The following is a 72,089-nucleotide window of genomic DNA, read 5'->3' as shown; positions in this document are numbered from 1 at the left end:
ACCAATACGGTAACGCTTAGATTATTGTCCAGATGTGTTTTCACCGAGTACTCTGAATGATGTTTAATTGAAAAAAAAAACCAAACCTTTATTTAAAAATAAGCATAAGAAATCAAATGTATAAACTAATAAATTCTTAAAGGAAAAGCAATGATGATTCGGGTTTTAAAAATGTCCTGAATCACTTTAACACGCGATTGGAAACTATTTAATACAAATGGTTTGTGGTCATTTTGATCATAATTTGTAAAATAACATATGAAGGAAATGTACTTTTATCAATTTGTCATGCACGCCCAATAGCGCTGTGGCGGTCTCTCCTAAATCGGAAGGCAGACATCAAAGCGGATTAGCTCCAATGAATCATGTATGGGGCGAGAATTCTGACACCCTCCTATGTGTTGTCAAATATTCAGACATTCATCAGTCGGCCATCAAATTATCTAGAGCCTCTCCTGTGTACGTCCGGTGCGTAAGAATTTGTTCGCCCTCCGCGCCAAATTACTTTCGCGTATTCCATGTATTTCATGTATTTAAAAATGTAGCAAAATGTGTTAATGTTGATAACGAGCCATCAAAGTAAAACGCTTTAAGAGTTACCTACATGAGGTACATTATAAACAACTGCAGTTTATTTAAAAATATCAAGGTAACATATGGTCACTTAGGACCAGTAAGACTTAAAAGTAGTAAAACATTGAATATTGAACATTCAATACTTACACAAACTGTTTTGAGAGTATCATCGGGCATGTTTCACAGAACTTCAGTTTTGGAAGGTCCTGAACATTTGTTAAAGATCTAATATACTGAATACATATCAAATAACATTAAAATGTTTACTTCAGCGAAGTTTATTATAACTTCAGCTATGGTTTGCAGCAGTAAAACTCGCTATTTTAAATATAATTTTTCCAGTGCTGTATGTCAAATGGTATTTAACGGGATTCTAGGGCATCTAATGTCGTGCAAATCCATCTCATTGTTTTATTGAGCTCCCATCTAGAATAATTTACATGTACTTTCAATATACTGCCTGATCAATGCTTTTCTACTAGTCTATAACCAGACTTAATTCTTTTAGTGCTACGTGGTTATCACATGATCTTCAATATAATCGTTTTGGGGTCTTTAAGCCATTTTATAATCAGAGTTAATATATTGTATATTGAGCGTCAAAATACAGATCTATATCTGTTTCCTGGCATATGAAAATGAAATTAAACCCGTTATGGAAAATCGTGTTAGGGAATGTAAACAATACAATAGTGAGCTTTTACTGATATATCGTTTGTAAACGCTGTGGCAGAGACATGGATGATATAACTGTGTACTTCTAAATAAAAATGTCATCTCAGACACACGGATTTACTAACTGTACAGAGTGAATGGGAACAAATTCGAATTTATTCTTGGAAGGAGATTCAATCACATGAAATAATAAATGCACAACATATGAAAACAATTATTAAACTAGTTCCATAAATTAAACTTCTTCTTCATATGAAAACAAAACAGATCTGTTTAAAACAGTGCTTTATTTCTGATATGATCAAATACATCTTGTATATACATTTATCCTGCAACTGCACCACGTAATGACGGATAACTACTGCTGGATAAGCTTATGCTTTATCCGTCAATACGAAATGCTTTATCCGTCAATACGATCACGTGAATTTGTTCCACATCTAACGGAACATTTTCTAATTTGACCCCGAACTTTCACCTTCCGGTGAATCAAACGTCATTCAGTTCCGCTAAAAAATGACGTTATATTCACCGGGGTGACCTCAGTTTTACGATATCAAAAATCTCGATGGCGTTGTCGTTATTTTGGCATGGTAAAGGTATTTATCCCGCCTCAGACAAGAATCTTGTATTCCTATTGGTGATATGGTGATGATGTCAGGTGATATCCAAGATATAGTCGTATCAGGTTAGTAGAAATCGTATCAGGCTTGGACGATAGAGTTATCGTTCTTTGCCCCTAACGTCATTAGCAACGAAATGGCGGTCAAGTAACCCTTCGCGACGACGGCACTCAAAGAGATGGAGACAAATTGTTTGAATGATAGCGCTGATATCCACTTTCAAAGCAAACCGAAATCGGCAACACATATTTAGGATTATTTAATAGAAATGAACCATGACAACGCATTCGAGTCATTCAATGAGGTGGAAATTGTTTTTAAGTTACGAGTCGTTTTTGTGTTCATACTCAGTACATAATGTATTTTCAGTTGCTTCATCGAAAGGGTCTTCGACGGGATAAATTTATTACACAGTTTGTTAGTGACCTCATACGGTAAGATATTGTGTCTAAAATAAACATGTATCAGGCTCGGTTTCGCCTCGCCCGATACAAGTTTATTTTAGACCCAATATTTTCCCATATGAGGTCACTAACAAACTGTGTAACTAATAGTACTGTAAATAAATTATTTGATGGGTGATTATTTTTTATCAATTTTATATTATTTCAGCGATATTTCACACTGAATAGAATTACTGGTACTGTTTGCGAATGCGTTTTTAAAAACCAGCATCTCGGCTTTCCTAAGTCTCGCTCCAAAATAAACCTTGTATTGTAAGAATACAAAATTGCTAATCAATAAATATATCACACCTATATTTATTTAATGTACATTCGTGCATTTTGATGTCAAAATAATGATTTACACTAGTGAAAGGCTGTACACCTTATACAAGACAGATATCAGAGCAAAAACAAGTTTTCATATCACAACTGAATTCGATAACATCTCATGGTTCCGTATGCCACGAAGCTGATTAATACGTAGCAACGAGCAAAAGATTATTTTTATCACATACCTATATTTATGAAAATATAGACAAAAATTTTCAATTTTGTTACGAAGTATACATGAGAGGCGAAATCAGGCCCAGGTATGAAGTTTACATCTATCGAGACAATCGTGTGACGTCATGTTTTCATTATTATATGTTACGCCACAATAGTGATATGTAATAACACACGTGTCTTTCTTTCTTTAAAGATAATCGGAATTAGGTAACATACATCATGCCTATACACGCCTTTTAATTACTTTATTTATCAACAGTACATACAAATCAATATATATAAATAAACATAAATAATGTCAACTGCTGTTTTATCTAATGATGATGATATCCTAAAAATCAAACTAGACATTGATAAACATCATATATAAAATGTCTCTTAGTTTATATCTTTACAAATAGAATTTTTTTACAAGATATTCAACGAAATTCAATGAAATCTATTGGCTTCTTTGACATGGTCATGTGGCGTAATTGAATGGGTCTGATATTTAACTACAATACATGGAGAATGCGATAAGCTCACATTTTTGATAGATCACATAATCATGTTGAAGTTAGTCAATTGCTGTATTAAATTTTAAACCTCTGAATCAATACTGATATCCAATCGTCCCTCTTCAAATATAACTGCAAGAAATTTCGCATAATATCTAATCGTACTAAATAGTTATGGTTTATAATGTTGCAATGTGTATTAGTTGTATCAGGTTCTACATACAGTTGAAAACAAAACCTAAACACGACCGAATAGATATTATTTAAAGTAGGCTGACTGGATTTTCACACGAATTCATTGATAAATTTGACGACACCTTATGAAATTTAGTCCAAAGTACGCACAAAAAATGTAGGAGCAAGACTGGCGGGATTATTGATTTCTTGCCAAACCAGGTGTCCGTGTTGACTGTGTAAGGCTAAATGGATTATTAATAGCTGCGTTTGGGATCGTACCGACTTACACCAACTTCATCATATTGTCTGGTGAAATCCTACTGTAACCCTCTGTTACATTATGAAATTTACCCCGACAGGTAAACATGTCCCAGACGGCCAGGCATTATACTCTGCAAGCCACGCGTGGGTGAGGTATTAATTTGACAAGCGCAAAGTGCTAGGTTCTTTGTCTTGTTTACTCTTTGTAGTTTCCTATTCTTATAACTTTCTCTTCGATAAATCTCAATAAATCTGACATACACCAATGCTTTGATACAATTGGATTACACCTTATATGGACCAAAGACCTAGCTTGGATGTTTCATATACAAATCCAAATAATTTGAAATTCAAGAATTTGGCATTTGATAGAAGGAATACTTTTGCAATATATTGTTAAAGAATTGCCTTATATACTGACATTTAAAAAGGCCAACACGTATATTTCGTTCAATGTACCAAATGTCATATTTCAAAAGCAAGGATAGGACAAACAACACAGGAAAATCAAACATTGCGCATCTTCAGAAGAAAATATATTGAAATTATATAATCAAATAGCTATTCTACCACAATGGCATCATGTAACACGTACTTGTATATGTGCACAGGTGTTAAATCGTACAGGGCCTACATAGTAGCTTTTGATTACCAAAAAGGAATTAAGATATACGCTTATAAGGAAATATTTGCTAAAATAGAATATCCATTCAGCCTTGCACAGACAACATGCGCCATCTGGAAACATCAAATATAAACCACATTCTAACAATGACGTAAATACCAGTCTTGATATTGAAATAGTGATCCAATCAGTTTCATTTTTGGTGTTAGTAACACTTCATCTATTGCTTTATCTTTGTTTCATCATTGTTTAATGTAAACATAGTATAATGTATCAATTTAAATTCAGTTGAAATCAATGATTTCATGCTAATGTTACATAGGATATTTATGGGTAGCAATCCCACTTTTACTTATCAAATATTTAACGCTGGCTGTATTGTTTAGTTTACAATATAGTTCTTTGAAATTGCGGAAAAAATCAAATGCTTTATTCGTAATACTCGATTGATAGTGTAAATAACAAACATTGTTTTTTTTCCTACCTTTTCAATAAAGAGACAGCCAAATCTTCAACACAATGCTATGAGCCTCTCATGTAAATATGTAGTTAATCTATTTTCTGTTTGAGACTTTTTCGTAATTTTAAGTTTGATTTCCAGCATACATTGTATCGTCTGCTATTTTTTCTTTTTATTCTTAGAAGCAGCTGAATAGGATTTCCAGAAAAATAAAATTGAATTAACATCATGAACATCAATGTCGTATGCCATATTTATGGTTTTGTCTAATCATGATTAACTGGACTATGCTTTAAACTAATATGACTCTTTTATAACAATTAGATGAAATACCCAATATGATTATCATGAACATCAATGTCGTATGCCATATTTATGGTTTTGTCTAATCATAATTAACTGGACTATGCTTTAAACTAATATGACTCTTTTATAACAATTAGATGAAATACCCAATATGATTATCATGAACACCTCACTTAGTACTGGTACTAACCACTACATTGTCTAAGAGATAACAAGAGGAGAGTGAAACACAAAAATGAGGTCACTGTGTCGACTGAAAACCGATCTTGATTTTCCTTACAGAAAGTATTAATGTCTAAAAAGGGCAATTATTTCTCTGCGTACGACTGTACCATCCAACATAAAAGACTGAGGTACAACTGACGTCAATCCGGTGAGCATATGATCAGTGGTAATTGCATGAAATATGATAATGGTACTGGAAGCTACAGTATCTCTCAAATAGAAGACGTTGTCTACATGTTACAGTATGAATTAAAAATATGTATACAGATCTATATAGATGATGGACATTCAAACAAATCGTGACTTAGCAAACATTATAGTATAGACGTTTGTTATGATCCCTTCACTGTTGCGAAGAGAGCAGACAACATTCATTAATCATAATGATATCTAAAACAGTACAAAGTAATATGGTGTATTTATTATATGAAATGAAAAACCTACTTCGGCCTAGATTTTTTTTTACTCTATGTACATTTTGTATTATCATAGCTATTAAACCATAACTTTCTGTATGGTTGCATACATTTTTGCGTTTGGGTTGTCGTTGACGGATAGATAACAGACACTCAAAATACGGAAAAGATATCCAGGTTTTTTTGTCCTGTCAGAAACACACACACATATATATATATCTAATATGTATTTCTAGTCCTTCACACCAGTTGACCTATTTAGGGTAAACCGTGCACCGTCGTCATTATGCAACATGCAAGTATTAAGGCTTAAAAGGACGAAAACACAGCGGCTGTGTCTAATTATCTTGAGAGCAGATTAATGACAGACAGGACAATCGAACGTGTGGACGAATACAATTTGACGAACGATATCAGGATTAGAAAGAAGTACACGGCTGTGTACTTCATCTTAAGTTATTGGCAGGTTGTTTAAATGTCTTTCAGCACGTGCTCTGTTATGACCAACTCTAAAATAACTACCACTATCTTACTATTTAAGCATGTTTCTATTGGTCCTTGATCATTTTTTGTATTCTAAATATGGAACTAACGATCACTTTTGACATTAACATGAGGAGTTGTTTTATTTAAAATGTATATGTAACATATATCTTTGGTTAACAACACGTCGTTTTATTTTACTTAAGTTTGGATAAATGTCAATGTACTGTAATCGCCGTCGTTATGAAATCAATAAAAGGGGAAATAAAATCACTGAACAACTCTTAAGAACAAAACTCCTTACACTTTAGAAAAAAAATCCCCACAATGGTATTGGAAGATTTTTCATTGAATACAGTTTTGCAACTTTGTTATGAAATTATTAACTTTAATTATTATTATGATCAAACCATATATACATGTCTAACATAACCATTAATAAAATGAAAACTATCGACCGTTACCTTTCATTATAATTGCAATCATAATTATTGATTTAAATCAAAGTTAAAGACAGATAAATTACAAAAGTATTATAGATACATTAAAATAAGTTTTACATGGACTTTGTCCTTTACAGAACAGCTCTTCAGGGAAACCTTTATATCCCCTGGCAATAAAAAAAACTAAGATCTAAAAGACAATGGATTATTTAAATCAACCCGTGGGCCTCATAAGTATAGTGTAACAACATTTTTTAAATGTTGATATTTGTGAAACCTAAGGATGATAGGAAAGATGAAAAAATAATGAAAAGTTCATATCTGTAACGACCACATTATGATCAGTGAAGTAGTGGGCGCCAGTGCCGTATGGTGTGAGTTATCCGGCTATAGGATAACATCTTCAGTACATCAGATCATTATGTTGTACATTTGGTGTAACATCATACGGTACATAGGAATAATGTAGGCGAATAATGGACCAATTTTGACAGGGTTTTCCCATTATTATGTACTCTTCAAAGGCGCTGCAAATGCATCCCACACATCTATACATATGGAAAGTTTTAATAAAACATACACAATTCATAAAAAGTGGAAAATTCATGTAAATTATATCCTGTCAAGTCTCACAATCACTGCAGAGTGTAAAAGAAATATGGCGAAACTTGCAAAATAATAATAAAAAATAAAGTAAAATAAAAAAGCGGACGTTCCAAAGTAATGAGCTTTCTCCTAAAAAATCATGCGTGAAAAAATTGCATATTACGCTAAATAGCCTTATACAGCTGGTAGAAAGATGTTTCACCCATACTTTACAGGGATATCCTGTGGTTGCTAGGGAAAAGATAACTCAATCTTATACAGGGGATGTAAGACAGCTCACACGCGCTAGGCAATAACGTGACGTCATCAACACACGCGGCGTAGCCTTGGCGTGCATTGTCCATAACGTCATCAATTTTGACGCATAACTACGTTCCTGTGATCACGACGCGATGAAAAATCTGGAAAGCAACGGGAATTTCATATTTAAAAAAAATAAGTATAGGAAAAAAAGAATCAAACATGGGCCTATCAAATGGACAGGGATATCTCAACCCTCGTGAAAGATTTTGGCCGTAAACCCTAGGCAAGCTTCGGACTGACATGCCAAAATCTTTCACTCGGGTAGAGATATCCCTGTCCATTTGACAGATCCATGTTAGATATTATTAATCTTTTCCCGAGAACTGTTTAAATTACTGTTAATAATAATGTATTTTAGTGGTTTAAATATTCTATCACACTTTTGTCTTCGATAATGGACATTTTGCCCATGTGATACTAATGCTGTCTGCGCCTTCATATCGACGAGGGCAGATATCAAGTCATAATTTTATATCAGCTCAGGCCGATATGAATTTTCAATAACATTTATCGCCATGTATATCTATGTAACCATTACAAAGAGGAAACTAAATCTTTGATAGAGCAATTATTATAAATGAGCAAATTTGTCTTTGTTTTTACTAATGCAAATGCATAATTAATATTGCATATTAAAATTTGATTGCGCCAAAATACTATAAACCGACTTACTGTGGTGGCTACTAAATTCCCGATTTGCATTTCAAACAAAGTCGCGAAAATTGACATTCGGGAATTAAATATTATAATGGAAATCCCTATTAACATAAATAGAGGTTACACAATGAGTGGTTGTTGGGTATTGAATTTATTCCACACGAGTGAGTTATTCTTTAAAAGTTATAACGGACACGAGCTTTAGCTTTCCAATAACCACGAGTCGTCTGATCTGTTTCTACCACCATTTTATCCGTTTTTTAGTAGATTGAAATACGACGAGAATAAAGTAACGTTTGTTTGCCAAGATATGCAGTGATATTTTCATCAGCAAAAAGGCACTAATTAATATTCAAAAGTCATATTTTGGTAAAGAATCCATCCATATAAAAGTCTTCGAATTTGAAACAACTTTATGATGAAATACCTCTCATTTAACTAATTATTAAAGTTATTTTTTAAGGTTACATAAAATATAACCCTCTTTGTCGGATTATAACAAAACATGCGCACGACAGAGGCGTGCCGTTTACTTCCGTCAAAACGAGTTACACTTATTCTTTGTAAAGATTTGGCAATACATAAGAATTGTCCAATCAGAAGTCAGGGAATGCCGCGAAAATAAAACGCTCTTGCATATCTACGTACCCGACCCAATACTCATGGTAGCAAATTAAAAAATCGTCTGAACAAAGTAAACGGCGGAAGGAGGAGAAGAAGAAAAACTCAATTTCATAATTCATTTTAAAATCAAAATGATATTGTAAGCGTTCCAGCCAAATGAAAACATTGGAGCTTTCTTACTTTTTGAGTAAATCAACTTTTTGTAACCGTTTTCCGGATGAAAATATTCACTATCGCCATGCTCGAAAGGTCTTCACTACTACCGTTCTAACACCCTTCACGCTGGTTATAATTTATTTTGCGAAGTTAAGAAGCGAAACAGCATCAACGAACATTTAATTTCAGCACTTACTGTGACAATAGTTGGAGCTCAGTCCCAGATACATCTTTAATTAATCTAACATTTAACCTTTATCCTCTAAAATTTTAGAGACGGCAGAGCTAAATATGGACCTTTTTCTGCCTTCACATGTGAATAATAGAAAACAAACATTTAAAAAAATACATCGTTGACCAAAAAAAAAAAAAAAAAAATGATTGTCATCATAAACAAATATAAAGTTCACATAATCAGATTAGAAAGGATTGTAAACTATAACTGTGAAACAGTTAAAGATGCTCCACCACCGACAGAGCATAAATTATAATCATTATTTGAACAATAATTGGTGTTTAATTGTGTATATATATGTCTAAATGACACATAAAAATAATATGAAATAATAAATGTTGTTTTGGTACACGCGCAATCAGTACTACATTCCAAATTAGACACAATGCCACCGATTTTCTTCGGGATGCAATTAGTTATTTTGTATATTTTAAACTTGAAAGTAAATTTAGAGTTCATTCATTTCAATGGTGGTAATAGTGTAAAGTAAGTAACTTTTGTAACCGAAGAAAAATACCAATTCGTCTGCACCTGTTTTTGATAAAGAAAAAATAGCATAATAATAAGTGAATCAACCATGGTTTATGAATTGTTGACCCCGTTAGAAGTAATTGGATAAACCTAATACCTTGGGCGCGTAAGCAGATATGGTAAGACAAGAAACGATATGAACATACATTAATGGAGACAACACCTTCAACTGCATCCGCGAAACCACATAATTCTATCAAAGCATGTTGTGATCGTTTGAAAAATACTATAGTTTTGTCAAATAAGCCTCGCATCAGAACCTACAGAGTTATAAATAGTGCCGAAGTACATATAATAAGATCCTTTCTATCGGGTATTATGTTGATATGATTATGCACAAATGGATATCATATTTTGCTGTCTGTAAAACTACAGGTTTCGAGTATTAACTACATGGTACCGATACAAAACGTGATCCCATAAATGTGTTATCTTGTTTCGAGCTTTTCATTTACGTCATCTAACATTCCGAACTCCTAATTATCGGACCTTGAGATGATACTGAAGACAATACAATGCGTTATTTTTAGCCCAAATCGTTTTTTATACTTGTTTTCCTTTGTTACATAAAATCAAAAGTCAATGAACGACTATTTATGAATAACATTCCTTTCCTTTTTACATATTGATTAACAGCTCATTGTTCTTTGTCAGTAATTATTATTTTTCACGTTTTAAAGACCCTATATAAAGATTAAAATGATAAAATGTCTTTCCGTTATTTTTAATCTACGCTATTTGAGATTAATGTAGCATTGTTTAACACATGTTAATGACGTAACAACCAATACTTACTTTCCGAGAGACGTATAACAAATTTGGGTTATTGCGGTACGTACATTTCTAGGAAACAATATTGAAACTTCCCGAAAAAAAATCCTTTGGAAACTATGTGTGGTATGAGACGCATCATAGACTTATTCTTTTGTGTAATAAGGGGCGCATGGAATATAGGTAAACGAATTTAGAAATGTCGGAAAGAAAACATCTAATCCTACCGTACGTGTTTTCTTTAAATGAATTTAAAACGACACACGTCAGTATAAAGAATGATCTATTTTATCTTTAAAATATTGGTAACGGGTAAGGGCAGGTGTTCTTTAAGTCAAGTGATCTAGCGCTCGATATTTTCATAAGCGTGCCTTTACGTATTGTCCAGATATATTCCAAATGTAAAACCTTTCGATACATTGATATTATTCATCATGCAACAATGAAGAAAACAGGATTCTTTCCGCGTCACTTGTGACTTCATTTCACATATTATCAGATTAAGAATAGAAAGAAATTTTAAAATATTTATCAGTATAAAACTCGAAAACATGTTTTCATTTATTTATAAGATGTATTTTTGAATGGATAGTGATAGCATATTTACACATTGCTACAAATCTTGAATCTTTTCCTTCGCATCAAAGAAGCGTCTCGCTTAGAGCGAAAAGGAAATGATTGACAATTTTCTTTCGTTTTTAATGTCATAATGGTTGCAGGGTAAACTGAATACACGGTTAGCATCTTACATTGCAAGTTTTATTTTGGTGCTCGACACGGAAAGCCGAGATTACTCTTGCACCAAAATAAATCTTGTATTGTACGATACTAACAATGTATTCTCTATATATGGCCCTCTCTAGAGTATCCTCTTCAAACGGAGGTCATTTTTATTTGAAAGAAGCATAAATTAAAACGGTTTTTGTATTTTTTTTTCTTGGAAATTACAAACAAAAGTAATAAGATAATAGTTTATTCGATTTTCTACGTGAATTTCAACAGAGTCGTTCTAAAACTCTTTAGTAATTGCATTAGCTTGAATACATCTTAGCTTTAGGATATGCGTTAAATTGTTAAAGGAGAAAAACTCTAATATGTATTATTATTTTATTATGACACAAGTAGCGTAGGCCAGGGTTTCATGTCCTTAACGCGCATTGCTTAATACTTCAACCTATCTACTGGGCTAGTGTTATCCACTAGGGGTTTTTCACAGTCTAATGGTGATGTTGGAATACATTGCCGGTATGTACTAGATGCGATAAAACAAACATTACGGTATTGATAGCTACAAAAGTCGGTCATGTACGAGAATTGCTCAACATAACGGCAGGTGGGGAAAGTTACTGTACATTACATCTAAAATCTTTGTTCACGTTTATGTAAACACACTACAATAATCTATTTCTTCTCTTTTAGTCCTTAGCTGATATGTCCCATCAACTCAGTCATTCTTCCGAATATGAGTTAAGTGTTGATCCAGTTAGTTGATGTCGTTGTTCGAAACCGTCCTAGTAAGTTTCACTTGATCAGTTATAAGTGAAACTGTTCGCCTGCTAAATATTGTACGACAACAACAATTCAACGTACCTACTGACTTCTAATAATAGTGCAATATTATGATAACTTATTTTTACGACATTGTCCCTTTAACGGTCTTGTAAGAATTCCAAAATTGACCTACAATTACCCTATATATGAAGCACCATATGATTCCATGACAAAAAGCACATATTTTGTTTAATAGATGATCTGCAAAATATTGCCCTTGTTACCTAAACAAATAAATGACCGATATTTCATAGATCAACTGGTATTTTCCGGGTGTACATGTTTACACAAAATAGAAGGTATAAAACAAATTTACAATTACTTTCGCTTGGATTTACACAGGTGTAATTGCTTTGAAGCCTGTTATTAAACTACACGTAAGTAACCGTATCACACTGCCTGAACTTAAGCTTACTAACATTAATTTAGTTCTTCCTAATTTCCCCTTTGAAAAAGCATTGATTGATATAATTATTCGTCTTTTGATCTCGACGTTCAATTATAAAAGCAAACGAAGAAATTGTTTTAGAGACCAAATTGATATTACATCTATGTTCAATTGATTGAATGTCTGTATGAAGTTATCGACAGCATTGTTTGTGTTTTATTGTAAACGAGACCTCTTGTTGATGAAGATGATATAAGAGACACCAATGACACTGTCGACTTATACCTGGTATTTCTGCAGGTAAAAATGCAAATAGATTTACATAAAGATTAAAAAAAACGAGATTAACAAATCTTAATTTCGTGATCTGCCTTTATGATACAATTATCCGAAGCAATTATTGTATAACACCATTCAAATGTTCACAGGTCTATTTCACTGATCCGCGAAATCGGTATACTTCATCCTTACGAAAAGAAGAAAAAAATAACTAACAAAAAATCCTATGTAGCATTATTTTGTTCATATCATACGTGAACTTCTCCACATTTGATTTATTTATTGATTTAACACGTTGTGACGTATTCCGGGTTCTCTGTTTTTAATAAATTCCTAAAAAACTAAGTATCTTTTTATTTGTGTATCATGAATGGTTCAGGTGTCAGACATTCTGCCTCTAGCCTTGTACTCCAAAGCTTTAGACTGGTTTTCGTCAACTGCTTTATATTGGATTGCGTTTCCCCCCCACTGGAACCCTAAATATCTATGCCACCACATCCTTAACTAATTATATCTGTTTACGGAATGTAAATCACTGACACACCAAGCCGAATTTTGTTACTGTACTTTTGCTTGTTTGTCCACATGAACGTAGAAAGTTTTGTTCATTTGAAGAGAAAGATCGATGGGGTCACCTACGGTTCCCTTCCTGCCACCTCCACAAGTTCGGATTATCAGTCGAAGGCGTTCTTATTAACGCTCTATTTAAAATGGCATTTTCTACTAATGACAGTCCGGTCACTGCAGGAAATCAACAAAGACGGATGTCCTTATATATAAGAAGCAGCTTGATGCCAATCATACTGTTCAAAAATGAGTAAAGACTAATGGTCAAAGGAAGACACATCGCTGAAACGCAAAAATAACAAATGCCTTAGTCCATTTACATTTCTTGTAGACATTTAAATTAATTAATCACTTGTTTGCGAGTATACCTGGTCCTTTCTCATACACAATAATACTCAAATACAGACTCAATCAGAATTGTGATATTAACAATATATCAGTTATCAGATTTAAATTTTTTTTTTTGATTTTTGATATAGTGTATACTTCTGCATATGTCTTACAATAAAGCATATGACTCAAAATCGCGAAACTAATTCGTAATGAAAAGATCGTTCAGCATGCAAGCACGCAATTGAATTGTTGTGAAAAGATCGTTCAGCATGAAAGTACGAAATTAATTTGTTGTGAAAAGATCGTTCAGCATGGAAGTACGAAATTAATTCGTTGTGAAAAGACCGTTCAGCATGGAAGTACAAAATTAAATTGTTGTGGAAAGATCGTTAAGCATGGAAGTACGAAATTAATTCGTTGTGAAAAGATCGTTAAGCATGGAAGTACGAAATTAAATCGTCTTAAAAAACTGTTCAGCATGGAAGTACGAAATTAATTGTTGTGAAGAGATAGATAACCATGGAAGTACGGAATTAATTCAATGAGAAAAGTTGCACCTGTATATTCTAGGTAATTAACAGGTATAAAGACTGACACCTCATATTGCCACCTACATAGGCTAAAGGTGATGACTCGTTATAATATATCAAAAGATTAAAGACAGGGGTAGTTGATACGTTTACTAGGTAGATAATACGTAATAGATAGTGTCCTTTTGTTTATCATCCGATAATATTTATTACTATAATAGGAGTTATGATGTCAATCATTGGTCTATATAGGAGAGGTGATAACATCAGGTTAAGTGAATTATAAGTATGATGAAGTATTTTACGGGAACGTTGGAAATTTCAACATTATTACGTTCCGAATATTGCTGCCATTTAACTTCGTCTTGTACTATTTTCACATCTATCTCCAATGGCGTTAATAAGCAATGGAAACTCACTCTTAGGTTTTTGTGTTTAAAGGGAGCTATATCGATCAAAACAAGAAAGCATATAGAATGTAACAAACGCTTTATACCAACACAAAACCAATTCATACTATGGAAATTCCTTTCAAAATTGTCGCGGAAATAGTGTCAGGCTTGTTGACGACACCCAAAATATAGATCTAACATGTATACATATGTGTTTAATTTTGTTATATAAAGATAGCACTGTCAATTCTAACCTTCTACAGAAATAATTATATCACTCAATCAGACATAATTTGAGATGTCACATTTTCATTAACTTATGATAATTTTGTTCATCTAAGAAAAGACAAACGAGGCAAATGTTACGAGTGTGTTAAAGTTTAGGGAAAAACCTCAACGCTTTTAAAGTTTTTAAAAAAAAATCATCACTGGAGATAAGAATATCATGCAGATATAAAAACGACTAATGGCTTAAAATTAAAAGAAAAAGAACGTTTGTCGTTTGAGTAAGTATAATATGCATTTATAAGAGTTTAAAGATTATGAGCTGGTTTAGAATATATTTGGAAACATAGAAAATACTTTGAACGCAGAACCTGATTTCTTTGCATCCGTACCTTCTTTGAGTTTCTAGCTCAAACATTTGAAAATTTGATCTTCCATAAAATGTTGAACATTTTAGTTTCAAGCACATGACAAATATTATAGCTAAATCAGCTGAGTCATTTGTGTCATAAATATATTTTAACTCGATTTTATGAAATACTTGTGGTGACATCTCGCTTTGTGAGTAGTACTTTGAGCTAATGTACGATTACGCTTCCATTTAACTGGTATTAAATTGCCCTGTTTACTTTTCCCCTGGCTGATATTTAACAAAGAATCTAAATCTCGTTCAGCGATAAAAAACGTTTTATCCTATTTTAACAAAACCAATTATTTCAAGGTCACTAGACGGAATGTATGTCAACAGCTACATCTGATGGAGGTATGTACTTTTTAATCTGATAAGCTGTACCTGGTGAATCCTGTATAGATATGTTTAATCATTTAAATAAGTCTAGATAGTCCATGATAAATCTAGATATTAAACATCAAATGTAATGAGTAGTTTATTATAAAAATAACGCCTGATAAAATGGATAAAAGTACAATAGCATACTTATTATTTAGGTGGCTTTGTTATATACATTTCATACTGCATTTATTAAATATTGCAAAGACAAGATTAAAATCTTACATTCTGACATCTTAAAATTGTAAAATCTTGTTTCTAGTCATATACTCTACTAAATGCCATGTATGGATAGAGTTGAATTAACGTTTAGTCAAAATCTTGAGCTATGAGTATTGCTAAAAATATTATACGTATTTTAGAATGCATGCGCAGTTTCCTCATCTTAACCTTTCCGCTAGGCAATAAAAAACGTTAAATAAAAAATAACTTAATTTTCTTTTAATGTCTATTTAAAGTAATTTTTCGAGAATTTCCTTTAGTTGACTGGACATTATTGACTGGAGAGGATATGCAGTCGTTTTATGTGCTTATTTATTTAATAATAGCAGAGGAATGGCATTTTTCTCTATCAAAAACAGGAGAAGCCGAATTGGTATTTTTTCAGTTAATTAATATACCATTACCACCATTGCGAATTTAGAAATTTTATTTTATTCAATATAGAAATATTAAAAATAATTAATATACTCTATGGGGCGCGATAGCGCCCCCTATTGAATATATTCTTAGAGGAATTGCTCCATACAAGCATGGTTAACATAAAAACGAAATCCAATCCCTATATTTACACTCACACGACTTTTTACTTATATTTTATGCAATAAAATCGTCATTTGAAAGTGACGTAATTATTCAATAAAAGTCGGTCAAAAGTGGGAGGAGCTTACTCTATTGAACAGCGAATGATGACTCTTCACGTAAGAAAGAATTATTCATTCGCGACGAAAAAAAAATTCAATATTTTAGTGTAAAATAAACATGACAAACAAAGTAAATTTCAGAGATAATTTTATTTAATCATATCAGAACTTTAAATAGGTATTCAATTTTGCTAAAAGTTAATATATAGCGTAATAAAATAAAGTATTTGTACTCGGCCACATGTGTGAACTCGGTGACCGTTATTGTGCAGCGAGGCGAGGCTGACGCACGCTTACACACTGGAGTTTTCCGAAGTTGTCGAAACACCGATGTTCAAGTAGCTAAATTTGTTTGAGATTGTCGTCTGACTTGACGATATTACATCCTTCGAAGTCATGTGATTATATAATCTGCGCTTAGATCCATCGCCATCTATAGATGGAACAACTTCACTTGTGTTCGATGGATAGCATTGTATTTGTGGTGACGTGTGACTGTCAACACGTGGATTACTAGCGGTGCATGTTTTATAATACACATGATTAAATTCTCAAAGAACAAAGACAAGAGAATATGTTTATAACTGAAACTGATTCTAGTACCCTGTACCCTATACCCTGTACCCCGTACCCTGTACCCTGTACCCCGTACCCTGTACCCTGTACCCCGTACCCTGTACCCCGTACCCTGTACCCTGTACCCTGTACCCCGTACCCTGTACCCCGTACCCTCGTACCCTGTACCCTGTACCCCGTACCCTCTACCCTCTACCCTCTACCCTGTACCCTCTACCCTGTACCCCCTACCCACTACAAATATTGAGGACCTTTGCCCCCCAAAATTTTACGTTTCATCTTCCTACGCCACTGAAACATTAAGTCTATTCAGTTCCAACATTACGTTTCAAAACGTATCCTTGGATTCAAAAACCAACACGATCAGATTATAGGGTTGGAAGTCTTCTTGGAATTCTAAGAGTCTCAGTTGAAACTCGAAAACTAACTTTCTCGCAACATCTCGTAGCACTTCCTTCTCATTGGCAGGCGAAACACATCTTCTTAAGACGCTTGAACTTTTATACTTGTGACGTAGAACATTGATTTGTTCACAATGACTTCGTATCTGATATTATTTCTATTCTTAGTTAATACAACTTAATGGATTATATTCAAAACTATGTGAATTTTTGATATTTTCTTTCGAAGACAAAGTGGAAAACGCTATTCAAAAGAAACGTCTGGTCTAATGAGAACAATGAATTTTAAAACCTTTTAAATAACGACAAAGACTTTGTAAGATTGAAATGCATACGCCACGGTGAACTAAAAACAATAACATGTACATACACTACACACCTGTGAAATGACTATAAAGGGTTGATGGTAGGGGTAGCGGGGAGGAGATTAGGAAGTAGAGTGTAAATCTAGAGGGTACTATTGTAATTCACTCAAACATCTAAGGTGTCTTAACCCGCGCATGCGCAAGCCGATAGGCCGTAATAGAAACTCATGTAGTGGGTAGGTGGTACAGGGTAGAGGGTAGAGGGTACAGGGTACGGGGTACAGGGTACAGGGTACGGGGTACAGGGTACAGGGTACAGGGTACGGGATACAGGGTACAGGGTACGGGGTACAGGGTACAGGGTACAGGGTACGGGGTACAGGGTACAGGGTACAGGGTACTAGAATCAGTTACAATAACTGACCTGGCTCTGTCAGAGGGTCTCACACCCGTCAACCCAAAAGACTCGATCGTAGGACACAGACACAGAGGTAATGTTTACATTTGACATCCATCATTTTTTAACAAAAATGAAAGCGCTCACGTCGCCCCGGTCGGGATATTTTTTCCCATTTCTTTATACAATTGTTCATTTTAAAAATGTTTGTATCATATATAAATATAAAACATATATGTATTGTTTACATTTTCCGCAAATTCTATGAAAAACAGCAATATACACGTAATGTTACGTCAAAATGTAAACAAAGCCATGTGTTTCTTTTTTTTTAAAAAGTAGCCCCTTTACGTTGCATAGAACATTTTTATACGCAAGTTCAAAGTTCAATGTTACCATGCAGCTATGGTAAACAAAATCGGCTAGTACTTGCGTATAGTGAACAAGCCTAGCAAGTGTAAATATAAAAACTTGCAGCTATTGTTTTATGCATGTGGTACCGTTAGTACGTATAAACTGAGAGCATGTTTTCTTTGTTAGTGTATCTATATATATGTCATGAAATAAAAAAGTGAAATTGTTTAAAAAAAAAAAAGACATCCATGGTATATTGCATTCTTCTCCGGTTGGCAATGTTGCACTGCTAGAAGGATAAGAAACAGTCAGTAAAACGATAAAAGGACAAATATTGATTCGACATACCTAATCAAAGCATATATTAAACGTTATCTATAGAATAGTTTAAAACTGCAAAATGAAAGTCTATAAAAATGTTTTTAAAACTGTAGAAATCTGTCCGTAATATTATCACTTTTTTAAACTACCGCTCTTTTGACCCTACTCAACTAGACTTAGGCTTATTAGGAAGCTACGCCTTCTTCGGCAAAAGTTGTTGCGCGAAGACACCCAAAATGAGATACCTAAGTTTATGAGTAAATGAAACAGGATTTCTTAAGCAGTTTTCATTGAGTCCAATTTCAGTCAGAATTGAAATATTTGTTGATGAAAAGAAGAAAAACAAGCTTTGTTATCTTGAACTTGTGGCTGTTGTTCTAGATCGAAGCTCAAATCGATCATTACTACGGGTGAGTGCAAGCTGGATGAGTAGATAGAGAGGCTGCATGGTTAAAAGGATGAAACGATGTTTTCAGCATCAGATATCGAAAAACATGGTTTGATCTTCAAAAAAAGGATAGCACTATCAAAATAAAATAATTTGCATGCGTTTGCATTCGAGATCAAGTCATCTCACACTACAGAGATCGGTTGTTTACTCCGAATACTGTGGTTTTCTTACACAAACCTAGAACGGCGATGACTATCAAAATAATATTTTTGTTTTGTGAATCTCGCAAAAAACGTCAGTTTAATACATATTAAGAATCTGGGGTATTTTGTTGAATTTGTGATGTGCGTATTTTATCTTAGAATGAAAATCATATTAGCCATTTTACCGCTCTACGTAGTGAAATCTGTTGATGATATATTAAAATTTATTTAAACTCGATAAAAGAACGAACTCAATATACATATAAAAATATAAAGTTTTGAGATTTTTCTGCTTTAATATATATATGTAATAAAGCACTATCCCACACTAACTCATAAAACCGCTCCTTTTTAACGGTTACTCCCAAAAATTTGTAAAGGAACATTTCACCAAAGGTTCCTAATATATTAACACCTTACTATCTAGGGGACTGCACCTCGACCCATTGTGTCTGAGACATAAGCACAATATCAAATTAACTTTAAGTCATCACTTATGTATGAAAATTGTAAATCTACACCCCCGCGTTTGTAATAAGGGTTTTATGAACCAGATAAACCTCAAAGTGATTGTAATACAGTAAAATTTACATTACAGGGCCTGGGCGTATATTCCGTAACAATACAGCATACAGCGGTTTTATATTCTTTGAATGCACCGGAGAAGGCAGGCAGCTTTATTTCATGTGTCTTCTACACAATAGCAAATTCCATAATAAATGTACGACCAAGATTGAAACTCTAGACCAATTTAACTTTATTATTATTCAAATGGCATGATTTTACGTTATCATGTTCATGAAATGACCTCTTTGCTCTTGAAATCGGTCCCACGCAAGATGTACACCTACTAATATAAATGTTTGAAAAGATAAAAAATACTTACAAAAAAAATTAAAGGAATGCAATGTAATGTTGTTCGGCACTTTATATTTGTTGTTACCAAGTCATAAGACAACCATACCTAACAACAACTTATGTTCACGGGAAGAACTTTCGCATTTTCTTGAAATTTGACGATTTAATTAATTCCTTACCAACATAATTACTCCGCTCTACCCATAAATTAAGCTGACCTTTGCAAATTCAAATATCCCGCTAAATTTATTCGTGAAAAACTAGTAATATGCAATACTGAACTTGACAAAAGTGTATAGTTTGGGTTCAGAAATATTTGGGTTTATACACAGACATTAGCCATGGAATGGATTAGTGATATGTTTGTCTATGTTTAAAGATGCTAAAAAATGGTACATGTACATTGTATTTTAAAAAAAATTACTTACTTTGAAAAGTTTGAGTTTCTTATTTACTTCAATATAAAAGTTTAAAAATTATATATTGCATCCCGAACAAAGACTCCATGACACCTATATAGATATGGAATGAGGTACTGATTTTGCATACAACAAGAGCAAAACAAATTCTTTTATATGTATTTTTGTGTTGCTTGGATATATATCTACCATGAATACTGGCACCAGAATTATAAATAATTATCTGTCACTCACGATTTTACTTAGCTAAACAAAAATATCTTTACACGATTATAACATCATTCGCAATTGGCGATGGTAAAATTAGGATAATTTGTGACTGAGTGTCTAATCACCTGAGACGCCTTATGGCGACACAGCAGTACACGAATAAAACATAAACTAGTAAAGAAGTGGGCTAGCTGAAGACCTCACAATGTCTCATTACTGACTAGGACAACACCATCAATGTTTAATGTTCCCTAACAAGTCAGATAATGTTGTCAGTTCTAAAAGGTCCATAACTTGTGTTTAATAATTTAGTTTCTTAATATACAATGAATCGAAATCGATGTGATCAGCTTCGAGTTATCCAATTATTTAAGTTAAGTGATTTGCATTTATGATAAACAATTGATTGGAATAAAAAAAACAACTTCGTATTAAATAAGATCTTCGAGTATATGCAATCATTTAGTTTCTTCATTGCCTCGGTTCCTTGGTGTAACATGTAGAAACAAAGTCATTTAACGACTGATTGTAAACGGATTGATCTTTAAAGTATATCAGTTCGAGACAACGTGGTTCAAAGGTATGTAATTTATATTAAAGGTAGCATGAGTGTAAAAATTACATCAATAATCCTAAACTAAACAACAAAAATATCTTTAGATCAGGAACATCCACTGGTAAACATTACAGATACCAAATGGAAGCAGAACTTTCAATAGCATGTATAGATGTATTGATAGAACTAGGGTATGGTAATAAGAAATAATAAATAAGTACATTGTTGGAAGTATAATGCTGGTAGTCTGACCTCTGACCCCAGAGGAAATTAATACGCTTCTCTTAGACAATATGGTATTGTGCACTCAATACTGTCTTTAAACGACTTGGCATATTATGTAAACTCACACTTCATGAAATCATATATCATTTTCTGTTTACAAACTGGTGTACATGTGTGAACATGGACGACATTAATTGACTCTGTAATATTATTCACTCCTAGTAATCAAAGTTAAATAGTGATACTGAGATCCGGTTTTGTAGCTGTGACCTTACATCATCAAGGCCCACTTAAAAATCAGATTAAAGCTTGACAAAGATAAAAGTTTAAAATTATCAATGATCCATGTGATTTTAAGGGAGATGAAAGGTATACGGCATCAAAGTACCGGCTAGTCATTCAAAAACAAATGTATGTTAGGAATGAACAAGGAAATGTTCATATAGAATTAAATAGTTCAGTAAGTACAGACTGTATAAGCCTGTGTAAGACAAAAGGAGGGGTGTGTTTTATTTTCAGATTATTCACAGATACCTGAAAAGATAACTACATGTTACCAAATGTAGCAAAGCAAACAATCTTTTGGAGCACCTATCCTATACCTATTTTATAGTGCGACTAACACAGCTTAATGGTATATACTATACCGAGAATTTATTTGATCTAACCAATTATGCCTTTATTCATTAAACTTACGTGTTTATCTCTACACATGTAGATTTACTTTATTTGGTTTTCCATATTTCCAAAAAAATACTTTATCTTTAATGAAATATTCAAGTCTAGAGAATGTTTATAGTGACAGATGAACAGTTTGCTTACCTCTCTCAGGGAAGCGGAAGTATTTAATTAACCTGCATAACTGAAATAGTTCCTTTACTGTTATCATGGAATACAACATGATATTTACGGACACCTACTAATACATTAAAGGGTGGTGCTACTTAGATGACTCGTTTTATCACAATTTATGACTTGACATTATGGTAGCGAGTAATATTTAGTTATGGGGATACACACGAGACAACAGAGCACTGGTTGACCCCTGGATGTATCTAGGTTAGGTAAACTCTTGTTTTAAATATAGCTGTTTGGCATCAATTTAGAGGCAGATGAGTACGTATACTTAGCAGTGTTTATGGTTTACGTATATACCTGTATACACGCAAACGTGTGTGTTAGCAAGGTTTCTAACCTGAAGTTAAGCATAAATGATTCTATATATTGATCTCGATAGAATAAACAAATTGACTAGATCTGGAAATAATACTCATACCATGTCCGTGATATCCTACCGTTTATCTTTACCTTAGATAACTTATACAGATTGTATCTGGATTTCTGGCATAGCTATGATTTAAGGACGAAAATATGCTACCGGTCGTCGAAAGCTCGGTCACTGATAAATCTGTTCTTCACAAGGATAAAAATTGGATTGACATTATACAAATTCAGAGACATATAAAGATCAATAACTTACATTAAATATACTGTTGTTGTTGTGCTTGTTCAAAAATCGTAGTATTGAGCCCAGACGGGTCGATATGCTATTCTATAGATTTTAAGGTTGTTTTTTTTATCTTGTATGTAAAATGTTATTGTTAAAGTTATCGACTTTAACAATAACATTGGAGTTTTAAGGTAAACACTGCTGTACAATCAAATTGTCTTAAAAAAAGATGGTAATTCATAGACGTGGTTGAACAGCTAACAGTAAGAATGCAACAATGAACATTGTGGTGGAACGATCAACGACTGCGACATATTTTATAGTTCATCTTAATGTCTCCCATGTTTGTTTGTATTCTTCATATATCACGTGATGCCTATAATTACAATGACATAATATTGTGTTGACATGTTTTAAAAAAATGCTTAATTGCCCCCCAACAAATGGGCTTGTTATTAACTCTCTATGTTTTGTATATAGTTCAGATAAACAGAAAAATTATTTAATCATAAAATCAGGCCGATATTCAATGAATTCGCCGGTGTTACATGTTTGTGTTATAACTATGTGTCTAGTGTAATATAACGCGGAGCGTTTTTCATTGGCTGACGTTAGGTCAGGATTCGAGAAAGTGACAAAATGGCTGCCAACGCATTTTGAGTTGAAGATTTTTCAAATGGTAAGTTATCGTAGTTATGTAAAAAAAATCTTTGTTTTGATTTCCTATGATATTTTATGAAAGTCGGCTCTAAGTAACTCGTTTCATTTTTTTTCTCAAATGAACACTCGTTTAAGATCCTATATATGCTACCCCCGAATCATATGATATTGATTTTCAACGGATTATATTCCCATTTTTACTATTAATCATAATAAATTTTGATACCGTCCCTTCATGAAAGCACGTGTTCCCTTACAAAGATATAAGCCATTGCTTTAATGACCGAGCCCTATCTGTGTTACCTAGCTATCCACGCACAACACCAAAAATCCCTTTGTCAAATCAGTTTCTTACTTATATATCTAAAACGATACGTTTGAAGTGTTAAGTCATAGTTGAATTTAAAAGTTGTTAAAAAGGCATAAACGTTGAATATGTATTACTCATAAAGACGAAGTGTGACTCATTGTTATATGGTAAGTTTATCGTATATATGAACACCTAATATGTTTGAACACATAAAGGGTTTTGATGGGTATTACGATTTGCTGGAACAGCCAGCGCGTGGAGTATACTCTGTATATAGGGGGAGGATGCTACGTTTATTGGCTCGTAAACTCTGAATCTTCTTACATATATTTAATCCGTATCTATTTCATAACAACACACAATGCATTTAATACAAGTACTGTTAATCTTTTGAATGAATCATTGCACTGGACCTTTCACTGTCATACCACGGTATTACAATATGGAGTTTACTGTAACAATATTTGATAGTGGTTAGTTTCGTTAAGTTTGCTTTGATTTTTGTGATGGAAAACGCGTTTAAACAACAAAGGTTTTTAAGGCAGCTTCATATCCTATCTTTCCTTAAAATACACGCTGTGTCAGTTGCTGCTGGGAAACCTTGATCACAAAAACGTGCAATCTAACTGAACATTACTGACACCAAGCAGAACATCCCGCTTGGACAAAGGACGAAACAATGTAATTTTACTTAAAATACTGAGCGAAAACATAGTGCAATTCATGGAATATTATGACCTGGAGACCTTGTACCTTTCACAGTGCCAATGAGTAGATTAGTTCGGGGCCAAGTGAAACAACAACAAAAGAAATCATTTTAGATAATTCATGCTGTACTGAATGCATGTTTCCTGACTATTTTTGTGCTATTAAGTTATAAAAATGCAAAAAGGTTTTCATCCCTAAACGTTTATGTAATTTGTTGCTTTTTCATTCTACGTTTTATGTTGATATATTGATAATTGGTAGAAGACATTCAAGTAAGTGCGTTTTGAGAAAGCTTAGATAACTTGAATTGTTAATATTGTAAAGTTTCAAAAGTTTAATTGTACCCCTACATACCGAGGTAATGCTGACGATAACCAGGTCACTTCTAGATGCTCTCAATATCCAAACATGTCTTATCCACTTGCTTTGTCACAAGAGAGCGCTTGTATCTCCCGACACACGAGAGTGCGTATAAGGGTAGGTTATCTCAACAACATTGCCTCCCATTTAGTTTTCTTCATGAACGTTCTACTGTTCTGGTGAATGCTCTGTCCTTGGTGGAAATACGTCATAGTCTATAAAGTTGCCAGTAACTAGGCACCTGATATACTTTAAGCTAGGTTCTGCTAGCTTGCTACAATATACTTAAACCTAGTTTCTAGTAGCTTGCTACAGTATACTTTAAGCTAGGTTCTGCTAGCTTGCTACAATACACTTAAACCTAGTTTCTAGTAGCTTGCTACAATATACTTAAAGCTAGTTTCTACTAGCTGTGCTACAATATACTAAAAGCTAATTTTAATACAATTGCGGAAATATACATGGTGATACCAAACCATTCCATTTAAATCAACACCATATCAAAGGCTAGTGAAAAAACAACTGCATAATGCTTGCTATGCTTACTAATTTGATATCAGGAATTATATAATATTTGGATGATGAGAATTTAACCTGACACTATTCACTTGAGTAGTGTGTGTGCTGAATTAGTATCAGAAATTTTAGCGGGTGTCAATAAACACACTATCAAATTAAACGAAATAAGACTACACGAATCTTGTCATGATCAGATTCATATTTTCACTTGCAAAGGTTTGCGTTTTTGTACTTTTACTTTAAAATTGGTTTATGCTTAAGTTGGCTCTTATTTTAAGAGCCCTTAATGTTTTTGGACTCCACTCTGAAATATGAAGGAATGGAGATTTCCTCTTTTAGAATTTGACATATCCCACGTGACCAGGAAAGAAAGGTAACACATATGATGACATTCTTGAGATGCCATGACGTCAGATTGGTTGATCAATCATTTTTGCACATTGCATTGTTCATGACTGACTTAGCCATGTAACAGAAATATTTGATAAGAAGAATTTGTTTGTCTAATAACAGAATAAATATGTTCTTTACCCTGAATAATATGTCTGAACCATCAGAAAGGTACTATAATAATCAATCTAACACCCACACGTGAGATATTCCCTAACATGGGTGTAACACCATTGCGTCATCTTTCGCAAGATATATTATTCCATGATTTCATATAATGCATAATGCTATAGAAAAAGAATAACAGCTTGTGAAAACATGGAATTAACATATATATTTTAATGTTATGCACTACAGTCCAGAATGGTAATTAAATGTGAAACTGCAGTACCATATAATATGCCATGATAATTGAGTCCGTAGTACCAGATGATTTGCAATAGTATTTGAGTTTGTAATAGGTCACAGTGATTGGGTATGTAATACCATTAAATATGTCACAGTGATTGGGTGTTACATACTCTGTGATATGTCACAGTGATTAGGTATGCAAAACTATGTAATATGTCACAGTGATTGGGTATGTCATACCATGTTATATGTCACAGTAAATGGGTATGTAATACAATTTGATATGTCACAGTGATTGGGTATGTAATACTATGTAATATGTCACAGTGATTGGGTATGTAATACTATGGAATATGTCAAAGTGATTGGGTATGTAACAGTATGTAATATGTCACAATGATTGTGTATGTACTACTCTGTAATATGCCACAATGATTGGGTATGTACTACTCTGTAATAGATCACAGTGATTGGGTATGTCATACTCTGTAAGTTGTCACAATGATTGAGAATGTTATACTATGTAATATGTCACAGTGATTGAGAATGTAATACTATGTAATATGTCACTATGATTGGATATGTATTACTCTGTAATATGTCACAGTGAATGGGTATGTTATACTCTGTAATATGTCAAAGTGATTGGGTATGTAATAGTATGTAATATGTCACAGTGATTGGGTATGTAATACTATGTAATATGTCACAGTGATTGGGTATGTAATACTATGTAATATGTCACAGTGATTGGGTCTATAATACTATATAACATACCACGGTGATTGACAAAGTCTATAGTATAATGTATGCAAAGCTAAAGTTACGCCTTATAACTAGATCTCATTTCAATGCTACTGAAAAAATCTGCCACGACGTTACGCCATATTGCTTAGGTTCAATATACCACGAAAATGCCCATGCTCCGATATCAATGGGTTTACGGTATATTGAAATGTAAGATAGCATTGTAAGTGCTTTATAGCATATGAAGTGAAACGCGAACAAATGGATATAAATGGGAGCGTGATATTAATGGTAAGGTCAAAATGGAGTGTAATGAATACCCCATGTAATAGCTTTATAACCACTAAAACCATTTTCAACCTTCTTATGTTAAATTTCGTCTATTATACGCCAATGAGAGAACAGGTATACAAATGAACAGATGGAATGTTATCTTTTACCCATTATTTGATAAATTACGATCAGTTATCTCGCCCTAAATCACAGCCTGTCGAGTTCGCTGTATAATTCCTGGCCACACCCTTGTATCTAACCTTGGACAATGTAATATATTTTTTTAATATGGTACAGGTAACAGGATAGAGTCTATCATACCAACTTTAAATTTGAAAACGTATACATTGGCACATTAATTCATAGACATTTGGGATTTGTTAGTTTCCAAAACACTGCAGGTCAATGACATCCAAAACAAGAAAAATAAACATGATTGTTTGTTACGTAAGAATAATGAATACAAATGACAGAAATAGGATTTCATCATTTTAAGGGAAGTTTTACCGAATTAAGCTTACAATGCTTGACAGTCTTCAAACAGAATGATTGACTTATATGCTGTAGGTTTCACGCATCAGGAGCTAGGCTATGGGTAGCGTTTGAGCCGGTGCTCTTATCTTAAAATCTGTCTGTCTGTCATTTACCTTTGTCAAATCGTACTCTTAAAAGACTTATTGAATGTGAGGTCAACTTGTAAGAAGAGGTGAGCGGTGAACATTGAGATAATGTATATTTCATTACTGTCCATTCTTACACAATTATTTTAGATACGATGACCTGTCAAACATTTATTCGTTTGAAGTAGGCATATGGAACGAGGAAGACAAAAAATGTACTAAATCATAAAGAACAGACCAACAAAGAATACGGATATGAAAACGGGACTATAACTGAAACTATGTATCGATAAAAAGAAAGTAGATTGAAACTAGACACATATTTGTTCAAAAATAAAAGTAAAAACATACAGAATGTCATTGCGGACCACATGTTTCGAAAGATTAAGCTTCCCCGTTTTATTTTCTGTCACAACCTATTTAGTATCGCAACTAACGTTCCCGAAGACGATATTTAAACACGTTTATATACAGCTGAAAATTATTTATGATATAAAAAAAGCAATTGATAAGCAAAACTATTTCCTATTATCACTAATTAATTATGGTTTTCCTACTGAGTCGCTATAAAACCGTACAGATATCACTAATTTACCTTCAATTTATATATCAGCCCTTCACACTTATGACAAATCTTTCTTCCCCCTTGGGATATTGAATGGAAATCCGAATGTCTAATGCGATGAACACAAAGAGGCGTACCAGACACTTATTTTTAACAGTTAAGAATTACAGAAATACTACCTTAGACATGGGTTAAAGGCATTTGTCTGTTTATCATCGGCTATTTAATGATATCATTGGCCTCGTGTTATCGTGAATCATATAAAACATTTCACCTGGTGTACTGTCTTCATCAGTTAGTGATGTTATAACTTATAATAAACGTAAAGAAAAAATATTATCGCATCTGTAATACCATTTCATATAATATCAATAGAATATTTCTAAAACAAAGACGTTAGCTGTTTAGTATAGCCTGGGAATATTACCTATAAATCTAAATAATTTCTATGAAAAGCTGTGTTAGACATAAAAAGAAAACAGCCAGGATTTGGAATCGGAGAAGAATAGTGGTTTCCAAAGCTCTAGACTCACGGGAGGATGGCAAGTCGGTGGAATGTCACATAACAGGTTTTGTTATTGTATATCATATCAATGTATTGTATCAAAGTCATTATATAAATACTACCTGCGCCACCCTCTAATGCAGGTAGTATTTATTTTATTATACCAAAAGTCTAGAAACAAAACTAGTTTTCAAGTATTTGCAATCTTAATTAAACATTTAACTGATTTTAGCAAAAGTCGAACAGTCACCGTCGGCAGTAGAATAGCATATCAGCTTCTACTCAGTAGCGCTAATTAACTATCATTGCATTATAAAAAAAAAGAATACTCACAATAAGCATTTAGTGAAAAAATCTTGTTGTCTTGTCTCCAGCGTTTGTTAAAATCTCAACGTTTTTGTAAATCTCGTAAATCTCAAGGAATTTCGGTTTCGTCCTGTCGTGTGTTTACAACATTACCAACGTCACGAAGACGCTTGAAATCGCATTTCTTCCGTTCATCTAATCACCGACGAGTTCATAAAATCCAACATATAGCGCTTTGACGGTAAGCGGAAAGGCGTGAATGGAAAGTTCCGTCCTTAATATGAAAAAAATACTGACAAATAGACTAATTTGGCAAAACTATTACTAAATACCTCCAGATAAATTTTGAAGCGTCGCTTCAAAAAAACAAAGATGGCGTCAAAAAAAGAAACGAGTGCGCATCTTTTTCGGGCGGTTAATATTTTGTACTGTCAAAAATACACTGGCCTATCACCCGTTGCTAGGGGGTTGCTACGAACGTGTCTATTGTTTCCTATTGTTCTAATGTTACATGCCGTGTGAAAGTGTAAAATACCAAATATCTCTCGACCAATCAGAATGCAGGATTCTCACTTGAGGTATAATAAAATAAGATATTAAATGTTAAACAACAGAATGCCATTCGGTTTATGTATATTATTTGTTCACATCGTTATAAAAAATATGGTTGAGAGAGTGGGAGATATACCAGTAAAATCGCACACCTTCCCAAAATTATTATCATCTTAAAAATAATCTCGGGCAGCATATTACAACCAGGTTGTTGTTCAGAGTGATATCTCAGACTAAATGGTTCAGCAGGGTAGCACTTTATAAAGAAATTATGCCATCACAAGGGGATGCTAAAGCAATACACGGTGACATCCCAGACCACACACGCATTCACAATACACGGGTATGTAACATAAAGGAGAAGTGTCCTTAAGTGACTTGAACGTTATAATAACGTAAGCAAAATTAGACTAATCCCAACCAAGTACAAAAAATATGTAGGCGAAATAGTTTTCCATTTAACATGATGAATAATTTCTAGCTACTGTCTATTCAGTATACACTACCATTTAACCTCCGCCGATCGGGCGGTGTGATAGTGTTATCGCGTACCAAGGGTAGATGTAGGTCTATCATGTCTATATTACATAGAATTCCAAGCGGCTATACCACTGCTTGTCAAACATGGGTATTCCCAATCCGTTAGTGTGATGAATGTTCACGAGGATTAACAGAGGAAGATACCTGTCGAGTAAACTGCTGATCTATACGTACTATGGCCCAGAATGCTACCGACTCCATCATGTATCATGTATGTTTAATCTATTCTGCTTGAGTCAATTTTCATAATCTTGGTCAACATTTGATTCCAAATATAAACAATTTCCTATTAGCAGTATAGCAATGATTTATATATAGACCTTTAAATATTCACACCGAATTCTTTTACCTGTAACATTTATAAATTAAGCCAAACAAAGGTATTTATTGTACCATCGAAACAATCATTAATCACAACTTAATAATGCAGTAAACGTACTAAGCCCCTTGGATGTCTGTCATTAAATAATAGTAATTAAAAAAGATCTACAACACCCCCTCCACCCCCCAGCCCCCCACCCCCCACCCCCCAAAAAAAACACACACAAAAAATCTGCACAAGATCTGGTTTCATGACTGTGACCGTTTTAACCCAGAGTAGATAAAACAGCATGGTTTTAGGTAGTTTTTTTATTGCGGCAGAATGAAGTGAAATTTTCTCGGTAGCTTTATTTTTCACAATAATTTCACAAGGACCAGAGGCTAAAAAATAATGAGCGTTTTAAGCGGGAATGATTATATAACTATTGACATTGTAACCCTCAGTAAAGTCCGGGTTAGTACAATGTATATTATACATATAAACAGTTATCAAGGACAACCATATCTCATATCATCAAGCAAGAAACCTGATCAAGTCCTGATCAAAGCAATGTCTCATCTCATTATTGGAGAACAACAGACAATAGTAGAAAACTAAGTGTGGACAGCTGAATATGCGTCTCGACCAATGGTCAGACCGGAAGTCTTCACCTAACGTCAAGGTCACGCGTGAAGGACGGTACACTTGGCCCGTAAACAAGTTGAATGGCCTGTTGGACATTTATCAAATAGACCTGTTAAAATGCTCCCGTCAATAAATGTTATTAAAAGGGAAGACGTTCCTGATTTAATCTATAACTCACATCAACGTGTAGGTAGGGTGATCGCTCCCGGTAGTTCCCTTAAACAATCTCTTAAAAAGCTAATTTAATATACCGATGAAATGTTACGTAATGTCACAAAAACATGGATGCATATGTAGAGTCAATTGTTTGTAAATCAATCTCCATTCACGCCTTTGTTCATTTTGTGGATGTGACATTCAAAATAAAGCGATATAATCATATCTACGTATATAATGAATGCGTCTCGAATGTCTATCGATTTTCCTCGAAATATTCGAATTGTTCGAGTTTCAATGTTGGGCAATTTTTAGAGATTAGTGAAAATTAGTTGATTTTCAGAGCCTAATTCATTTGGCCTGGAAATCTAAAATGAACCTGATGGTAATTACGACCTGGTGTACTGGTCTGAGAAAGCTACAGAATGTAAAATATTTGTTTTTAGAATGGATGTATTAGACGACTAATAATTGCATTATCTAAAAAAGACAAATTTGAATAAACAATAAACTACAATAAATATATAATAAATAATGAAAACTTATACATAATAAATAACGTACAGCTGTAGTGATCTTGATAGAAAAACAAATACATAATCGAATTTTGATGTGTTAAATTTTGATAAGCCCAAGAATGACCATACTCAAAATATGACAATGTAAGGTAATAAAAATAAGGGTTATGTCAATGACGAAAACCTTTAGGCGCATCAATGGACTTTTAAATTATTTGTTGTTGTAGATAATTTCATGATTTATAGCTAAAACAGCGAGAATAACGAGAATAGCGACTGCAAACCTCATGCGAAAAACCACTATACTGATAATGCTATGACAGCCTCAAGATGGGATTGTCAAATTTCATGACCAGTACCTATCGAATCCGTTAGAGTGCATGTAGTAGACACTCACCTTATTTTAGGGATGTAGATATGTCACTGTTCAATGTCACTGAACTGTCACTGTTCAATGACATTAATACATTAATGAGAATTGGAATGTCGAAATATCATGAAATTTGCACAAAAATCTTTGTTATTGCTAGTTTTGATATATATTCTATATAATTTCTAAGCAATGGTCCACATTGATATTTTCAATTATTGCTTAAAATAACGTCGATGGATTTCAATGTCACTTCACTTTCTTGATAATCTTTTGGTATGGAAACGAAGGGAAGTTACGACTCCGATTTTTTAACCTTTAAATTCAGAAAGTCTATCAGATTTGTTAAGTACGAATGTTTAGTTTAAAACTAACTTCCCGACGACTTCCTATGCTACCCGACTCGCATATTTCACGAATTATGCTCCTACGCAGTGTTACGCAAATCAAACGAGATTATTTGGGTTAAAATATGTGTATTTAGGTAAATTGAGACCATAGGATTTACCCAGCCTATAAACAGTATACTGATGTAGTTATGGATAGTATTTGTGATCAGACATTGTGACTAGTAAAATACGGGTATTCATACCAACAACCTGAAAACTAGAATAGACAATACGGATAATGATAATTTTATGAGAATCTGAAGTAAAAATTAAAAACAAATACAGGCAGGTGCATTGTATATTCTTTTCTTTACACAATGATTGAGAATTAATACTATATATGGTGATGGGATAAAAGTAAGTACATGAAAGGAGTTAAGGACAGTGATAATGTAACACATGTCTATGGTCGTGCAAGAGAAATGGCCAATAAGATGGGCTTCGATTAATTACTTAAAATTATGTGCCAAATTACTAACGAATCAAGTTTTATATATTATTCACCAACAAAAAATTCAAACATTTTGAGAAGCATACAACTTACAATTCATAGGTTTTAATTTTACAAATTCAAATAAGTCCTCTGTATTGCCAAAATAACGTTATTAACGTCTTCTCTACTTACTTTGTACGTGCAGTTTAATTAATAGTGGTCTCCAATCACATTTAAGATTAAGTGTTTTAAGTAACCATTAAGTGATTTCTAACAAGTGTTTCCATATTAACATAAATAAAACATCAAAAACAAGAATTCTAATTATTTTCATCATTATTGTTTTTACTTACTTTACCTTTATTTAAACATATCAGCTCGTGAATTATATACCAGACAGAAATCTAGAATCGCTTACCTTGGGGGTTATATAAAGCAAACAGCCAGGAAATATGACTACATCTACTGTGGATTATCGAAACCAAATATGGCTAAACCTATTCCAGGCAGTGATGGATCATGTTTTATGATGTAACATTTGTGGAAAATGGTTAAACTACTTAGTATTGAGTTAATCCGAAAGGAATTTGATAACTGAATTGTCATTACTGCACATTAGGCCAACAAAAATAATATGCCTGTTTAGGGTTACCCGACCGACTCTATTTTTTTTTTACTCCCGACCTTAATTTATTCCACTTTTCTATAAAAAAATTAAAAGTCGGGATTTCGATCTCAGACTCCGGTTCCGGCCATTATTTTAGAAAGAAAGACACTAAAATAAAAAAAAAATCCTCCCGACCTACCGACCTATTCTTTTGCCAATGTAACCATAAACAGACGTATTTTTAGGCCTTATTAGTGGCTTTTGACGTAAAATTTTAAATAAACTTGATAACCTTTCTTAAAACCATTTTTCTAGCCATTGCCAACATTGATTTTTTTCTACATAAAAAAAAAGTTCGATAAATGCTGAAATCCACAATTGTAGTATCATCGTATTATGTTTGGAAGTGAAAATTTTGGAATGGTGACTTGGTCAAACTTATGAAGTTATCTACGTCCAAAATAGAAAGATGCGAATTCGTATGGTTACAAATTATGCTTGAAATAAGCGCTGTTTGTTTTGGAGATAATTCATTAAGATACTTTGTATCTTTTTCTGTTGCATTTGATAAAAACAAAGAGAATCATAAACTAGATCATTGTTAAAATAGATTAAAATTCTAGTTGACCTTGATTTGACCTTAATTCGTCTCCTATGTCTTTTGATCAAGTTACTATTACATAATTAACACACTACCTGGCTTTAGGTTCATGAAACAATCTCATAAATCTGTTATGTAAACTATCAATAATTCTACACAGGATACAAAGGTCTACAAACGCAGCAGCGAACGGAGGCTATGGGAAACCCACGTATTCACTGAAACGCTAAATTGCAGACTGACTTATTTGTCGTCAACGTTTAAACCGATGCCAAATTCGCTAATGTATTACATATTTATGGGACGAATTATCTTCTTAGTATTATAACTATAGCGTTCTACAGGGATATCCCCTTTTCTGTTTTCACAACAAATCTCAAAAATCCGCCTATCAAAATTTCCGTAACATTATATAACGTCATTCGTAATGGGCTAACGCTGAAATTATACTGAAGACAGTTTCGTGAACTTTGGGCCGGATAATTTAAAAAAAATTATGTAAATCCACAGAGTTCCTTTTTACTTTCTATTAAGCATAATCAAAATTATATCCACTAGTCTAGAATGCTTTTTATTAAAAGGTTAAAGAGGTGGAGCTGGTCCAATAGCATGCCATGTGCAATATGAATTGAATTATTTGCTCTTTATTGTAAGGTAAATGTTAAAGCCATAGCAAATTACAATAGAATAAACCTTTGAATATTTTTTCAAAATATAAGGTCAAATTGTATCACAAATATATTGACAAAAAGAGAATTATTTTATATGCTATAAGCGGTATTATATACCAATATAACAATACGTTATAAAAACAATCAATATGATGACATGTTTATAAATAATCGATGTAATTTAGATATTCTTTGTTCAATCCTTTAGGCAAAAAATAGATGAAAAATCCATACAGCATAAACGTACCTGTAAGAACTCATTTACCATGCGCGATCTTATAACTTTAGAGTGCAAATCAAACAACTATTATGATTTATAGTGTTTAAGTTATTAAGTATGTTTCCAGCAGAATAAATCAACCGCCATGATTAATGGCAGATAATCATATCCTCTAGACTTAACATAAAAATTGATTAGAAGATACAATAGTTTATTTTAAACTTCCAAAAGTAAACATCGGTCCGGAATTTCATCACAATACTTTTTTCTACGTGTTTTCACAAAAACAAAAAAGGTGAGAAGAGAGGTCATTTTGTGTATTGTTTAAAACTTATTGAATTAATGATATTAATACGAAGACATGTATATATCATGTATATAGGTATACATATTGAAAACAAAAATAAACATAAAAAGAACAATGGTATCGATTTACGCTGATATGATAGAATACATGGTTTATTAATGCTAAACTAGTATGATATCTTATGATACGGGTTGATTGATTACTACAGATAGACAAGTTCCCACTGTCAACGTACAATAGGTAATGGGTTAACCCCAAGTAATTAAAGCCCTTATTAACACGGATTACTTTATATCTCAAATCTGCACGGAATATTGTTACAGTCTAATAGTTTTTTATCGGTTAAGTTGAAAGAGTGAAATCATATCAGCCCAATTACCTTTAGAAGGATTTGCTTTGAATGTTGAGTGCTTTTAGATATTGATGTTTGTTTGTCTTTAAACAGATTGGTTTATAAAACTTGTATGCCGACAGTTAAATTATTTTTGTCTTTTCTATATTTAGAGAAAGTCTGAAACTCAATATTTTACGGCATTGATAGAAATGCTGCTTTAAGCTATAAGTAACTTAAATATGTCAGGATAAAGTGTTATATTACATTTTATATAGATTTCACAAAGATACTTTTAATTATTTGAAATATGAATCTATTGTTATCCTGTTGATCACGTTATACTAGTGAAAGTCTTTTTAAGGATCGTTTTGATTGTTCGCTATTTTTTGTTATTTGTATACAACGAGTGTATTGCTAATGTCCTCAATAAACTATAATTTCTCTTTAAAGAGGTATAGGATAGCGTTGGTGAGGTCATGCCCTGTTATTAAAACCGAATGATCAGAGAGTATGATAACTTCACGATACCTTGTAGCAGAAAGAACAAATGTTGTTTTTAAGACAAGATAATGAGGGCGTGGTTGGTCGTTTCTCATTTTTGTATCATTTACACTAGAATAAATTTGAAACAGAAAACATTGTTATAATTTGAATAATCATATATCCGAATTTTAAAAATTGACGTCAACCCACGACAAGTGCTGTAACTAAGTATAGGCAAACACATGTCACCGTGCCAGTTAACAATAAATTTTTAAAATAATCAAATTTACGATCTCAAATTCTATCAATAGTTTTCGTCGTCTTCTATTGCTTATTGGTCACTGCCTGTCAAAGTATGTTATTCCAGTCTAAAGGTTAAATCATTCTATTATGTAAATTTAGGGTGTTGTCGGTTAATTTGTGAAAGCTGAATGTGAAATTGAACCCTTGAAGTGTATCGTCCTCAAAATACAATTTTAGGTACCTGTTCATCCTCATTAATTCAATCTTTTATGCATTAAAAGGGTACTCTCGAATACAGATGTAATTGGAACGACAAAAATAGTTTAAAATACCTTTTCACTTGTGAGCTTGTATGTTCTTCGGTTATATATTACTATCATTGAGATACATTACCCAATTGAAGGCAATTGAATAAATCTAAAAGAAAGCTGTTTTAAAACAGTTTGTATTTTTATTCGACTTCAATGTATGTTAGAGGTATGTTCTTTCATAAAAACAGGAGATTTTAAAGGGCACCTGCTCTTACTCTTTGCTTTAACGCTACCAACGGGAGCATATATGTTGTGTATATTAGTAATTCATTGAAAATGCAAATGATTTTTCGCGACGTTTCATTGATGATGGAGAAATATTAAGAAATGAAAATGCAATATATGACGAAAAAAAAGAAGAATATATTTACATAAAATAGATCTATTGCAAGCCTATCATGTTTTTAATGATAACTAACTCCATAATATTTTTTCTGTATCAATGTTTGGCGATTATGTGGTTATATCATGCAATATATCTACCTATATCTTTTTGTCGAATTCTGAGTTACGTGACCAACATGTGCTCGAGGAATTGTCAGATACTAGCCGGAGATCGGTATATTTTTCTTTTGTTGTTGCACGGATCTTCGGATCCAAATCTGCTTCATCACCAACCTCTGATAAGTCTTCAAATCCTTTCATATTTACTTAGCCATATACATTTTATACAGCACGAACTTTATCAAAACTTTAAATCGAACTGTGAATTACAAATATTCAGTGACTTTTAATTCAACTAAAACTGCACGCGTGCCGTAAGCCTACCAATTTACAAATATGAGAATGTGCTGGCTTGTGACCAATATTTTCCTGATTCTGAAATCATTAAAATGTCATCTAAAAATCATTCACCATGGTTCCATTATTATAATCATATTGTCACATTTTATGATATTTTTATTAAGTAGTTTTTATTCTGAGTGTAAACTCAAAATGATTAAGATTGGGTTCTAACAGGCATTTTCCTTTGTTTTTCGTTGACGTCACCATACATAACGACGTTTTGGAACTGCTTACATTGTGACACAATAATTAGCTAGGATCGCAGATTCGACAGGATATTTAAACGTAAATGAAATAATGGTTAATATGCTATCATCTTTACGGCAATGCATATTTCACTTGCCATCTATGGTGACAAATAACAAGTAGTTTTCTTTTTTGAGTCCAAAGCACCCAAATATCTGCGTATTTGTGAAGTCAATATTTGTTCTTGAAATGATATAATATTATAACGTATCCGTGTTGAATCGGTCAGGTAATGCAAAGCACATTTCAAGTCTGCATTGTGCCAACGGCCACAGTTCATCGCCTTTTGATAGGGAACCCTTATCGCCATTCACAGATATTTAGATCAAATTGATCTTGACAATAATCCAAATTCAAAATACTCAGAACTACTTTCGAAGTCTAACAAATTAGCGCGTTCTGAACCCCTGATTCCCGCTACAGGTCAATGAATCGTCAACAGGACTGGCGGGACAAGACTAATCTAGTTATTATTAAAGATTTTTGAAGCACTTAATGAACCAAACGGATCATGTTGAAGATATTATTAGAAAAGATAAGATTTGATATTACGTACAGTACAAACCTTACAGCGAGGGTAAATATAGAAGATGTTTTGTTGAACATTTGGATTGTAAACAGATAGGTAGTCTAATACACAAGATAGGCTCATAGGGCACCCGGACGAGTCAGCGAACACAATAAATACAAAACTCCGATCCCGAACAGCATGAATATATTATCAATCATTAATTGAGCACATAGACTATTTCCTATTTCGTGAACACATTTTGTAATCTATATTGAGACATGACGATAAAATAATCCTTAAAAACGAATAATTATAATGGACGCGGGTAATGTCTTAAAATGATTATAGTCATTTAATGTAAAAGTGTTTTTAAGTAATGAACGAGAACACTATTAAAATGAATCTTAATGAACGAGAACCCCATAAAAGAAAATCTTAATGAACGAGAACCCCATAAAAGAAAATCTTAATGAACGAGAACCCCATTAAAGTGAATCTCAATGAACGAGAAAACCATTGAAGTGAATCTTAATGAACGAGAACACCATTGAAATGAATCTCAATGAACTAGAACACCATTAAAGTGAATCTTAATGGACGAGAACACCATTAGAGTGAATCTCAATAAACAAGAACACCATTGAAATGAATCTCAATGAACGAGAACACCATTGAAATGAATCTCAATAAACAAGAACACCATTGAAATGAATCTCAATGAACGAGAACATCATTAGAGTGAATCTCAATGAACGAGAACACCATTAGAATGAATCTCAATGAACAAGAACACCATAAAAGTGAATCTTAATGAACGTGAACACCATTTGATTGAATCTCAATGAACGGGAAAACTATTAAAGTGAATCTGAATGAACGAGAACACCATTACAGTGAATCTGAATGAACAAGAACACCATTAAAGTGAATCTGAATGAACGAGAACACCATTAAAGTGAATCTCAATGAACGAGAACACCATTAAAGTGAATCTGAATGAACGAGAACACCATTTAAGTGAATCTGAATTAACGAGAACACCATTAAAGCAAATCTTAATGAACGAGAACACCATTAAAGAAAATCTTAATGAACGAGAACACCATTAAAGAAAATCTTAATGAACGAGAACACCATTAAAGCGAATCTTAATGAACGAGAACACCATTTAAGAGAATCTGAACATTAGTGTCTGTCGTGCTTCGTTTAATGATTCATGATGCATTTTGCCTTCGGAGAGAATAATAAAGTCATACATGCGTAAAATTCTTTTTCTGTGAACAAAACACCACAAAAATACAATCTTCCACACACAATCAACCTCTGTTATTACTATCACCACATAGGAAAAATGTCACATGAGTTTGGTATATAATAATGTTTTCATGTAATATGAATATGTAGTATTACAATACTGTTAATTTAAGCAAAAATTGGCATTTCTAACACTATTTTTCTAATTATATTGCCAATATCATATATAATACATGATACGTAGTTTGGACAAACTCATAACTATGCGAGATTCTCAAATTAGTCTTTGATCTTTGAAATCAATCGACTGGTAGTGAAATTTTACAATTTGTAAATGCAAGGACATTAAGCATATAAGCTACCTGCAAATACCTTAAATCCCCTTGGATTTTTTCTTATGAAATAAAAACAAAACAACTACTATATTTTGGTTGATAATTGTTTCGACTCATAAGAAGATCATGGTTAATATAAGGTTTTTCTTTATCATTGATAAGTACTTTTAAAGGACATTAATAAAATAAAAATTGTGCAGTTCTATTTTATGAATTTAAAGCTTGTCTATGATAGTTTAATTATATTCTTTTCTTCTTAGAGGGGAAAGTAAATGTATGAAAGTGAGGATACTGGCATAAACTCAACACAGCGAAAAGTGTAATAGGAATATGTGTTTTTTGTCTGCCGTAGTTATTGCTCACTTTGACAACACACCTGTCTATGTTTACAGAAGGTAAGCGCACCTGTCCACTAGCTTACTGGTCTATGTGTGGGCGTGTCTAATTTTTATCCTAAGTTTATTGTAAAATAAATGAATTATACTCGCTCAGTAAACACGTTAATCTAGTACAGGGTTTAAAATCTAATTCCATATCTTATGATGAGCAGCTGTCATACTAAGTCCTATACAAACAGTTTTGTTTGATGTTTGTCATCAGAGTTATGTGATCATACTTAGTATGTGAGGCAAGGTGAAGTATACATGTCACGCATGAGCAGTAGTGGAGAAAAACGGCACGTGCTACAGGTATCGTTAATGACCTTTGTGAAAAGGTTTAGCACCTGTTGAAGCTCTTGTCATAAATTAAACACAGAAAATTAAAAATAGAAACGAATTTAGCTAATGGGACATTCTGAGGAGTTTTACTGGGACATGCCAATATAAGCGGCGATGCCTACATATTTGCATCGTTAAACGACAAACAGCGCCTAACTATATTATCAAAAGTGTGAAACTGCTTAGTCACATATTAATAAAACATATAGTTATAATTCAATAAATGTCTTGAGATCTTCTTACAGCAGAATACATACGCCTAAAGTTATGTGTGGATGGGTGTCATTTATGTTCCTGTTGAATAAATATTCCGTCAATTGATTACTCGAACGACTGCACAACTAATTAAGATGATTTCGGTTTGTGGACACGGCATCTATTTGCAATTATGATTCTATAAGTATCTCTTAAAATGATGATAGAATTGATCATAATTTGAAAACATAAAATAAAGAAATACGAATAATTTTGAAAATTTAACCAAACCTGATTTGATTGTAATTTGTTACGCGGGAGATGACAGTAAAACAGATAATATTTGGTATTCTGAAACCTTTGACACTTCTTTCATAACACATGTTTAAGGTCATTTAAATGTGGTTTTATAGACAATAATTAAAACTCTAAGCAAATAATTCATTCATCTAGATGTAGATCGGCAAAACACAGCGAAAATTAAAATCACATCTGGTAACCAAGAAGAGAAAGGATTTCTAGTTAATCGAACTGTAGGTACAAACTCCGAGAAATAATTTGCAGCTTCAAAGATAACGCCCAAAACTCATATAAGAAGCACACACTTAGAAAAGGAAGGCAATGGCAACTCATTACGTTTTATTTAGAATGCGCTGCTTTAATACTCGTGTCTTTAGTCAATTATAGTCAAATTTGACAGAATGATACTCATGAACACATTTAAATCATAATATTTAGAAAATAAAAATTATACTCTGATGAACAAATGCTCGATGCCAAATTTCTTAAAAACGTATAGAAAAGATATCAATTGAAAATAGCACAAGATGATATATGATTATTATTTGCTGAAATTCATTGACGAATCGTGATGCTTCTTACTAGCATATAAGAATGATTAATGACAATCGCTCTGATCAAATGTAGCTGTAATTTATAGTCATCATGATTATACTAACATGAAAACGTCTTAATTTGTCACCCATGTGAGTTATTGTTTAATCAATTTCACTCCAATTTAAATCTGTCAAATCACTATGTCATCACTACCTAAATAATGGCAGTCGTTTCTTTTTTACCCCTTCCATTTTTCATCGCCACATGTAGTGTGTTATTTCCATACTAACAGTATTTGGCAGGAGTTGTCGTCTGCTCCTTAGCTCGTGCCGCTCGAAAGAGCACCGCGTGGCAGTGAAAGGCGTACCTACATCGACACCTGAGGCAAACAAAGTCTCGTTTTCGGCGGTACAAGACACAGGTATGGTTTCAGTTGAATTCACCTGACAAAACATTGTAAACATTTTTTGTTGAAGTGATGGTAAAGATACAGACGCCTACACATTTTACCGATTCATTTCACTGGTTTCAAGTCTAAGATCGTTTCAATGATGACAGGGATTGTATGAACGATATGGTTGTTTATTAAAGTAAAGCAAGCCCATTTTAACCTCACATGCTAACATTATTTGCTTACTTTATATTGATAAGAGCAGGTTTTTGGATTTTAAAAGTATTGAGAAATAAATCTAAATCTAGTGGGGCTAGAATTTAAAGGTTACTTTATTATTATTTGAGAGTCAATAATCACGTAATTCCCCGATATTTCAGCCGCACTGTATCGGACCTATTTTCTACTGTTTTACTGTAGGTTACTAGATTCCGTTGCTTACTTACACGGACTTTATTTCATCAGTGTATTCCTTGACCTTGGGCAAATATATATGGGTGTGTTTTGTTTTCTAAAGTGTTAACATCTATATCATGTCTCTTTGTAGAGCATTACACCTATGAGTATTTTGGAGATGCGTCTTTTTGTTCTGATGGCGTCCAAATGAACCAATAGATGCAAACACACCTACCAGACGGTTCCTTTTTTCTATTGAAAATTACCGAGACGCGAATAGTTTCAAACTATACGCTTTCTTTTAGGTCCTAACTCTAAATTATTTTCATAACACGGAGAAATCTTTCCGTCGAACATCTGTGTATAAATGAATTGGAGCCATTGATACATATTTATTCATTGAAGACAATTGCAATTTGACATAGAATATACAAAAGTACTGGAACTTAAGATATTATAACGCGAAGGCCATACATCAGATATAAAGTCTGTAAGAGGAAGTAAGAAAAATTGTTATTTTATTTCAATTTTCCGTCATAATAGCTGGGATGATTGAAAATGTTCAGGCAGTAAAACAACTAACCTCATCAATTTCATATTTAGAGTTATATTGGACTTTGAATCTGTATCCTCAGTCGAATATTAACAAGTTTGGCTTCAGACGAGTGGGCAGACTGACTTTAACTGCTTATTTATGTATTTTAAGGTGTTGAGTGTCTAGCTACACCAGTAAATATCATCGGTACTCCAGTCTTCCTTACATTTGAGTGACGATGATGTCGACTAAGCGTGGGTTCGTTCAGCAGACGTCTCCTCTAAGAGAAGGTCGCCATTTTGTTTTATTTTGATAGGTTAATCATTATAGATATCACTGTTTCCACCTACACAGGACATTATCACTGGGAGAAATTAAAATCTGGTTTCAATATATCTTTTACTATTTATCGTTCTTCTTTACAGACGGGATGAATTCAAATAGTTAGATATAAATTTATCTGATTGCTGGAAGAATGATTCAGCTTCGATGAAATAGAAATTTTCTGAATGAAAGGGTATTTCTCCTTACTCATGAGACATCTCACAAATAATTATTATTTAAGAAATTTTAAGGAGAAAGACATATCCACAAATTGAAAGTTGAAAATTTGTTTCTCTCAATGAAAATATCTCACAACCTAGCATTATTGAAGAACTTTTCAAGTAGCTAGATAGTTCACCGTATGTGTGTTTTATACATTGCGAACTTTCCATTCACAATGCAGGCACACCCTATTTGGCTGAAGGCCGGCATATAAAAGCAATGCAATGAATACATATCTTATGAATGTCTGTACTTATAGACAACGACGCAGCATTCAATCAATGGTGTCCAACCAAATATGAACAGATTACTCACATGATGTATTTGTACGATGATATTTCGTGAATGTGAGAATGTGTATTGGCAGGTCATCTAAACAGCCAATCGTATAGTGCTTTACATGCCAATTACTCACTTACTCCGTTGCAGTTTAACAGCACTATGGCTGCTCTGTGCATTATGACTAACCAGATACAAAGCTGGTGACATATTATATTCACTAATTATGACAAAATGTCTACAATAGATGACACAATTATTTAATTTATGACACATATGGTGAAATGATACCGTACGATAATGCAGTTTACTTAACAGAACATGATGTGAGATGTGGGACACTAATGTTTCTATTTTGACCTTGAAAGGTATTTGACAAAAACAATGTTGCAGAAACAAGATGTAACAGAGTTTTAAAGTACAATTTGTAAAGAAGACTCTGTCAAACAACATACAGAACTGTTAAAAGATACTTTTGAAAAACAATGTGTCCGTATAGATTGATAACAAAATATGAATATGATTGAGTCAACTTACTTAGGTTTTTCACTATCATTGCATATACATATGTACGCTTTGTATATTGGGTAATTGGGAGTAATATGATTCAGATTTTTATTTTCATGCTAAAACCATACTTGAAATTTACAGTTTGAGTTTTTTGATAATAATTTTATATTCTATTATTCAATTTTTGTTAGACTTTTCCGACTTTCAGATTTGAAAAGGAATGTTTGTCTTTGAGCAAAGTTTACATCCGAGTTTCATCTAGGGTACTACCATAAAATGGCGACTACTCTATAGAAAGTTAATAACATATACTTTCGCGAATAATTCGATCAATATTAACCAAAGTTTGCGAATAAATACAAGTATTTTCCCTTCTTGCATTGAAACGTTTCCCCAGTCAATTTTTTAACGCGCGAAAGCTCATCTTCGCAAACTTAATTTGAAAAGAATATCGTGAAATAGAAACAACGACAGAGTTTTTATTTGCATTATAAGTTTGTACGAAAACTACAAAATGACAGGACGAAATAAAATACATGTTCCAGAAAGGCAAGCGTATTTGACGTCACTAACTACACAAATCTTTATGAGATCTGGATCAACTTCTGATTTCGCCTGGTTTACTGTCCGATCACCGAAATGTGTTTATCTTCTGATACTATTTATGTACGAAATCAGCAAATTTATGTTTACAATTATGTATTTGTGTAGTCCTATCTATTTTTGGGAATTATTAAAAACACCACTCACATATCAGACAGCGATTACAATACAACCTAAGCTATTAAGTATTTTGGATATGCAGAATCTTCGTGTATAATTGTATTTGTCATTTCGTTTTTTATTCATTGCGAGTGAATAGTTGAATAACATGTTATCCTTTGACGTTGATAAGCTGCATTGGTGGCAAATTGCCCACCCTTAAATATCAAATGGGAAAGTAAAAGCGAATGTAGAAAAAGAAAAATGTTTTCAGTGGCGTAGGGTGCGCACGCTTATTCACGGTCCAGTAGGTAGATATGGAAATGAATGCTAGGTATAATGTGCGGACGGATTGAGAAGCATCAAAAAGTGTTTACAATCTTATATGAGATCTATATACCTTTATCAAAGGTCTATGGGTGCTTTCGAAGCGTGAATCTAAAGCTAGGTGTTCTTAAACAAATATTTAACATAGGCGGACTAACAAATCGCTGTTTTTCAATAACATTGCATTATAAAGATAATTGAGAGAGAAAATTCTTGACAATTCCCTCCTTCATAGTATGGCATTCATAAAGAAAACGGGAGTTTGACCAATATCATATATTGATTAAAATATCAACCACGGGTTCACCTTGTTATATGTATATATGTTTGGATTAACAGACCTCTGACTGTAACGGAAACGTCACATTATTTGATGTGGTTTCTCACTTCATTGGCAGTGCCAGCTACAATAGGTTTTTATTAGAACACGTGTGATATGTTGGAATTTGTCAATGTTTTCAAGCAGGTGTTTACATCTATAAAGGTATTCAATAAGATCCAGTAAGCTATAAAAATGATTTGTCTGTAATATCTGAAGGTACAATAGGTAATTATGTTTTTGGTCTACTTATGTTCTTTTCATTTTTCTTTTTTTTTCCATCAATACTTAAAAACCAATTTTCATTGCTGTAGTTTTTCAAAGATATTTCAACAGACACATGGAAATACATTTTCCTGATTCCAAATGATAATAAACAGATCGACTTTGGAACAAAATGACCTGAATAACAATTGTCTACTCACTCACACTGACAGGTCTATTAACGAAATCCCATAGTATCCACATGTGTAACCAAGTGTTCAAAAATATCCGTCTTTGAAATGTGATTTGGTTTTGTTTAAATATCATGGACATTTAATATTTGCGTATATAAGGAAATCAGAATTTTCCAGATTCGTGGAGATGATTAAGGTATAATGGTATAATTCGATCACTAATCCTTAACAGAATCTTCCTTACCTGGAAGACATCAATCAACAAGATATAATGTCGTAATGATCATGGAAATAGTTTACTCTTCACAATCATTACCAAATTTGTGATGTCACCTCGTCCTCTTTTGTAGATAGATAATCAGATTTGTAGATAGGTAATCAGGTTTGTAGATAGGTAATCAGATTTGTTGCTCAAACATAAATATGATTCATTATCACATAATCCGCCTGATATCCTGTGATTTCGCCCGTGTAATATTTTTGCGTATGTCACTAGTGTAATATATCCTGGAGCGATTTTCATTGGCTGGAAATTCATTGTGACGTCAGACAGAAACAATAAAATGACGTCACGAAAAATGACGTGACGTCAGAATTGCAATGACGGCGAGACAATATGGCGGCCTCTGCTGGATGTTCGGAATACATTTTGACGTGAAATTCTGTGTAATGTGGGTATTTTTAGTTATGTGAGAGAAGTATCTTTAATTTGTGTTCATTTCGTCTCGAAGTTTTAATTTTTGCTCAAGGCTCGCAAAAATAAAAACTTCTTAGACTCGTTTCATAAAGCCTCATATGAAATGAATACTCATGTAAGATCCTATATATACTACACAACCTATTTCGTATCCAGAACAGCTATTCATTTTAATATTATTCGATTGATTCAAACGATCAAAAGACCATGACCTCTATTCGAATGTCCTCAGATTCTCTATACAAAGACATGCACATTTGGATCTGTATTGCTATCTATTCGATACCGATTGAGTCAGATCTCATATGATGAAGCTTAATGTGATTCCCATGTACAAGTATCTGGATGTAATTCATTATTTGGGTGAACTTAAGAAATAAGAAAATATATATATGTATAAATACGTAGGCACATCATATATATTAGTTGTTATTTATGATAAAATCGAACGTGGAGCCGCGGTGGTCTATTGGCTAAAGTGTTCTGATACATTACTTCGAGATATCTACCTCAGCGTTACAAGATCGAAACCCATGAGGTTTTCCACAGTAATCTCTGGCTTTTATCCATCGAATAAACCTGGCATATGTTTTTTTAATGACACTGGCTTTTAATAGGACGTAAAACAAAATAACACAACTTTAATCTAAATTCTTTGCAAGTCACCACTGTTCGGTGATATAAGGTTAGTTTTTTTATATTTTTGGATTTGTCCTATCGATTAGGTAAATCAATTATTATCCTTTTGGTGTATATATTGTATATTGTCAATATTATCATAATAAAATTGAATTGCATTCTGTTAATATACAAAGTAAACTGTGTATGTTTTTTTTCCGAATCTCTGGAGCATAAATACAGGCCTTATTGAATCTATTCAAACAAGTATTTCAGTTTCTTTAGGGACTGTGAGATTTATGACAATAGTTTTACCATTTAACTCTTTTTAATATCACAGTTAAAGACTGCACTCTTTTGAAATCATTCAAATCTATCGAAATTAATAATAAAGGTGAATATAGGTCCGAAACTACCTCACTAGTATTGTCATTTTACCGTAAGTATAAACGCTGTGTATTCAATGAATGACATTCAACAGGGTACAAAAACACCGTATGTATGACTTGAACAAATTTAATAATAACAAAGAAGGACCAATTCTGGCCAAGGATGTCAAAAGTTTCCCTTGGATGTGACATATAACAACAACATGGTAGGCAATCAAACAAGACATATGATAATACAATCATTTGGCAATAGGAAAAAGTTTCAAAATCCTTGAGTCCCATAGTCCGCATTTGTATCGTTACAACAAACAAGCGAAGTTACCAACAATGAATTCTTTAGAAAAAGGTTTGTACTCGCAGACACATATATACTCAACAGGAGACTGACAATAAAATAGAGTACAACCATATATACGACCATTCTTTAGACTAAGGCAAAACATTATAACAAATTTTATTGGTCAGTAAAATGCTTTCTAAGTATTAGCAACTCGTACTTTTTCGACCAAATTGAGATACGGTGTATATCTGACAGCATATCTGAGTTATGTTCAATCATTGTTCTCACTTTATTAGAATAGAAACAACATTCATCAACGGTGTCTTAAACAGAGTAGTTCAAAATTCTTGACAATATCGATTTAGGACAAAGTTACGTACTCTAAAGGATGTCGTTTTCCAATGGTGATTTCCATTTTACGGACCTATTACGAAGGTAACATCTGTTTTAATTCGTTACAATGACGTCTAATTGATTCATTTGCTTTAAAAACAAATACAACCAAGAAAATTATTAATCACAAAGTATTATTATGGCAACAAGAGCAAATAATGAATTGGCTAAATCCATGTGACAAGATCAATATTGCATTTTATGTATACCCGCGCCAGACAAATAACTACATATAATATCACATTTGAACCATATTTTTTTCGGGACTTTGTTAGTCGTCACAAAAGAATTGGGTGATCGGCTGGTGAAGAAGTTAAGCCATTCGCCTTCCACCTAACCGAACGGGGTTCGATCCGTGGCACAGACGCGAAATTGTCAGGCAGAGATCACGTGAGTTTTCTCCGAGTACTCCGGTTTCCTCACACTCTAAGACCCATCGCCCGCTTACATCCGGTTCATCGAAAGCGATTTGTATTATAATATAACTTGTTTTGCAATCGATTTTAAACAAAGTTTAAAATTAGTTTATATTACAGAAGAATTAATTCGAAAACTGTTTCAAATTAATTTCAGCCATATTTTCCTTCATCAAACCATAACTTTTTAATCTAAAATCATTTGAAATGATACATAATCTGACATGATTAGGAAGTGTCTTTAACAGTCTTAAAAGCTTGAAAATATAAAAATCGTTTCAATACTTTAAGTTTTGTATAAATGAATAAACCACTGAGAGCGTCTATAATTTGATAAGTATTAATAACGCTAATAAAAGTAGAAACTTTACCCTCTATGGTGACATGTTCACCAAGGCATTGCCTCAAATTGTGGAGATAAGAGCCATGAAACTTTGGCAGAAACATCTTTAAATGCAAGACCGGTATTACTGATAAAAGATGATATCATACATCTGACCATAAAAGTAATTAATAAATAAATTAATGATGCTATGTACAAGTTAACGATATCAAAGAACTGGTCCCATCTAGCCACATGGAGTATTAAGTGAAAGTCAATGGGTTCAACACATACAAAGGTAGGCAAATACTTTGTAAAACAATAATAGTACTTTTACATGAGAAAACATGCACATGGAAATACCGTTCACCCATATCAAAATAATCGTCTTTGACAGTTGCTTCCATATAACCTCTGATTCTTCATCATCATACAACTCACAGGCACATACTTCTTTCAATGCAATTCTCTTCATCTATAAATACGTTTCACTAACATTCTTTCATTTATATAATTACAGGCACATCCATTTCATCAATGCAACAATTCTTTCACAAAACATACCTAAAATACTGTGTCGATTAATGACTGGCTTTCGATTGCAATTCCTTCAAATAAGTTTATCCTTTGAAATACTCAAAGTTTTGTCAGATACATCCGAAATGCAAGGAATGGATTTATATTGAATATCGCACAAAACAATGCTAACATTCTACGTATCACAGCAACGAAATAGGAACAGGAAGTAAAATAAAAGAAATAATGCAGTTCTCGCCAAAGTGAGGGGACGAGATGCGTTGTCATGGCTACATTCGTTTTAAGCACATTTGCAGTCTTGAACAACCATGTCGGCCAAGTCTGTAAACACTAAATTGTGATACGCATCCTCGTGCAGGATTGTCAAAGGTTTGAATGACGATGGTATACAACATGGCGCAGAAAAGCGAGAAGGGTCCATTTTATGAAGAGTTGATTTGATACCTGTAAAAGTGTTCGCCATTTTAAAACGATCGGGGCAACTTCCCTCGCAGTGAAACGCCTCATATTCTGTTGGAGCTATAACCCAGTTCCAACCAATGTCGTGGAAATTGATTTGAGTCCTAAATCTGCAACATCTATCCTCGCCATCCCCTTGAATACAGTCTCGTCGGCCTGCCTGACGTTTGACCCGTTTAAGGATTGGTCGCTCTTCTGCATCCAGTTTCAGGAAAGGTACAGAAGAATCTGGTGAATGTATCGGTAAATGCTTACCCTCGTCGTTACGTAACTTTCTTAACATTAAGTTTTCGTCGGTAAATGAGATGAAATTTGTGATATTGTGAGTGTCTGATAATAGCATTAGTCCGAGATTTGATTCCGGGTTATCAATCCAACCCTGTGTTACATCTGTTATGTCCAGCTCTTCCCATCCAGCCAGGGAGGTATCAACTGTCTTTGATGATACTTGTTTCCCTCTCACAAGTTTAGAATTTGTATTCCGTTCAATGTTAAATACTTTGATATTCATTTTTGACGACTGTTTTGTGTTTGAGTCAGAAAGATTCGTTTGCCTTTTTAGCAACTGCAATGTTGCAGAAAAAACAATAAGTTCTCTGTATAAATCCTTAGGAATTTGTTCTTGAATATCAAATAACACAACAGGTCCATCTACATCTCTGTCTGTTGACTTCTGGTGGGAATATGCTCCTGTAACAGAAAGTAACATCACATTAGTATCGAATTAAAGCAAAGCATTATTTAACAAATATTAAAACATTCCATAAAATACCCTATCACAAGATAATCGTTTAACGATGTTTAAAGACTAACAAAATCCCCTCACTTCGAATACTTAATGATCGCGCAATGATAAGGTGAAGCATTAGATTATCTAAAGCATCATCGGTATTAAGGCTATTAAGATCTGGTTGTATCTGATATATGAACTAATTAATGAGAGTTATCGTTATACATCTACGTCATCAGTCCCTAGCATCGAGGCAAATACGGTAAGTAAGGTAGTTAATTAGGATATCAACTGTCATATAAAAACAAAAATATACAAATTAATATCAAAAATGTTCATATTTCTGTAGAAATAGTCCTAATAATTTAATTACGATTCATTCATAACATGAATATATTTTCCTTTAAAAGGGGTTTTAAACTCGCTTATCAATGTGATTTCAAATGTCTATCAGCTCTATACATTCCAATACAATCCAGATAAAATATAGGTCTAAATACGGCTCATTGATCTCATCCCAATCACTGAATGACAAGATTAAGAGCCTTCATATATGTCTATCAACAAGTAAAATGTATCCCTGTAATCTCAGACCTTAGTAACAACCGATTCCGTGATCCACGCTAGAGAAGTATTTTACACCCTATGTTATTTATGTATTTATATAAACATATACGCATACATAGAAATGTGGATAAAGGTAAATATCACCTACAGTAACTGTTCAATGTTAAATTGTAAATAGATGAATGTCGTGTTATGGAACTGTCCAGTAATAGGACCTAGGTTTGACACCTTCCTAAACCGCTAAACTATCAAAATAGAAAGATAGATTAGTGCTAGGCTTACACGTTTGTCTTCATAAAGTATCTCATATTATAGAAAGTTATTTTAGGTATTTTGAATGAAAATTACAACATGAAAATGTTACGGAGATTTATATCGGTATAACCACTCTCTCTATCGGAAAAATCCCATTTGGATAAATTTTCTATACACGTTCATGTAAATATCAGCTTTATTTTATTACTGGTACAGTAGAGTTGTATGAATCTGAAGTTGTCTAACTGCGAATGTTTTATAAATTATCTTGTCTGTTTTATATTCAATGTTAATATGACAATGTAGATACAGATATGCATCAGCTTATTTTCCGAAAAAAAAAACCCAACCAAATTTTACAAGTATAAAAGTTCTGATCCTAACACATGTTCGACTATGAAAAAATATTCAACTTTATATGACACAAATATCATAACGAAATCGTATTTCTGATAATAATCCAACATTTTTATCACATATAAATATTTTTTTGCTTATTTTCATATCATACTGAAAGTTATGATGGGACAACGAAAGAAACATTTCCAATTATAAACGCTTATGATGTATATAAGCATAATACTAGGAGTAACCTCAAATACAGAGAAAAAACAATTTATGAAGTAATTCCTTTTACTTCTAAATTGCGATACATTCCAGTATACAATGGAAAGCTTTTAACATTTTTTTTTGAAATCCCAAATGATTACTGTATTTTTATTACTTTAATGATAGTCATCGTTTTAGTCTCGCTGTAAATGCAACAGCTATAGAAACTAATGAAATCTGTTTGAAATTCATTTAGCATTATGTATCAGTATGGCTTGGACACCTGCCTCTGGAATGCCTCTTACGTTTTATTAGGGAATAAACATATGGGATTATAGCCATTTATTGGAGGGTGTACGGCGGACGGACGACTTACCACGCTCCATTGATTCATGGAGAGTGAACTCAAACGACTGTACTGAGTTTCATTTAAAAAGAGATTAGACCCGCAAGAGGGTAGCTTTTCTCTGACGGCCCGTCCTATCAATATAAAATGATAAGTTAAAGTTAAATGTATGTATATATATGGAGATTAAAGTGATTTTGTGGCCAGCCCACGTGTTGACAAGGTTTTCGCGCGTGGAAATGATATGCTCGAATTCACCCACTATTCTCCGTCCATATTTGTGTTTAAAGTCTTGCCAGGTAACTGACGATTAAAATTCACTTTAAACTCAGGCATGCATTTACAACCGACTCCTAGCTGTACTATCTATATTCTAGAACGATAAGCGACGTCATGTGGATGTCGCACATGTTTCAAATAGTTTAACCACTAATAAATCCTTGTAGATACTGATTGCCTTTCAAATAACTGTCTCCGGCGATAGCTATTCGCTATCAAAGACAAGGGGAAAACGAAAATATGCAGTTAAGTTCTTGGTGTTTACTGCAGTTTTACACAGGACTTTACATATGTGTTTATATTAAGGCGCTAAAGCGTCGGCAGGTATTTGACAGGTGCAAGCTAACTCTGTTACACCTGTACAAGGCGGCTGTGGGGTTTAGCATAATGTTTTTCATCGGACAGTGTGTGTGTTGCGGTTGACAGTCATTATGTAATGTTAAAATGAAAGACGGGATAATGTGGTATCTGGCCCTAAGATAAATCTCTCAACAGATCTATACAGCAGAACTTGTTTATACAATGTGAAAAAAATGTATTCACGACTGAATGAACCACGTTGAATGATAGTGAATGTAGAGGGAGATATACGGAATAATGCCGATTAAGCAGAGATTTTGTATTACGTTTTCACTGAATGATAAATTGGCCGGTACTGGTGCATATCATACTAGTTTCAATACACTGAAGATGGAATCTTTGTAACTATCGTCATCACCCTGGCTTGAATCAGATCTGGAATGCTTTCATCTTCTCTTATCTACAATGAGTCTACCTCTGTAGCAATTGTTATGGATAACATGAACTCTGATTTGAGTACATTTTCTCTATACTGCTTCATCATTCTCCATGTTAATTCCTGAATCCAAATCACCTAATTAGACTAGATCGCCGTTTTATAAATGATGATATTCTATCTTAGTGTAATGTAAAGCAATGTTAATCAACCTCAATCAGTAAAGGTTATTAGAGGGTTAACAAAATGTACGCATCTCCTCATCTTCCTAACCAAGTTAATTCCAAATTTAAAAAAAAAGAACTTTAACGTATATAATTTAAATAGAAAGTGAAAGTACCAAATGGAAATGACATGATACCTTACCTTTATAAGTATGTTGTATTCTTTTTGATTCTGATTTCATTTCTTCGGAGTCTGGTAAGTGCTGCATGTCGTTTTTACTGATAAGATAATCCCTGAATTCACGTATCTTTTGCCTTTTTGTTTCTATACTATGTGTAACGTTGGAGACATTTGACGGCAAGGAATCTCCTAACTGGTCCAATATGCTTTGTTTAAAGGCTTCAATCCGTAGTTGGGAAATGTCAATTTCTGCCTCAGCCTCCGACACTTCTTTTGAAGCTGACAATGCAGGCTTGCTCTGAACAATAGTTAAGTGTAATATTACTAGCAGGACCGTTAAAACCACGGTTCTACTTAATTCATATACTATCATAGCGTGTCACAACAAAACTCTGTAAGTATCTTTCTCCGTACGCTGAGTTGGGATGTCTTCGGTAATCTGTTGCAGTTCAGGATAATTACCACTTTGTATAGTTGTCTTCTGTTCATAATAAATAGCTTATGAAAAGCCAAAAAAGTAGATCGCAAACTCTGAATTATCACTCCTCTGTATGTGTAGTATTACAGTGCTGAGTGAACTTCAATGATTATATATATAAGGGGGTGTGTACGTTTGAACTGTCACGGTATCAGATGCCGGTTAGCCCCGCCCATTAACGCTGAATGCGAACCTTCACGTCCATGTGCTTATGTTTATTTCGCACGCAACGCCATACCTAACATAGGCGGATTTGCCTTCTGTGTATTCATTGGTTGTGACGTCACTCATTCACAAAAAGTCGCCGGCGAAGCAACACGTGGAATGTGGTCTAGCTATCTATAGCTATACAGTGCTTTAGATAGGTGGCAGTTGTTGTGACAGGACTTGACGAATGCACACACACACACACCTATCAAGGTAACACTACGGGACATACAGCCACAGATTACAACTGAAGACATTTAATCCATGGTGGAAATTAAAAACAATATCTTGATTACGAGCTGTAAAGAAATGCTAAGCTAATATGTAACTATCTTTAGATAAAACCATCCGATCGACTATTGAGATAGCTTTCCTTACACAAAACAATCGTAACAACCATTAGGCATGTGACAGTTAGCACTTCAATGTGAGTTGTTTAAGACTCCAGAGTGAAGTTTGCCTATAACAACAGAAAATACTTTGAATGCATGTTTAGTTCACAGCTGATTATGTTCGATAATCATAACTATTGTTAACATCACCCAATGTACAAGCTACAACAATTAGAAATCACAAGTCAGTATATGTTTACAGACCCGTACTTCAGATAATGATAATTGTGTCGATCTGAATGCAACACCTAAAAATAACACATTATTATTTAGTGATATTTTTACCATAGATATGTTATAAAAGTTAATATTGGAGGATCCATATAATGACCCAGTGGTCCTTAATACTGACACATTGACCGTTCCTACATCACATCATGTCATACGTCACAAGAGGTCATCTGCTTGGTGTTAGTTAAGGATGGGTAACCAGGGGTAAATCTTTCTCATAATTATAAAAAGAAGCGGAGATCCTATAGACCCAGCACATATCGCTCGGCGATCACCCAGTGTTTATTTAGGTGTCTAGTTATTGTCTGAGGGTAAACACGTTAACTCGGCAGTGTGTGAACTATTGGACCTTTTAACGTTTAACTATAGTTATATCAAATATGAGATCAACATCTTTATGAATAAAAAAATGTACGTGTAGCGATGCAGTGGCTCTAGCCATTTCCGTCGTTGATCATGGAAACGGTTAAACACTTCATTTTCGCAAAGTGCAAATGTTCGCGTGATTCTGTGAAATAGCTCGAACTCAAATTCAAATATTTCGAGAATAGTTGTTAAAGTTATTCCGTACATGAATTTGAATTTTACAGGGTTACACAGTTAGCTCCCTTGCGGGTAGGTATCTATTATGACGACATTATTTTGTGAGCATAATTCACGTCGTTTTCTCCGAAACGTATGACGTAACGCTCGCAAATATATGATATCACAATCAATACCTACCCACTAGTGCAGATAACTCTGTAATATACAAACGCAGAATACGCGAAAGTGCTTTACGGTATCCAAATCTGCATGAGTTCCAATATAACAACTCCCACAACTTAATACAAGTACAGTCTCTGTAATGCAACCGTGTTAATTGTCAATGATATAGTGAGACAAAGTATTGATTTATCTCACCACATATGGGCACGTCGTAAGATCATCAACAAGATCAAACACGTGTTTCAAAATAGTTTTTTTTTTACTTCAAGTTTGAATTGTTTTTACGTAAAATATATGGTTTCATAAACGGCTAGCCCAATCGTCCTCTTACAAACTAGATCATCAGAAATTCCATAGCTCTGCATCATTATATTTATTACATAATTGACCCGTTCAACAATGCCATACGGCTATGTCATGAATATCATAACACACGTGAAATAACACTTATGTGACGTCACAGATAATAACGACATCATGATCAAAATATGACGTCGCACGTTTGTCTCGATGGACAGAAAATCCGAGCCTGACTTCGCTACTCTTAAATAGAAGCGAAATTGTCTATAGTTCCATAGATACTAGTTATGTGATAGATAGAATCTTACACTCATGGCTACGTAATATCAAATGTACACTATAAAACTCGTTAGATAATTTGAAATATCACTCGCCTAGAGGTTCGTACATGTACCATATCAAGTTAATGAACTTTGTTTTATAATTTTCATATTAAATAGCCACTTACGTAAGATCCTCTATGTATGTCACTAGGAGAAGTATCAGTTAGTCAACTGTGCTTGGAAGCAAAAGTACCTCGGTTACAGAAAACAAACCAGCGTCAATTATGAAATACGACTGCACTGTGGATCGACAATGGCTAAGGACAAACTGCAGCACTGAGACATTCACCTAGCTACTCCCTGTTCACGTTACGGTAAGTTATAGAACGAACAGTGCACCATCTTCACTGGTTGCTGTCACATCATAATTCCACCAGGTCAAAGTTAAGCCTTGCCGTTTATATTGCAACTATTGAGAAATTCCGTCTTCTACATATAATGTTTGTCTGAAAAATCTAGTGTGTCTGGTCAATTGTGAATTTATATAAATATATTCCGTGTCTCTCAGATGGTTAAAAGTATTGTGTCTAATAGAAAACAAAGAGAAGATAAGCTGGACATATCAGACAGTACAAATTAGACAACAACAAACTTCCGGATCACTGATATCTTCGCAGCAATATTTTATTTAATATTCGCTGTTGTTTTATTCCCTGGTATTCCATAACAGTTCAAATTTAGGTGTTTCTCTCGAGGCCTAACATAACCCAATCGTTCTTTCTTATAGTTCTTTTCATATTTATTCTTGATTGATAATTGGTATGTAATAAATTTCAAATAAATGAATTTAGATTTTGTCACTTAAGGCTCACTTAAGTAATGTATCTAAAAGAAGACGAATCTGTGTTACTATTACTATAGGGAAAGATAAAGTACTGAACTTATCCTTGGTAACATACCCATATCACTTTGCTTGATACACTCGCCAATTGTACATTTATATTTACAATTGATTACTGACGTTATAGTTGAAAAACGATAACATCGCTACAGCGTTTTATGAAGCATGTGATTAGGTTTAATCTATTTTTATATTTTACGGAACTGAATATAATGTAAGCCATAGTATGTGCGCCTTGGGTATAAAGCGATAAAAAAGTGCTGCATTATATATGGTGTGTTGTATTGTCTAAAACTGTGACCTTTTAACCTATGTTTAATTGTCGAACATCTGACGTCATTGACAGTGCCTTTAAATAAAGCTGTTGACAAGAAGACATGTTCCATATATCATATTATCATATTACGAAAAAAAATATATCATAATTAATAAAGCTAAAACTTATAAAGTAGCTTAAAGTACAGTCACGAGCGCGAGATATGAATGCATTTTAATCAATTTATCAAATAAGTCCTGTTGCATCGTTAAGGATAATTTATGAGTTCCTATCCTTTAGAAAAAATCTCGGGTATTAGGTGTATCCTCTGCTACCAAATACTTATAACTAGTATATTTCTTCAAATATCCACATATTCTTATCTATTTTTACCATATCTAAAAAACTTTAATTGGTTCCTTTTTAATATGGCAAAAAGCATAGAGAATTTGTTATGATTTGGATATGATATAAATTTCTTCTCCTTCAATGTTGATTAAACTGTGGACATAATAGTGTACTTTACCTTGATATATATTTGATCTTATAACCACAGATAATTATTTGCGGTTAGCTTACAAATATGTTTACCAACGATAATTTAAATTTCAACGCGTTTCAATTAAAAGTTCTTCATAATATCAATGCCGCGTATAAATGCGTTTAATTCGTGTCTTTAAGAATAATATCCATCAAATGCTATTAAGATGTTTTTTGATGTTGAAAATGATGATTAAGTTGATAAAACTGTACACAGATCGGACTCGATATACTACGCATTACTATTGATTGATTTCCTATCAATCAATTACCTTTCTGTTCATTTGATCGGTACAATTGGCGACAAGCGTAACAGGCATTCCAATAACTTACAATGCATGACCTGTTACGTATACCATACATTTATTTCAAGCCCTGTCAAATTTAGTTAAGGACTTAAAGTTCTATATTTTCCTTTGAATATTGAATGCATTTTTACATGTCAAAATACTCATTCTGTGTTCATTTACTTCCTTTCTACTTTTTCTAGATAAATCACAGAACGATTTTTCTGGATAACGTCAGGGATTTCGTCTGAGAAGAGACAAAACTGTGACTATGATCTTGCGCTGTTGATTAACTGATCATGTGTATATGCAAACAATTATTTTAATTAGTATTCGGTTGCTGGTCACGTATGTAGTGAGTTCCCATACAGGGATATAAACACTCTGAGACGGACATGAGATTGATATAACATCCATCTACTCGCCAGTTTCAGAATGCGCCGTTGATTCTGATTTATAATTTATGTGAAACAAATGATTCAAATTAGAATCACATTAATTTCATAATAAATCATCAAGTTTGAAATATGTCTTTATGAAGATAGCATCTGTGGAACTTATAAATACTGTGGAATAATAGACAAATACTAAATAAATCAATTGAAGACCAGATAAGAACACTATTTATGTGCTGTAGATATATACAACCAGAATGACAATAGTTGTATAAGAATATCTTAGACAACCTAACACGTGGAGATAAGCATGAAGCACCATGTTAATAAGGAATGGATTTAATCACTGATGGCGTCAACTGTTTGCATGCATGGATTTAAATATTAACACGATTAAATGACCTGATATTTATCCATTTATGGCTGGCTTCATTACACTAATTAATGACAAATTAAAGCAATAACACTACCTCTCTTAAATTATCCTTAAAAATAAATAAAAATAGACACAGAACGATTGATATGTGAATAACATCGTGTTTTTGTTTTTAGTATATAAAAAACCACTAGAGACGTAATTCTTAAAAAGAAAAATATCAAAATATAATTACCTTTACTCTCCTCACAGAATTCCTGTGGTCTTTTCTCCTACAGTGTTGATTTTAGATATACAGTATTTCATTTCAAAATGATTTCAAAGCATTGCAATTGCCACTTTTAACCTGTAGGTCGGGAGTTATCATCCCCCGTAAATACATTACCACATGACCGGACACATAATACATGACATATATAATTTGCCTTGATAGTAATAGGAATAAGACTTCAATTAACAGACTAACAGGGAAAACTGAATTCAAATGGCTTATTCTGGTTTAAGTTTTGTTTGGATATACCAAAAAAGCTTTTTAACTGATATTAAGCATCTGAAGCCAACTATTACTCAGAAATTAAGGATAGTTCATCCAGTCGTAGTTCCCAGATATTGAAAACTCTTCGAGAGGTTCTTATTAATCTATATTCAAAAAACATTTTGGACTTGAAAATTATTCAATACGGTTAAACGAAAAAGACAGAAAACTATGTGCAAATTTAGAATATCAAATATTAAATTTCCAGTTGAAATCGGAAGATGGATAGGAGTTCAACGAGACAATAGAATATGTCATTCATGCATTACCGGTATTGGTGTAAGATTATAATGTAAGTCAGCTACGTGGGGATTACATTCCTGCTTACTACACAAGACATCCTAATCACATTAAAATGAAAGGCATTTTCTCCATTTTTCAAAATAAAAAAAATGTACGCAAATTTATGCTTATTTGTTCAGAAATTATGCAATTTGTTATAGTATTAATTACAGCTCAAAATTATCTAAAATATATGTATTTTTCTAATGTATTAATATGTACACTTATGAATTAGCCAATTATTACTATACTCAATACATGTATATTAATATCTCCTATGTTACCAATTTTAAAGGCGAAACAATTTTTTGGAAAAAAATGTTATGACACACTGAATTTTGTTTGTAAAAGTTTGAATCTTTATACAAATAATGCATTTAATTTTGCCTGTCATGTCTTAAAATTGAATTATATATGTATGTCATCTTGTTATACACAATGTGTATCTGAGTGTAAAATGAATTGAATTGTTAAGTATATATGGGGTGAGTTGTTCAGCCAGACATCATTTAACTAGCTGGGTATCATTTTACTATCCAAGCTAAAGTAAGATAGTTTTGAGCATTTTTTTCTGACCTGTGAGTAGAGCGTTAGAATTATACTTCCGTCACAGTTGTATGATCGTAAAAGGTGAATATACAAGTTTGTTTTCTTAACTGCCCAACGTCTACTTTAACACAGGCTATCACTTTTACCCCTGAATCTAGCATTCGGATTGTTAAATATTTGAAGATCCAAACCTCACCTTGGTCGGCAAAGGTGTTAGTTTCTGAAGCTACCTCGTGCTGGACTTCCAGAGAGTCGAGCAAATTGTTTGCCTCTTATCAGTATAGTGTGACCGCGAGGGGTGAGATGGTCGGTGTCTCTACAATATACATCAGTGAGATAGCACTAAGAAAATGGACAGGCACTTCAAGGTGATACAACATAGATGAATCGCAGCCTTTCAAAGCATACTCCATAGTGACACATCACACGCCACTCATCACGTACAAAGAAGGTGACCCTCAGATGGTAAGAGGGCCAAGATAAATCACCAAAAATTACGTTCGGCAGACCATTACGGATGAAATATAGTTCTCAACTACAAATACATTGGTCACAAAAATACTCATATATGTTTTATATACTATGGAGGTCAGTTTAAATGCAGTAACCATAGTAACCATTACTATAAAGACATGAAGACAAATCGTACACTTTTACACATCTGCGTACTTATGTTTAAGTTTAAAATATTTTATTTGAACAAGGTCAAAAGGAATTAGGCATAAGTTATACTTATGCTTCCTGGTTCCTTTTTCTGATGAAGGTAACAGTAAAGATCGTACTAGTCATCGAAACGTCGCATAAAAGGCCACTGGTTGTGTATCGATATCATTCCGTTAATCATTGTTAAGAAGATTAGTTAGTAAAAACCAGAAGAAAAAAAAACAAATATGTGCGGCATACGGGATGATTGTCCATATCGGTGATCTTACATATGAGATACCGTGTAGTGCATACAGGTATTGACGTTGGCGGAGAAAAGTTAATATTTTGCACAAAAAAAAAAAAAATCCAACATGTATTGAAGATTAGGTACGAAAGTTGATATGATATAATCATATATATATAGCAGTGTATTATGAACGAAAATGCAATAACTTTGTCGACGCGTCCAATAAACTCATTTTGGATTTCCGATTCCAGAACTCGTCGAAATATGAGTTATAAGGAAAATGACCTATTGTTCATCGCATATGCTCATTGTTCGTTGTAATATTATATCTGCAAGCTTGCTATAAAAAAACAATTTTCTTCTTTTAGACTTCTTATGCTACAATTCCGTGTAATATCATCAGGGGACTATGACTCAAACTTCCTCATTGCATTACCTCCTTTGTTATTGTCCTTTACGATACAATATGTCTGGATCATATAATGAATGAAAATAATCTTAGTAAATAGAATCTCATTTGCGTTTGGTATATCAAACAGCTTTTGGAATTCAAACATTTGTAAGCCATTCGTGTTATATGAAAATTGGGGTACCATGAGGAAAACCATCTACCCAAGCCATCTACTCAAGTTTAGTGCTTAGCAACTATCCTAATACATAAGCTTTGATATTATATTTTAAGATGAAGGGCATGTTACCTAAAGCACACAGTCGCCAGCCGTAGCTTAGGGGAACAGACATCGTCTAAGTTTATATTAGAAATAAATAGTAGTATGTCGCGGAGTCCTGATGTTCCAAATGGCTACCTTTTAGAGGTGTACCGGACGCTCTGTGTAGTTGTTAGCTGTTATTTGGGGGATATCGGGTGGAAGAAATGAGCATTTTCTGTAAGTGAGGCCTAAGTTTGATTTAGATTGATTCCGACATTTCTAACTTAGAAAAATCCATGTCCTAAATCAAGGTGGATGTTACAATAGAACACAACATGGTCCATAATCTTATATTGATCAATATTTGTTTTAGTCATTGTTTAAATCAAGATTTACCTCTTGTGTAGCAATTGAGTACACAGGTTCGTAGAAAGTGGTCACATAACGTGCGAAAGATCAAAGAGATTTATCAGACAGACAAATCAATTAATTATTGATTGATATGCACTTGGTGTCAGAAGTCAATCTTAATCGTAATTAACCTGTATTAACAGATAACAGGTCGTCGCTAATTGATAATTATATCGACGTATTTAATCGTTCTATTGCCGAAGATAAGCGCGATACCAATGAACAGATATCATCACTAATTTGTAATGCGCATAGTCTGTACAACAGGCCAGTGGACTTTATTTGGAAATATAAAATCACGTACGGATATCTATAAATATGAATTTGCTCTAGTTGGCACATAATTCAGTCATTCTTTAGGACAGTGTCATCAGATAAAAGAAGGAATTTCTGGCAACTACCTTTTCCGTTTTTTGAATTCAAAGTTGCGAGAATTCGATCGAACTTTAGTGCTAGAAGATTGGCGACATGGAATATTGTATTCATGTCATTTTTATAATTTATATATACATATATCATTGTTTCATATTTGCAGTAAGGCACATACGGGTTATCTCGTATAAAAAGGAGATTTCTTAATTCGGTTTCTACCGTTTAAAAAAATAATAACAATTCAAAAGCACAAAGCAGAGAAATAGTGATTCGATAGAGATAATTTTGATTTGTTAAGCTAAAGCTTTTGATGGTTTTAATAAAGATTAATAAAATTGTGCCCCAATCAATTTGATATTTGAGATTGACAGAAATAATCAAGGGCAGACAATGATGGACATTGATTTATGTATACACAAAAGACTTCACATGATTTATAACAATATAAAAAATGCCCGACATTAAAAGAAATGTCCAACTTCCATAAATCTATAACACATAAAATAGGACATTATAGGCAGTGCAATATCTAGAACGATTTAATCATATCATGCTATCTTTATGAAATGCACGTTCCGCAATATAGATAATAAACTACATGTATAAGAATCTTTTAACAATGTAACAAATATCATATCGCAATTAATTGATTTTTAGAACGGAATTTGATTATTTTATCTATGGAAACGTCTTTTTTTATCCAGAATACGACAGTATGTCGTTTTAAAGTGATAGTATATTCATTCTGTATGTCTCTTTAAAACAATAAAAGATGAAATTTTATGTATATCAATTTTCGATGTGTAACTGCGCCATAGTATCATACTCATTTGCATATATGCTAATCCACTCTAGCGGTATATATACAATATGTATGGCAATCTAGTATGGCATCACATATGAAAAGTCCATAAAAACATCGATTATATCGTAGGGCCAGTATTGCTTCTAAAATCCCATAGAGTGAGAATAGAAATAAACTGGACTGGCTCTTGATACTGGAAAACAATGACTGATAGACAGGAAATTAGAAAAGATTAAAAGAGAGAGAATAATTGCATAAAAGCGACCAGTAAACAAATTGTTATACGTTAAGTGCATCGGAAACTGTTTGGAGAATATTTCGAGTAGATATCATTGTAACCGTTATTATTTTGTTTTATTTTATTTTATTTTATTTTTATTTTTACTCTCCGCAATAGCACTCCAGGGTTAAAACATAACTAGAAAAAGGGTTGGAATGTATTTATGTAAATGGATTCAAAACTGTGATGCGTCAAATGTAGCCGAAACTGGAATACTATTTGGAACACCAGAAAAATAATAGCATTATTAAAATTTGTAGCTTACGACTAAAACTACATAAATAGTATAAAGGCTGTCTGTATTGCATGATTGTAAGAGGCGAATAAATTCAGAAATTCATATTTTCTCTTTTCCCTAACGTATTTCTTGACACCGCCTCACTGTTGACCTTCTGTTGTTTCTAAGAAAGGCTCTGAGTCTGTCCGTTGGCCGGGGTCTACCAAAGTGGAAGTTTTTATTTAGCGCTCAGCACTAGCTTGCCTGTTGTTAGTATAGTGTGGTCGGATGCAGTGGGCTCTTTGGTGTCTTCAGAGACGTTTTGCATTGAGAAAATACTGTAAAAGTGTGCAACTATTCGAAAAAGACATAACACAAATATACCGAAGCCTCCATACATTCACAAACGGAATGAATTGTATATATGACAGGCCATCCTTTAAAGCTGTTATTAGGATATCACTCCACCAATAGTTTTTAAACGTGAAATAAATTACATAAGGCGCAAATTACACTACACATTAGTATCATGTCTTTGACAGGGGAAATTTGAAAGCAGACATAGCAGATGAGGTAACTTATTGCATACGAGACAATACACATATTTTAAATAGCGATAGAGGGCTAACTGATTCTCAGGCAAACGAAGGGAAATCAACAATCAGTTTGTAAAATTTCGTTAGAGATTTTACAAACTGACTGTTGATTTCCATTCGTTTTGCATTTACAAAATTTCAAAATCATCAACTTTGGCAAAATGAATCGATATCGTTACGGGAACCTGGTTATCTGCTACGGTAAACCAACAGTTTACTGATTATTTATACAGGATCCAATGATGATATTAGGCGTTATCAAATCTAAAATAATACATATTTGTGCTGTTCTAAGTAACCGTTAGTTATAGTTTTCACTCATATCTACAGGTGTAATACTGGCTGGTCTAGTGCAATATATGAATGTCACCTATGGCTATCCATGCAGAACAGCCTCGTTACGTCACGACGTCAACAAAATTTCACAATATTCTCGGTAAAATTCTAACATTGTTTTCAGAAACATGGCTGTTTTACTATTATAGATTCTACCAACAGTATTTGGGTTGAAAATATACCAAATTTTTTATGAATGGAGAATTGACTTGCAGTTGCGGTTTTCTTCAAACTAATTAAAAAATGTCGTGATATCGTTGCTGTGAAATTACAATAAAACGTCGAAGAATAAGAGAAAAATACTCTGTCATATGTGGATATGAAGGATAGGAATTGTAAAACCCTCGGCAAGCCTTGGGTTTTACAACATTTTATGACCCTCGGATAGAATATCCCTATCCTTCATATCTATGTATGAAAGACACTTACATTTTTGTATATTCTATCATACTTACATGTGTAGGACTGGTGTACCTCATGCAATACAAACACGTGCCATAGTCTTAGAAATTCTGGAACATTACAAAAAAATTTGTATATTTCATCACTTTCTATGGCTTTGGCTTTCTCACAAGGATACAACATGGATCATTCACTAAAGATAGTACCCGTTGTCGAAAGAGAAAAAGTGTGTATTGTTTGCTGTATTGTTTCCTGTCTTTATCTAGGATTTTTGGAATGATTTAAAATCAGTATTGTTTAACATTGTTGAAGAATCTTTAACATATCTAGCAGTGCAAATAAGATATTATTTCTTCCCACTGACCCACAAAATTATTATGAGTACACTAAATCCTATCGTAGAATATCACACTGAATCAATGCATATAAACTTACATTCCCTGTTAACACTTTCAATTAACCATCATTTAATTGGCGGCAAATATTCATGGGAGACTTTTAAAAAGTTCGTCTCACATTGGAAAGAACTAAAATGCAACGAGACGAAACCTCGTAGACAGTCTCATATCGACTAAGAGACTTACAATGTATGTAACATTCTCGTAAGTCTTTCGGTATGGAGTTATTAATTTATGAATCTGTTAATTTCAGATACTTATATAATTGATTGCATTAACCCGCGAGGAGATGTTATCAGCGCTGTCAGAATTTGGCATTTATATGCATACAGACTATACTCCGCGCCATTTACACTTTCACTGCATCGTCCTGGTTAAGGCCAAATATAAAGTATTATTTGTGTTTCGTGCCCATGCATATCCAACGTGTTTATGATAAATAATTATTCGCTCTTATGAGTCATCATCTGTCTATTCATTTTGCCTTTTTCATAGTAAAACGTTACAATATTTTCTGACATTTATTATTTAACTTTAATTTCATTACATAAGGAAAGGAATCAGTGTCCTTTATATAATTAATTTACCATTGCTTGATAGTAATACTTCTGCACCCCACACCTACGGTAATTTAATGTCCGCGATCAATTTGATATTAAAAGCGTTCAAAACAGACGCTGACTGCTGATGGAGATAGCAGGAACAGAGAAATTTGAAACATAGTTGTTGATAAGACGAAATGGAATGGTTTGCAGTACATATCATAACATGATATCAATGAACAATGTTCCTTTCTTGCGCAATCATGAGAGACAGAAATCAAAATTAAACTTGCATATGCATTTGATGTTTAATAGTTTGGTGCTCTTCCTCGTTCAAATAGGTAAAGTTCGGAAAAAGCATAAGAATATATGAATATGATCTAATGAAGGAGATAATTTTCATTCCCTGATATTCGTTATACTTTGATGACAGTTGACTAATGATTAATTGTCAGGAATGATATCTCAAAAGAAATCGCGAAGAGACACATCATTAATGCATATCACGAGATCAAATGAAAGAATTAATAAAAAAAAAAGTAAAAAATGGAGCTGCATATGTTTCGTTCTTCCTGGAAAGATGCTAATATTTTGTACATATATATATATACGTTCAAGACATTAACCCGACTGATACAAATATTGAAATCCTATACAGAATCCCAATATTTGGAAAAACACTGATTTGTTTATCCATCTCCATGGGATTGATACTATACAGCGACCGTTCTTCTAATCATTATCATATAGCCTTTATTGTGATATACATATATATAATGTAGCTCTTCCTTCTTAACTAAAACTTCGCCTTTTGATAACATTTGATCATCTACCACATATTTATGGAGATTCTATACGTCTGGTTGTATCACAAGTTCTTTGATGTAATAATTATCGAGATTCGAGCTTGGAGTTATCTTGTTATCCAATTTGTCATTTCTTATTATTATAATTATTGAAGTTTAAACCTGTTTGAGAGAAAAGATAAGGAAAATAATCATTTACTAATTGTTGATGTGTTCAATATCTGATAAAATTATATACTTTCCAATCAAAAAAAGTGAACGTGTACATTACTTATATCAATACATTTCCACTTGAAAACGCTATTAACTTTGAAATTAAAAATGTGACAAAAACTGAGAAACGAAAATACCATGGCCTTTCCTAATGTTCAAATGGCGAATTGAAATATTTGCTCATGTGGCACTCAAGATGCAATCACGGTCTGTGGGCGATAAGTTCAGGCCTACCTAATTACCCTGGCGATACGTGTTAGGTGTCACACTACAAGGCAACGAGTCTATCATCGGGTCACTGGTTCAATGTCACATCACAAAGGTCATCAAGACCAAAAGCCATGAATTGTCATATTATAGATTGGGAAGAAAAGGCAATTTTAAAATTTTTTCGCCTTTAACGATAATGCATTTGGCAAAAACGTTGTTTTTTCAACAACTGTTTAAAGTTTTATACAAACTGGTCAACAATCTCTCGTTTTGAGCTGAGCGAACATTGTGTTTATATGTCCATAGGACTGTTTCCGAATACAGGTTATTATGGCGTTACGAGTAGATAAATGTGAATTAGACCCTTACACATTTTAGTAAACCAAACGACTTAGACAAATATACAACCACTGAACTGATATATCATCTCTGTTAGCTAACCACGTATGGATACATAGACGGTCTTACCAGATAAGATAATAGTGACCTTGAAATTCAATTTAATCTATCGGTAATTGATGATGTGGTGTCTTTAAAAACCTCTTTTAAGGATATACTCGACAATATCAGACAACATCGATTGCATATACCATTTGAAGTTGAAATCAATGGCCCGACATACCTATGTAAGCTGATCATCTTCATTTATACTAGCAACCACTTACAGCTAACAACTAGCCAATATTACACCAACAGTGGTTTCAATATATTCGATTGTTAATTTTTCGTTTCTGGACAGCAATATTCCTGCATTCCCGACCAATAGTATTTACATAAACCAGATAGTTCGATATTTTGCTTTCCATTTTCAAGTCTTTCGTAGTAGACTAATAGATCGTGATATAAACTACACATGGATACGCAGGTTAATAAAGGTAGTCGAATTCGGTAACCATTCTCTTATCACGAAAAAATAGGACTTTAGAGTATGATCACGAACTTGTGCAATACTTGTCCCATCGCTTTCTCCAAAGGGTACATTATTTGGTTTTTGTCCATCTGTCTGTCCGTCCGTCCGTCGAGCATGCGTCCTGCTATGTTGCTTTTGTTACCGTTCTCTAAAACTGTAAATGTTGACCGATTTCAACGAAATTCGGTCAATAGATGCATCATGGGATCCTTAAGTCAAACATAACTTACTAGCGTCATCATTGCAAACTTACACAACCTTGAAATCTGATTGGCCCACTTGTTTTCGTTTCAAAAAATGTTGAACAATTTCAACGAAATATGGTCAGTGAGTGTGTAATGAGATACTGGAGGCCTAGTTTGCAAGCTTACCGACGTCATTCTTGCATAATACGCTTGATAATTAAAACTAGTCTACTGTGACTGGCCATTTAAATTCTGCACTCTAAAACCTATGAATGTTGACCTTTTTTGATGGAATTGGGCCAGTGGATGTGAATTATTAGAGAATATATGAGTCTGAACTTCAAATTTATGAAAACTTTTGCAGATATCGACGACGTTTGCATGCAGCGGATAAAAAGTGTCGAAGGGGATAATTTGTGTAAACTGAAAACCTCCCAATGTTGGACATTGCTTTGAAGGTTTGCCCAAATGCCCCAACCTTGACAGTATGTTCTGAGGATTACGATATCTTTGTGTGGAAGGCAGAGAATGGCTACTCTCACAGCTAAGCTTACCGTACTTACGACTATTCTTACGGCTAGTCTTACTAATCTGTGAATTATATCGAATAACATCCTATTTTACCCTATAGTATTCTCCATAAAAACGCATTTTGTGCTTTACGTATGATAATTAGCATTTTCTCTAATAAACTATTTGGAAATATATCATATCAATTCGTGTACCTAAAATAACATATGTTCAAATTCGACAATATTTTGTCCACACAGTTAGAGTTACTTCTTTGCTCTATATACAAAATATGCATATATTGACAAACAGAGTGTTCTAGCATTTTCTTGGTGCTTGGTGAGTTAACCATTTCTGAGACTGATTTGTTAAAAATACAATGTAGTTAATGTAATGCCACTTCACACACTATCGACAATGTTTAAAAATGTGCACGTATATTTTTTGATATTCAAGAAAATATTTGCTTTGTAGAAAGAAAATTGCAAAATTATGAACATATGCATTGATTGGCGTGGCACATACTAGGTATCTTTTGATATCGTTGCTATTGAGTTTTTAGGTGTTATACCAAATGAACGAAATACTTCGGTAACTGTTTACATCATCAGATGTGCTATATACAGAACGATTTTGTTCCCCTTTTTAGGGGCCGTAGTGGCCGAGTGGATAAGCCTTCCACCTTTGGGTCGGACGTTCGAATCCCATGTGAGACAGTAGCTGGACGATGTATTTATCCGGGTACTCCGGTTTTTCTCCACCATCAAACCAAGTTTTAAACAGCATGGAACTTTGATCATTAAACTGGTTATCAATCTATAAAAAAAATCGTATGTTTAACCCTGGCCTGGTGCGTGTAGCTCTAAACAGGGAAGTACGCTTAGTGACCCATATAATCCCCTCCTTATAGAAATATGGAATGCTATATAACTTCCGGGGACGTGACGGAAGCTATATCAGAATAAAGCACATCAGCTGGGTCGTATGTGATTTATATAGTTCTCAAGAGGTTCACGGAAGGCGGTACTACCATGACAATGGCTTTACACATAAGTATCTTAAGTACATACAATGGAAATCACTATACGATGTATTAAGAATTACTGAAATATCGCCAGGGGCTGTTACCTAACCCTCTATTGAAAATTAAGGAACGCCCGATCAGTTGTACGTGCAATTTCATCAGTGCAGGCAGCATGTCGAAATGGTATGATTGTTTTTATGAACTTTTGCCTTGGGTAATATCCGTCATAAGTAAAATATATCGAATTCCAATGTAAGGATGGGAATGAGTTTCATAGTACAATATAATTCAATGGTAAATGATTTATGAATGACGTTACCAATACTACTCTGTCACGTTCACTACACACTATCTTAATGAAGCGTATACGTTCACTATCAGGTGTTAAGACCATGTGATCACAATAGAAGTACTCTTGTTTTTGTCTAAATGTATTCTATGTTCGATGAAATGACCAATGTTGTACAATTAAACTAATACCAAAGTAGAACTATGTAATTGTATTAAAAAGTTAGAAATGAAATAAAGATAACATGAAAACGTAGATTCGTGAAAAAGGCAACAGAGGCGTTCCAGAAGAATTAGCGCTTTTTATTACCTTTTTTGTAACTGTTTATTTTTCAAGGCATTTTATACTTAGTGTAAAACCATATTAAGGCAAGCATTCATCTTATCTTTATTATAATCATCAAGATTATAATCATCATTATCATCATCATCATCATCATTATCATCATCATTATCAACATCTTATCATTATCATCATCATTATCAACATCTTATCATTATCATCATCATTATCAACATCTTATCATTATCATCATCATTATCAACATCTTATCATTATCATCATCATTATCATCCTCATCAACATCTTATTATCATGATTATGATCATCATTATCAACATCTGATCATTTTTGAGCGGTTTTTTTTCGATATGATCGACACCAAACGCCATTCAAAATCAGTCGCCCACTGCAATGGAAATGAGTAGCAGTACGGAACACGCCATACCTGTCCTGATATTATAAAAGGAAATGGCTAATCACCCGATGGGATCATGATATCAACCATTTGATTTGATGTAATTTTCCATAGTCTTTGCGTTATTTCAGAAGTTAATTGATTTCCATATGATGTTGATATTTGGTATACCTTTCAATCGTCCTTGATTATAAGTCTTTTATTGCTAATCTATCCATTTGCATCTTGATTCGTTTGTCGCAATGACGCATTAACTCA

At 33.4% G+C, this 72,089-nt stretch overlaps 1 protein-coding gene across 1 annotated transcript; it reads right to left on the bottom strand.

The window, feature by feature from the left end:
• Window positions 1-48,283: 48,283 nt before the first annotated feature.
• LOC138325276 (growth/differentiation factor 8-like) lies at window positions 48,284-54,952 on the bottom strand. The gene is made up of 2 exons (XM_069270824.1): window positions 54,408-54,952; window positions 48,284-51,269 (listed from the first exon to the last, which is right to left on the bottom strand). Exons 1-2 carry the CDS (start codon window positions 54,757-54,759, stop codon window positions 50,401-50,403), a joined length of 1,221 nt encoding a protein of 406 aa, XP_069126925.1. The 5' UTR covers window positions 54,760-54,952; the 3' UTR covers window positions 48,284-50,400.
• Window positions 54,953-72,089: the final 17,137 nt, after the last annotated feature.

Source organism: Argopecten irradians, chromosome 6 (assembly GCF_041381155.1).
Source record: "Argopecten irradians isolate NY chromosome 6, Ai_NY, whole genome shotgun sequence".
Classification (NCBI taxonomy): domain Eukaryota; kingdom Metazoa; phylum Mollusca; class Bivalvia; order Pectinida; family Pectinidae; genus Argopecten; species Argopecten irradians.
This window is presented reverse-complemented; position numbering and strand designations above follow the sequence as displayed.

Coding starts and splice junctions, on each gene's coding strand:
- LOC138325276 (XM_069270824.1), bottom strand. CDS start 54,759: ATGATAGTATATGAATTAAGTAGAACCGTGGTTTTAACGGTCCTGCTA. Junction 51,270..54,407: donor AATACAACATACTTATAAAG/GTAAGGTATCAT, acceptor TTTCTGTTACAG/GAGCATATTCCCACCAGAAG.